Source organism: Ammospiza caudacuta, chromosome 20, assembly GCF_027887145.1.
Source record: "Ammospiza caudacuta isolate bAmmCau1 chromosome 20, bAmmCau1.pri, whole genome shotgun sequence".
In the NCBI taxonomy this organism is placed as follows: domain Eukaryota; kingdom Metazoa; phylum Chordata; class Aves; order Passeriformes; family Passerellidae; genus Ammospiza; species Ammospiza caudacuta.
The window spans coordinates 6,017,848-6,089,570 of record NC_080612.1 but is presented as its reverse complement, the minus strand read 5'-3'; the positions used below and the strand labels follow the sequence as shown (position 1 = coordinate 6,089,570).

Genomic DNA, 71,723 nt, shown 5'->3' with positions numbered 1-71,723 from the left:
GAAGAATGCAAAATACAATTTATCTCACAGAACACCTAAAATGAATTCAGGCAGAAAGGGGGTGGTGGAAGATTTAGGTCCTGACTGTAAGCTTTTGACTGGAGCCATTTGTCATTTTGCTTCACGGATTGGAGCAATGAAGGTTTTATAGTGTGAGCTCTGAGAGTGACAGAGCTGGATGTGATTTCCCACTGTTGTGAAGGGTTCACAAACAGCAAATCCACACCTACCTGGGACTGGTGTGGAGAGGGGTTGGGTTGGACACAGCCCTACTCTCATCCTCTGTCCTGGGTGTGGAATCAGCTGTGGATGAGCACTGGGATCACCTGGGCTGCCCATGGATTCCAACATCCTGCACACAGCACATTCCTGGGAGCTGCTCCATGCCCTGGCTCAGGTCTGCAGGATGCTCACTGGTACCTCAGTGCTGCAGAAACCACAGGGAATCACCTCCTGGAGGTGTGGCCAGTGCAGGAATTGTGTGAGGCCAAGCTGGGTGCCCATTCCAATCTTTTAGGGCATTGTCTGGGACCATAGGGCTGAATAATCCTTTCAAGGGGTTCTGTCACTCTGCCTCCTGCTAAATGGTGACAGCAATTTCAGCTTGCTGGGGCAAAGAACCTGTGGAGTCTGGCTTTAGTGGAGCACAGGGCTGGGCATATCTTCATGGTGCTACCAGAAATCCTCTTTGGATAAGCCTTGGAAGGAGCAGGTGTTGAGGGTGAGTTGGTTCTTTCAACCAAAGCAGAACTTCCCCAAAATGCCTTTTCATGGAAAATGGAGCACAGAGAGCAGTGATGCTCTGATGGTGGGGATGATTTTTGGCTGCTCTAGGAGTGGGGGGAGCTGGGTGTGCAGACTCCTGATTTTCCAGTCAGTTTCCACAAGTCCCTGCTTGTCAACACCCCCTTTCCCAAAGTTATTTCTCTTCCTGTCTGTTGCAGAGGGCTCTTGGATCCAAACACACTGCATTAGTTGTCACCTGCCACAGATACCAGCAGTGCTGTAATAACCGGGGGGGCTTCACTGCTCAGAGCTGTGCTCAGCTGGGCTGGGACTGGGTCAGGCCCAACTCCTGCCATGGCTGCACAGTCACTGGGAGCTCTGGAGGGACTGCAGGGACACCTTCCTGCCTTGGTGACCACAGGGGTGGCACAACATCAGCCAGACATCCTCCTGATGCACTTCCTTCCCCTGACACTGGCCAAGGCTTGGCCCAGCACATCACTGCCAAACCAAGCACCCCAAACCCTCCCACTCCTACTGAGAGCAGGGGATGGAGGCAGAGCCAGGGAACAAGAAGGAAATGCCTGGGAAATGCTCTGTTGCTCTGTCGTGCTGCAGCCTCCAGCCTGCTCTGTCTGGGTGTTTGTCAGGACGTGTGTGACACCCTGGGCTGTGAGGGGACAGGGATGTGCCAGCTGATCCTGCCTGGCTGCTGTTTCCCTTTTCCTCTGCCTCTGCATTATTAGAATTATGCCAGAGCTGCAGAAAGATCTTTGAGACGTGAATTGTAATCGATGCAAGGCAAAATTTGCACTTGGAGTGGTATAAATAGTGCATAAATATCCTTCTTGCTGTCTGCACTGAGGTGAGTCTTGTCTTCAGAGCTTCCACTGTTTTTATTGCCTTTTCCCCCTCCCTTCACAATACTGAATTGACTGACTTTATCTTGGCACTTTCTGTGTCTTGCCAAAAGAACAAACTCAAAATAGCTTTCCAGGGTGCATTTTGGATGTTTTTTTTTTTTTTTTTTCTGTGCCACTGAAAGAAGAGATGGTTGTTCCAAAGAATGCAATTTATTTTACCCACTTTCATCCTGAGTTTATACATGGGCCATTAGCTGCCAGCTGAGTGGTAAATGGTGGAGGTAATGCCTGCATCTTGGATCCACTAGCTCCAAAAGCTTTTCCCTTCTCCCTAGCTGTGGTTATGAGCTAGCAAAACTCACTTAAACCTTTTCCACCAGCAGAATTAACTTCCATTAATGTTATGAGTGCTTCAGGCAAAAGAGCATTAGTCTGTTACACCTCCTCTGAGAGCCTCCTCTGCGGGGTTGAACAGGTTGAATGACAAAGCAGCCATTTAAAAACCTGTCTGAAGATCCTTCACCAAGAAGGGGGAGTTTTGTAGCTAAGTTGTTTGGGAAGTGGAAAGTCTCAGTGCAATTCCCAGACCTTCAGGAGTCTTTTTGGCATCAATCTGGAATCTGCAATTTCTGGTTTTTATGACCCACTTCTTTTTTTTGTAGCACCTTTTTCCTCTGGAAAAGGCTACTGGTGAGTGGCCATGGTGGTGGAAAATAGAGTCCTTAATCTCCCTGAACTCTGATGGTTTGGGTATGAAAAGGGAGGTAACACCTCTCCCTTCTTGTGCCTTCCCTTCCCTTATTTAGAGTGAGAGACCTGACTTCAAACATGAGCATAAGTGCAGCACAAATATGAAATGTAAATGATTTTCAGCATCTTGTAATCTGTTGTCCATGTAATTTCAAGTTAACTGGTGTTGGTGCAGTGACTGCAATCTCATCCTGCACCTTTATAGGTTTCTGTGCAGGTCTCAGTGAATTTCTGCATAGTTACAGGATCCTCAGGAGCAGGCAGAGCCTACTTTACTTGGTAATGGAGTAGGTTGTGAACAGGTCTGTTGTTGAAGCATTTATTGTTTTTCAACTTAAGTTATGGTTTCATATAAATAATATATGTAGCTAGTCAATGCTTGGGAAATGCATTCTTTTCCTTGTGAAATATTTATGGACTTCAGTGCCTACTAAGTACCCAGTCAATTTTGAGAATACAGCTCTAGTGAGAAGGCTTGGTTGCCTTTAAAGTCTTGGCCAGGGTGGGACAGACCTGTTAGCTGGGAGATGCTGGAAATCTGATTTTTTAATCTATTGATTTGTCCCCCTCCATCCCCCTCTCTGTGTAGAGTCTGTCCATGCCCCCTCAGATTTGAAAATGGAATTAATATTGGTGGAGTTTTTGTACTGACAGAAAATACAATGGAATCCTCTACATCAGTAAGGAACATGTTTGGTATGACCTGGTAAAAAACATAATTCACACTGAAATAGCAATCTGCTGGGATTTTCACCTGTCAATCAAATAATAAAAATTATTGGAATATTTTCTATAACAAATTATAACCTCCAAAACGCTGTCACTATTCACATGTGGTGCTATTTTTCCCAGTGCAGAATTCCCATATGTGGCTTCTGCATTTCTCACATCTTCTGAGGGAAAATGAGAATTACCCCAGATATGGATTTACTGGTGGGATTGTTCAGAGTGATTTGGGATCACCTGAGAGTCCCTGGGAGCTCTCCAGCCTGGGGAGAGATGTTCCTATGGAAAAACTGGTGATTTAAGACAAAGAAAAACATGCTCAGCCTTTACCTCAGGTAATAATTCAGCCTCTGATTCACTGTTGGGAATTATCATCTTTTTGTCACAGGGCTCTTTCCTGCTCTTAGACTGATTGACAAAACTTTGGAATACATGAGACTTCAAACAAGTGGACACCTGAATTTTATTTAGTTCTTTTTTTCATGAAATCAGCACATTAGCACTTGAAACAGGCACTTGGGGTGTAGTGGTGGGGTGGGGACTTTGAAGGACAGGAGTAGAGATGGCTGAAAATCTGCCACGATGGAATTCAGTCCTGAAAAACCCACCCTGAACCCAACAACTTGCAAATCTGTTTGAACTGATTCGAGTCATCTGAGCCATTTAAATAAAATTTAATTTTTTTTTTTAATTGTCCAGCTCTGACTCCTGCAGGCTGGAGCAGCCAGCACTGCCACAGACCAATGACAAGCTGCTTTTGCAACACTGACTGCAGTTTCCTGCTCTGGTGGCCTGTGAATGGGTGATTTTTATTTTTGCTTAATAAACAGCCCTCACGTATCTGTCTGAAAGCCACACCATTAAAGCCTTAACTCAGCAATCTAAAATGACGTATTTTCCCCCCTTACCTACATGTCAAATCATAAACATCAGCCTCAGTAATAAATATTTCTATTTTATATGTATATTTTTATGCCTTTATCCCAGTTGCATTTTCAAGGCTAAGGGCTTCAATGTGAGATCCTTGCTGCATGTTTAACAAACAAATAGTGAAAAATACGGTATGCTGATGTGGAGATTATTATACATAAATCATTGGAAAATGCTCTTTTTGAGAGGAGAGAATCACAAAAAGAGTCATTGACCTGAATAAAAGAAGCTCAGCTGTACTCCAGAGAATTTGCCATTTTCGATACATGTTAGTCCTTGCTAACAATTGTAATTTATTAATCCTGTTCTCTCTTCTTTTCCTCCATACTTGCACATTTGAATTTTACTGTAAGCAAGAATTGTATTTATTTTCTAAGAGTGCAAATTGATCTTGTGGTCACTGATAAACACTAAAAGCTACTTGATAGTCAAGATAATCTCTCAAAAGACCCATAACCAAAGTAGGTAGAAAAGACCTCCTCACTAGATCATTCAATTTTAATATTTCTAAGAGAAAAAGCAGTATTTGCATCCTGAAACAGAGCCAAGGATATTCTGCCTGATTTGCAGGTCATAACTCTGCTCATGGTCTGTTTGGAAACAGAAGCTCCCTGCTTGTGCAAATTGATGGAGCTCTGCTGCCCCAAATGAAATACAGCCAGGATGCAGAGCAGGGAGAGGATCTTTTTCATAATATCTGCAAAACCAGGAAGTCTGTTTTGCTATTTAAATGGGAGCTGAGCCCTTGGAAATTATATTTCTCATGCAGAGAAACCAGAAACAGTTTAGAGAGCCCAGGTACCTTATTTTTACTTCCATATCTAATGTACCTGTAATGCAGAGCTGTTGTGCAGGAACTATCAGGAACTGCTTTGACATCCCAAAGCTCCCAACTCATGAATTCATATCTATGTACAGGATATAAAAAAATATATCTAGAGATAGATAGATAGATAGATAGATAGATAGATAGATAGATAGATAGATAGATGATAGAGGCACCTTCACATGCCTACCTACACCAGCAGATTTAATTGTCTTTCTCTTCATGTCACTGTTTTCCACATTTTGGAGTATTTTATACAGCCAGAACTGAATTCTGCAAAGGACAGGACAGGAATTAAACAGAGTCCAGCGTGAGGTAATCTTACCTCAGTAAATATCCAGTTCTGATCTGTAAGCACCAGATGTGTGTGGGAAATAGAAGTTTTCTCTCTCCCAACACTTCTTCTAGGTACCTGTAGAATTGCTTTTGAATTCAGCTGCAGGCTCAGCACCATGTTTTGTTTTATTTAACAAATGTTGACCTTTTTTTGTTTAAATAAGGCTGTTTTCTTCCTTTTTCTTTTTCTTTCTTTGACAACTTACTCAGAATTTGTCTGAGGAGATTTTTTTTTGATGTCTTCCTTGAGTATGTTGTAAATTTACTGACAGAAGGAACTGAGTATTTATCTGCCCATTACTTCTTGGGGTCCCCCCTCATTTGCAGCCACTCTCTCTGAAGGTGGGCTCAGATCTGCCTGCCACTCCACTCAAGTTTTAAATCTTACTCAGGTTCAGAAAGTGCTGTGCAAAGTTTAGTTCTTTAGTCTGGAAATGATTTTTTCCCCTGTTATGTGGTTAGGATGAGGTCTTTGCTTGCTAGAGCACCAATCTCCCCCCACTGCTCCTCTTCAGTGCCTGTAAAAAGTATTGGGGAGAAAAGAGATGAAATAAACCAGCATGCAAAGAGAAATATCCAGGAAATATGTGGTATATTTCTGTCATATATTTTAGTAAAGTCTTAATGTGGACACAAGAGTATCTGTCTTTGTAGATAAATTTCTGTATTCTTAGCATTTATTGAATCAGCAATGTCCCCATCCATTATGTAACAGGAGCAGCTGGTCAGCCTTTCATGTGATGTACAGTTTCCTTTCCTCCTCATAGTAATGACAGAAAAATGCCATTATTCTTCAGCACCTCTCAGCTAATATTCTTTCAAATTGCCATCCTTACTTCTATGTAAATGTAGACCCTAATTTAGAAGAATTAGCTTTGAGTAAAACATTATTTTATGCTGGTAGGGTTGGGAAAGAGCTTCTTTCCAAAAGGGAACTTGAACAAGTTAAAGAAACTTTGGTCAGCATCATCCCTCCTGCGTGTCTGAGCAGTTTTGAAAAGAGAGATCTAACTATTGGAAAATGTGACACTAAAATTTGAAATTGGTGAAATTAAAAATTTGATATTGATGATTTGAGTCCTTTCTTGCTGAGATCTCCCTGATTTCCCCTCACCTGGTGCATCCCACAGAGGTTTGCAGTTCCTCACCAAGAGTGAGGAGCAGCTGAAGGAAGTTCTGTTCTCCAGCAGCAAAGGGATCATCTGCTCCTAGCTCTGCAAGCACCCTGCACAATTCCTGCCAGTTTCTCTCCAGGACTTGGAACAAAAAAAATCAACAAACAGCAATGTACAAAAGGCAGAGCAGCAGTTCAGGGGCCTTTCCCATGAGGGCTCCTGCTTCTCTAAATGATGTTTTACTGTAAAGAACACATTTTATTTTCTATTAAACAAGCAAGCAAACTCAATGACACTTTTTGGGAAAATATTGAAGTTTGGGGTTTGATTCACAGCCTGGTAAGGTAAGAGAAAATGCTTCTCCTTCTATGTGTATTATTTTGATTTTTCTTTTCTAGATTTGGTGTCAGTGGCAGCCTCAAAGTGGGGCAGATGTTAAATGTCTGGTATCATCTTTTCTAAAATGCTGAATAAAGCTGGCTAGAAAGCAAAACATGTTTTAGGGAAAATGGGGATGTTTTAGAGTTTTTGTCTCATCAAAATGAAAATAAGAAGGAAGCAAGAGCAAGTGAGCAAACAGGTTCAGCTCCCAGCATGCCAAAGCCTGAGGATATTTCTACAGGATGCAGGAGACCAGAGCTCATGGTCTAAAACACCTCCTTGAGCGGGATCAATCTGTTGAGCACAATTGTTCTTGTTGGGTTGGTCCTGACTTCATAAAAATCCCATTTCTTGGGACAGAGGAGAGAAGATGACTCCAAGGTTGGGATATTTGCAGTGGCTGTGGGAAGACTGTGTCAAATCCTTGCTCTGCTTTATTTGGAGCCAACTCGACCTTTCCTGTATCACATGGTGTAAATCCACATTGCCAGGGAATGTGCTGACCACTGGCCATACTGGGGTCCTTTCCCAATCAGTTTTTGTCCATCAGTCTCAAGCTGAGCAGGAAGATTCTCCCCAGAAAGCTTTTTGTGGAAATTATGTGTTTCCTGCAAAACATTTTGATTCTGAGAAATCAGGATTTTCTTTCCCCCTGCCCCCCAAAAGAATGGAAAAAACCCAAACCCCTCTTGTTGGAAAAATGCCTGACTAACACCAACACTGAGCTCTGATGAGGTCAATTGCCCACTTGCCTCCTTCCAGCATTTGTGTCTTTTTATTTCAAAACAGCTTGAGAGCTGCTCTTCTGGCAGGAAATTGCAAAAAAGCCAAGGCTGCATTTAAATTCAGCTGCAGCTTGCACCGAGGGCAGTTTTGAAATAATCTTTATATAGAAGATGTTGTCTCAACTACCTATTGAACATATTGAACCTCCCCCATGCCTAATCTCCCTGCTTTGCACAAAACATAAAATTTATCTCATAAACACCAGAACCTGAACCTAAGAAAGAGGCCTGGAAAAAGCAGCTTTAGCAATAGAAGCAGTAAGTCCATCCCAGAGGGACTTTCACTGTCACATGATGGCTAACTGGGAATGTGTATGCTGAGAAGGGAGGGAAAAACTGATAAGGGGGTCAGAGAGGTTGAAAACACAGATTTTATTGGCATTAGAAATGTGAACACTGTAAGCAGCATGTCCAGGGATCAGCTTTCCTAGACAGCAGATTACTGCTGGTATTCCTACCTCTGCTGTTGGTCTCTTGAAGGGTTCTCAGATAAATAACTTTCCCCTTTTGTGCTCCTGCTTCCCTCACTCTAAAGTGCTGTCAGTGATGTTTGTTGCCTTTGTAAAGCACTTTGATTTCCATGGGCAAAAGGGAGGTGTTAGAGTTGCTGTTAGCTCCAAAAGGGAAAAAGCTGTAAAATTGAGGTCTGAAGTCAACCTTATTTTTCTGTGTCTTTTTTCCTCTCAGTAACATTTTATCTTTTGGGAAGGAACTGCTGATTGCAAACTAGAGAACTTACAAGCACCCAATAGCTTTGACTTTTGAGTCAAGAGTGAAACTTTGCTGTGGCTGAGTTGTGTGCAGGTGGATGGAAAATCATTTCCAGGGGACACAGGGTGACAATTCTCTGGGTTTCCCACTGGAAAGCTGGGTCAGGGGCAAGCCAGGGATGCTGAGCTCAGAGTTAGATGTTCAGATCCCTCACCAAAACTGTGCTGCGGCTGGTCACAGGATTTCTCCTGGCTGTCTGTCCTGGGATACATCTCCTCTCTGTGTACTCCAGATCCCCAGCCTTGGGCAGGTACTTGCAGCTTGTGCCCTGGTCAGAGCTCTCAGCCCATCCTCAGAAGCCTCTCTGTGCACAGCCAGGGCAGGCACAAACAAGAAATGTGCTTAGTTCATGAGCAAAACCAGACTGAAACAAAAATAAGGTGCATTAAATAGAAATCATATAATATATAAAAAGTCCTTCACATTTTTGCTGTTTCCTATACACAAGTTACTGCATTTAGGTCACAATAAAAAAAAAAATAAAAATCATGCCTTGGAGCCCTCATTACATTGCCATGGGCCTCACAGCAATCAATACTACAGCCAAAGCAGCTGTATTTGGAGACTTTGTTCTGCCATTTGATTCCTAAACAGATTTTTCATGACCAAATTAGAGAATGAAACAAACAGCTATTCAAGAAGGCTTGTTATTGAATGAGCTTCTATAATCCAGTGCCACAGCTTATGGTCCATATGGAGGCCCAGCTGAGAAATCCAGCACTGCTTCATCAGCAAAGCTACAAATATTTACAGAGAACAGAAGTCAAATGGGAAGGACTGTCTGATCCAAGCTAAGCATGTGTGTAACTGCCCAAAGCATGAAAACAACAGGTTTTTCTCAATTTTTCTTGCTGTATGGGTGGTCCCCAGTGTTATCCATAAATAATCTTTTTTTTTTTTTAAACTTTGTACAAGATAAAGAGGATAATAACCATACCAGCTTCACCAGCCCGTGGAGAGAACAGCTGAAGAGAGCATGTGAAATTGTTGTGATGAATAGCAGAAGAGGGGAAGGCTTCTGGCAGTGAGAGAGATCTAAGCAGCACATCAGGCCAGGAAGCAAACTGAGAGAAAACTTTTTTGGCTAGGATTGAATTAGGAGTGGTGGATGGTGTTAAAGAACTGAAAGCCAACAGGTTCTCTGTGCAAAAGAAAACCAAAGAAAAATGAATGCATCAAAATATGCGACTTAAATCTTGTCTAAATTAAGGAAGAAACACTAAAATGCTGTTCTGAAGAGCTTGAACTCATTTAAACCCTGTCTAAATTAAGGAAGAAACACTTAAGTGCTGTTCCAAAGAAAGTGCTTGAACTGAATCAGAGAAAAGAGATTCTAAAACAGTAACAGAGAACCTTCCTCCTCTTTAGAGACAGTGAAAGAGAAAATAGCATGTGCCTTTCTATTAAAAATATGCCTTTCCAAGGAGAAAAGGCTTGAAACCTGAGTACTTCAAAGATATTAACCCCAGTGTGCTCTAGATAACTCTTACAGGGATGGGCAATGATAGTGGCATCAGAACACTTGACCTGGAAGCCTCTGTTCCAGAGGCAAGACCAAGCTGTTCTGTCAAAGACACTGAGCACATTGCTGATGTAAAGGTGGGATATTTGCAAACCACACCTGCAGCACCCCAGCCTCCCCAGTGCCTCCAGGAGCTGCTGAAGATCCAGGCAGCTCAGCCCAAGGAGGTCCAAGCTGATTGACCCCTTCAGCTGCAGATGCCTCTGGACTCTTGGCAGGACTTGCCAAGCTGTAATCTGCCCCTGGCCACACACCACACTCACCTTGTGAAGGCCTCAGGCTGGTTGGAATCCCTGCTACCAGCAGCAGTCCAAATGTTAAAGATCAGCACATTGGATAAATATTAACAGAATTCCAGGCCAACAGCTCAGCAGTGAAATGCTGCCATGTGCTGAGATTTTTTTCCTGATCTATGGCTGCCAGTGGTGTGAGCTTGTGTCAGCAGCCTCTTCTCCATTTCACTAATGACAGCTGTAAACCTCCTCGATCAACAAGCTGGCTTAAGCCATGACACGACTGCCTTTGCTGTCTCTGTACACTTAGCAATCTCTTCCTCCTGCTCAGAGAGTTCTGGAAGCTCACATACATCATGGTGGGACACTGACTCCACTGCTGCCTTAGAGATGAACTATCACAATTGAGACAGCCACAATACAGACAGTGCCATCATACCATTTTGGAAAGCTTCAAGCATTCACTCAGACAGAGTAACACCACACCTCATCAGAAAGCTTCAAGCATCTGCCCAGACAGAGTAACACCATACCACCTCAAAAGGCTGCAGGCATCTACCCTTCCTGTTCTCAGCCCTTTTTTACACCCCTCATGTTCATGCAATGCACCTGTGTGCCCTCTGTTCCCTTTGTTCAGTGCACCTGGGCACTCCATGGCTCATTGCTTTCAATGCTCTCACCTGCTTCTCACAGCTGGAGCTCAGCCCCACCCCAATCACCCCAAACTTCGTGCCCACAATGAACAGATGTCAGGAAAAAATTGGTAAAAAAGCATTTTCCATCAGAGGCACTAAAAAAGTGCAGGAGAGTTTTCCTCAGGTTGTTCAACAGCAATCAGTGTAATGTTGTTTGGGTCATTCTTCTACTGAGGTGTCCTCAGGCAATAACATGGGAAGTTACTTTCCCATTAGAATATTGATGGAGCTCCTGTAGGTGACAGTGTGGCCAATCCTGGCCTGGAATTTCAATATATTGAATCTTCTCTGAGAGAGGCCTACAACTTCTGGGTAAGTACATTAGCAGAAGAGGTATCTGTATACCATACACAGAAAGTATTATGCATTTCAGAATACACTTGATTTTTAAGTAGTTCTTGAACTCCCAAGTGCTTAAATCACTTCTGAAAGTAAAATAGTGACTCTTGAGTCAGAAGCTTTTGAAAGTATTATCCTCTGTGTTTTCCAGTTATGTTCCTCTTCAAGCACTTAAGTGATTTTTAAAGACACTGATCACCCACAGGTTGTGTTGCTGCTCCTGACAGTTGTGAGCAGTCAGCACCTCTGGAGAACTTGAGAAATTTGGTGCCTCAGTTCATTTGCCTGGATTTTAAAACTGTTGCCTCTGCTTTTATTGACTTTTGAGACAGGTGAAGTTGATAAAGTGAACAATATAAAAAGTGCAGCAGAGCATTAAAAAGCAGGAAAGATGATGAGAAAAGATTGCGGCCAAGATTAAAAGACAGGATTTCATTGGGATGTTTTCCTTATGCCAAGACTTCCTTTTTATTGCCTTTTTTCCCCCTTCATGTGGAGCTGCACTAAAAAAGCTGCATCCTGACTCTCCCACACCCCTGTATTTTATCATAGTCAGTGATGCACATCCCTGTAAAAAGCACCTTAAATATTTTTGTGGTTAAATGTCACCTGGCTTGGGGGAAGCAGAAACCTCACACACAGGGCTCATAGGAATGAATAATTTTATAACTTACAATCTCTGCAGCTCCCCCTTGTCTGGCCTTATTCTCAACCTGAACTCAGCCAGGACTCATCCCTGCAGTCACTTGGACAAGTCCCTGAAGTCCCCTGGGCTGGAGGGTTGGTGCCACACCACACTGCTCTGGTGCCCAGTTCTGCTCTGGGTCGGTGTCTCTGGCTGCAGCTCCTCCTGCTCGGGCTCCTCTGAGGCTCTGTGGGTTTCATATTTGATTTTGGAGGTCTGGACAATCCTCCTGCTTGGCTCTCCCAAGTTACACAGGGTCAGACCTGGTTAGTTGGATGGAGTGACCTCCAAGGAAAACACCTGCAGGAGGTGTGATGGTGACTCCAGAGGTGGCTCAGTTCCCTCACTCAGGGTTGAACTGGTCTATCCAGGGCCAGAAAGTGCAGAACTGGCAGAGATGGCAACTTCCAAAGGTCAGGGCAGGATTGAAAACCAGTGTCTGTTTGTTTTCTTTGCAAGGCCGTGAGGAAAGTTCCTGCCCTAGAAACAAGGCGCCTCTGGTGTGATTAAAGAAGTCAGCAAAACTCTGCTTCTTAAAACTGGGAAATTGCTCTTTGAAAAGATCACACCTATGGGACTCCAGCAGGTCAGAAAACATCTTTAGACTACAAATTCTTAATTTCTCTCCTGCATTCTGACCATGCAGTCACATTCCCTGCCCACAGGATCAGTCTGTGCAGTGCTAAAAATGCTAAAAATGCTTCTACCTGCCTTCCTCACACTGCTTATCTAGGAACTGTTCTGCACTCTGTGGAATGAGGAGAACAACAGCTGAAAGGTTTTTTTCCCAACCAAGATTGAAGCAATTCCTTCCTGTTCATGGCCAATTGTTTCAAGTGTCACTTAGAAGAGGTGTAGGAGCAATCAGGTCCATTGGAGACCTGATACAATCTGTGGCTTGTCTTAGATTGTCACATACCAGGTGAACTTGGAATGAAATCCTGATTCTTGTTTTATCACAATCAGTTTGCTCTTTCATAATTTTTGGTCAAACTTTCTTTTTGCTTAGCACTTTTTCTAAGTGCCCAAATAGCAGTGGATGAAAGTCCTGTAACATAAATCTTTCAACCTCTTTGGACACTTTCCTATGTATTATACCCGGCTCAAAGCTTCAGCTCTTTAAATGAGAAAAGATGCTGTGGTTCCTCCCACTACAAGTGGTCATTGATCTCACTAACATCAGATTTACTCCTGTGAAATACCTTTCTCAAATCAGCATGTTGTTGCAATAACGCGTCCTAAGGTGAAATCTACTTCTAAAGTAAATATTTTTCTTCATGAAGGAGAACTTTTTGCTGATATTCCTCACTTGCACAGTCTATTGATCATTAATTTATTGCATCTTTCTGTGGGACAGGGCTGAATGCAGGCTGGATTATAAGGTATTGAGTCACTGTCCATTACTGATTTATTGAAGCCTGTAATGGGAACAGAATGAAACAGTGCTAAGCCTGTTTGAAACTAAAGCCAAATGAATGTAAAGCATATGCTCAATGTAAGTGCCTCTTTAAATGTTGTCCTAACAGAAGGATGGATTTCACATCCTTAAGGATTTTGCCTTAAATCATAGGGGTCAAAATTCAGGGTTTGTTTCAGTGAATCAGTCAAGGCAGTAGAAATGAGCTATTTCTGATCTCCCACTGGTGGCACTTCCCTTGCAGACAGGCACTTGGTGCTCCACCTCATCTGCTGCTCCTCTTGGTTAGTGCTGCAGTTCTTCATGTGCATTTTTGCCAGTTGCAGTTGGAATTGCCACTTCCTATTTGAGAGGAGAAGGGGGGAGCAAGTACAATTTCTAGATTTTTTGTGGGTTTAGGCATCTTCATGACAGCTTTACTGAGCTTGCTCATATTATGCTCTTCCTGGCATTTCCTCCTTTTGAAGTCATTAAAGCCAATTTCATATTTATAAATAAAGTGTCCTAATGCATCTAATATATGAGGAGGTCTGGCTGCTGCCTGATTTTCTTTTTAATGTTTACACCAGGTGCCTCTTGCTTTCAAGGAACCAAGCAATGAATAAATTTAACAGATATTTCTTTTAATTAGCCCCCAAAGAGCTAGCAATGAAAAACACTATCAGAAATATTCTAGTGCTTTAGAAAATATAAGACTTCTTCACAAAGCCTCTACACAGAATTACAGAACAGCAATAAAATCATCACTTGCATGCAGAAATAGATTGTTTACACAGGGATCTCTTATGAACTGGCATTTATTATGATTAACTTCTAATCACACAAATGTTTCTACACATGCATCTGAGCAGAGCCACTGAAATCAGTGGGACAGCTCTGCTGCCTGACATTAGGTACAGGCATTAAAGTTTGTGGGATTAGAGCTCCATTTGTGTGTATCTCTAAGAGCTTTGTCTTCTCCCAGAAGGGGGAAGGAAAATTTATATTCCAGATTGGTGTAATTACTGTAGGACATACAATATTGGCAAACTAGATTCTCTGAATGTCTGCAACATTTCAAAGAAGTTTAAGATAGAGGCTAAAGGCTGACAGTTTCTTATTCTGACTTACATTCTGCCCCCTCTGCTTTTGATTCTGCATTCAGAGCTGCCACAAGAATGTCAGCACTGCAATAAATATGCATTTATGTAGCACCTTTTTTTTTGAAGTTTTCTAAACACTTTACAGACAGCCCTTTATATTCACAGATCTCAAAGTATTTTAGAAATCTCTGTTAGTATTGTTTTCTTCCTTTTACTGAGGGAGCAATGGGTGTGTTTCCAGGGGAGCAACAGATCCAGGAGCCAGTGCTTCCAAATTAGCTAAATTAGAGTTCTCTTATGAAAATTTTCTCCAAAAGGTCTCAAGTGACTCTGAGGGAAAACATGAAGTTTTTATTTCCATCTTTCAGTGTGCTGGTATAGGCAGGATTACACAGGGCTAATAAACCTCATGTGTGACAAGAGTCAGCCCAGAAAATTCCTGTCAGCCAGACACACAGTAATTGTGTCTGCCCTTTGGTTGGGATATTGGGAAGAAAATCCAAGAATCCTGGCTCCAGAGTTGTTTGTTGCAGGTAGATCGTGGGGTTGAGGGATGTGGTGATTCTGCACTGACAGTCCCACAGGTCAGCGTTACACGTGGCTTTGGGGGAGACTGAATTTACATCCTGCAGTCTGTTTTTTGTGTCTGGTTTATCTGGGTTGCAGCTGAATTGTCCCCAGATGTCCAGATCATACAGCCAGCTGTGTGCCACCCAAAATATCCTTAAAACCAGGAGCCCTGGGCAGGGGAGAGCAAGGACCTGCACATGGATCTGCAGGAACCAGCCTTTGGGGGCTGCTGCTCTGCTCTCAGGTGACACATCCCAGCATCCACAGTCCTTCTTTAAGGAGTCACAATCCCCAGATAAGGACTGTAAAGATCATCCCATTGTATTGATCCCATCCCTGAAACAGCCAGCTGAGGAAAAATCCTCCCTTGTCTCCCCCAGCCACATGGAAATTCCTTCATTAGAGACCACTATAAAGCTACAGAAATACCCTCTTCCAGCAACATATTCCATAATGTCGTTATGGGAAGTGCCTTAAAAGTGGCAATCAATTCTTCTTTGAAGTCATTAACGACAAAAAACGAGTGCAGGAGTCGTGAGAGGGCTGGAAATAGGAGAAGATTTAAAGTGCATCTCTCACATGTGCTCCAGCAGAGAGGAGGAAGGAGATCCAATTGCTTTCTTACCCTTGGAATTTCTCTGTTGGTTTTAATAGTCTGATACCCTAATGACAAACTCCACACACACTCTGGGGTATGTTCTCAGCTAAATCCATGGGGATACATGTCTGTAATACTCATTAACGTCAAGGAGCGTTAGGAGGAACATAAATCTTTGCTCACTAAGATGTGAATCTAGACTCTGATGTTCACCACACAGCATCAGCTGCTGACTGAAGAATAAGAGGAATTCCAGCACCTAGAAAGTCTCCTTGAGAGTTCCTAGACTAAACAATCAATGCAGCCAAAAAAAATCAGGGATGAAATTTCTACTCCACACTTTTGGTTGAAAACACCAGCTGTGATATGGAGTGATGCATATCCAACAGGCAGGCTCCAGCTCACACAGGAAGTCCATAAAATCCCTGTGAATCCCCAGCTGGCTAGACAAGCTCTCTAGTTCCACCAGAAACCCTGGAAAATAGATAAGCAGTGCATTTCTCAGTTAATTGTTAGTGCCATACAGCCCAGGAAAACATCACACTATGCACATACATAAAGAGGAATTTTGATGCCAAGAAATTAGAACTACTCTATAACAGACTTCTGATTTGTGATTTCCTTGGCACCAAGCCTAACACAAAATCACTGTGATTTCCAACTACAAATATTTTTGGAACCACCAGACTTGGTCCCATGTGTATGTTAAATGAAATGAATGTTCAAAATCCACAATAAAACTCCAGAGGGGAGACTCCGATTAGAATATTAACATTAATCTTAGGAAGTCACTAGGAACCATTCAAGCTATAATAATAAATTGCAATAAAGAAGGAATATAAGGGCTTTTTTTGCTGTCTGTTCAGTAAGCAGGTGTTACTGTGAACACTCTAATCTACACAGCACAGAAGTGAAGTGGTTGCCCTTAAATTTTCCAGTTGTGTAAAATAAATAAATGACATTACCATAATATGTACAACAATCCCTCTTATAGGAGCTTAAGTGTAGCTGGGGGACTGGTGCAGATACTGAGATAACGTCATGCAGCTCCCCAGGATAAGACTGGAAAGTTTTCAAAAGCAACCCTTCTCTCAACAGAGGCAGGAGCAGGAGCCTGAATTCAGTCCCTATTTGTGGTGAGAGGCATCCTTGAGTCTCTTGCTGGTGACAGAGCCCCTGGAACTCACCCTGGGAAGTGACAGATGTAAGGACACGATGCTGTCACGCTACTCCAACAAGGGGCTGAGCTGTTCTGACTTGCTACCTGGACTGACTTTGATGTTATTTGGATCCAGGCTGAAGTGCTTAAATTTAAACCTCTGAATTGTACCTTAGCAGCAGTGGTTTGATTGTCAAAATGAATGGTGACTTCCAAAGGCAGCTTCCTTTGACTTGTAACAGCTAATCAGGACTTCTCAGCTCTGTCACCCAGATCATATGGATATATATCTTCAGTGCTAAACCTTTGTGTTTATTTAGAAGCTTTCACCACCATCTCTAACATGGCAATAAAACTGGGGTTCTCAACTTACAATCTTGGCTTGCAAAATTCAGGAATAAGGATGATCAGGAGGTGAATCAAACCAAACCAAACCTTTGACTTTGACTGGAATATTTTTAGGTTTGGTGTTCTGAAATCTAAGTGGTGACAGAAAAAGTTTCTTGTTATCATTAGAAAATTGGACTCAAGGGGGACTAGCACATGATTCATTGTATTTTCAGAAATAGGTGAGAAATGAGGTGTACAGGAATTTCCTAATTCAGTAAAGTGCTGTTTCCCAGTTCAGGCACTGGCTCCCAATGGTGAACATATTTCTTTTGTTCTGGAGAAGTAATTTTTCACACTTGGCTATCTATTTTGTGGTGTTCACTGAACTTCTGATGCAACTCCAGGCAGTCTGGGGGCTCCCAAAGCAAAGCTTGCTCTGCAGGATCTGTAGCTCAGCAGCAACAGCAAGGAGCTGGAAGCTGCTCAATGCTGAGCTGGATCATTGATTGAATATTTTGGGATTCACTCAGGGCTTGTAAGGAAACAAACTCCAACCCTGAAATGCAAAGCATCAAGACTCCTCCAGGAATTTTTTTGATCACACTTATCAAGCAATTCACAAAGAACTGACCAAACTCTGGCTCTGGTGTGTTTGTGTGTCCCTGTGAGGAGTTTTCTGTGTGCAGCCTCACAGAGCAGCAAAATTGTCCTTCCAGGTATGACACTGCTCTATTAATAGTCCATGAGGTACTAGGAGCACATGAAAGACACTTCAGATGACTCTTGAAAAATGAATCAGTATCTGCTCTGAAATTGGACCCCAAGTATGGAATAGGATGTGTCTGTGAGAGATTATTTTGGGGCCATATGGTTTCTTACTCTGCTCCACCCTCCTTTTCAGGAAACTAACAAGTCCCAGCACCCTGTACTCATTGCAGAGGGATATGGGCATCTTCTGGGAGCAGACTTTGTTGGGCTGTTAGGAATTTTGTTCTTTCCTAACAGATAACTGCTCTGTTAATGCCTCCTGGCCTGTCTTTGTGGAAAACACTTGTGCTGGGAGAAGCCCTTATGCACCAATTCTTGTCTTTATCCTACAAATAAGTTGCTGGCTTTTCTCTTCACCACTCTGCTTTTATCTCCTGCCTGTCCTGTCTGCCACATCTCTCCTGCTGGCTGCTGGTGGGACAAGCCTGTGATTTGTTCCAAGCAAACACTGGTGCACAGTTCCCACCATTGTGTGGTCTCCTGCTCTGAACTTACCTGTGGGTGTTTACTTTGGTGCCATGACCTGGTATTTTGTAGCTCTGTATCATTTTTTTTCCTCCTTCCTTGATATTTTGTTCCCCTCAGCCACGATAACTCTCCGTCAGAAGCTGCTGCATTTCTGCTTTGATCATATAGAATGCACTGTATAGCCTCGGGTAACACAGTGCTGCTTCACACAGATGAAATAGCTACAAACCCTCTTAGAAGTGGGGTTTAAAAAGGGATACCAGTGAAATCAGATCCCTCTAGCTGGACAGCAGTCTGATAGCAGAACAAGGGCTGTTGTGGTATTTGGCAGCCAGACAGTCTTTATTGTTATTAGATGAAACAAAGCTTGTGATCTTTAGTCCTTGACCTTCACTGCAGCAGCACACTCTTAATCAGACCTTAATTTAACACCTAACATGGGCACAGAAAGGCCCAGCCATGGGCTGCTGGTTTAATTACAAATAGCTGATATCATCCAAACCAATTTAACCTCATTGCTGTGTGCTGGGCACGGGATGGGAATCACAGCACAAACCAGCACCCAACAGAAACAAACAGCAATGGGCTGCTCAAAGTTTTGTTTGTTCACTTAAAAAAAAAATAATTACTCCTCTGGATACTTTGCAGGTGATGTTAAAACCTTTTCAGGGAGAGCTGGAATCAGCATGATTTACTAAAACTCTTTGCCCTTTATGCTTTCACTCTGGCATTTTAGGTATTTCTAATATTTAAAGATCAAACCTCCTGCTGATGGCATTCTCCCATGCACATTCATGGGATCTGTTGCCGTGCAGTAGCATCTGTGTATCTGGGTAAGAAGGAATATTTATATGTTTCATGATAAGATTTTCACATTTTACTGCTGCTTTGTGCTCAGTTCTTCACAAACTGACACAATATTTATTTTTGACATTTAAATCTGAACAGTCATATTTTTACATGTTTTGACACAAAATTTTTTCTCTTTCTGATTTAGTCTGAAAATCTGAAAACATCCAGTCTTCTTGCAGAAACAGGATTGTTTTGATTAATCAGGTTTCGCTCCAATTTTTTTCACCAAAACCACCATCAGCCAACCAAATAAACAACAAACATTGTAAATAGTCTGCAGCTTTTTAGTAAAATCCCAAAATTTCTATGAAATCTCAGTTAACTACACAAAGATTGTTGCCAGCATCACAGGTTTGCTTGAAAGAGATTGCCTCGAGTCTGCAAGAAGTGGATGCCTACCTCTGGCAGAGCACCTTAACAAAAGCACTAATGAATAAAAATGATGTAAAATATTAATGAGCAGCAAGAGCTTGGTCTCTGGGATGTAGAAAACAGAAGTTCCACTGTCAGTGTTTGTCACTGGCTTGCTGAAACTTAACTTGAATCGTGTTGCTCCATTCTACAGATGAACTCTGGTGGCCCTTAATGAGGTTGGGCAAGAAATTAGCATTCTGTGTGCTCTGTCCTACCTGTCTGCAAGAGGACACATCCCTGCCACAGCACACTGGCCACCTGTGTCCCATTGCTCCTGGAGGTGGATCTGCCCTGGGACAGTGCCAGGAACAGGCAGGCACTGGGATTTGCACATTGTGCCCATGGAAAGGTGAGTGGGGATTGCCCGACACTCTCAGTAGGAACCTTCTTACTTCCACTCTGCACAGACATGAAGGACTTCTCAAGATGTAAGAATCAAGCCCCAAGATTTCAGGATGAAAGGAATTTAAAATCAAAAATGAACCCAAAACCTCCAAGGGAAGTTCTGAATAAAATTTCTTCTGTTGCAGGACCTTGCCCATGGAAATGCTTTTGTGCTTTAAAGGCCAGATCACAGAACATCTTCTCTGGTGCTCTCAGGGGCTGTTTGAATGTGAGTTCCAGCTGGACTGGTGAGTACATGCTGATCCCCACTGTCCCAGCTTTGGAAGGGGACAAGGCCTTTGTGAGTTTAGCTCTCAGTTTGGTTTCTACATGGTGACTGCTGTGCAGTCATGTTCTGGTTCACTTTGCACAAACTTTCCATTGTAGCCCCCTTACACTGACTGAGCTTTGGCTGAGACAAAAGGAGGACTCGTAGTGTCAGAGCCATGGTGGGGCAAGGTTTAATCTCCAGCTGATGCTGTACTTACCCAAAATCAATATGAACAGCAGGCTGTCACTGCAACTGGAAAGAGACTCTCTATGACAGGCTTATGCTTTTTTAAAAACTATTTCAGTTTATCTTGTGCAGCTCTTTTGTATGGGTAATTCTTTCTGTTGCAGGGTCTGCTGAAATGTTCCCAGGCCTGGCTGGAGGATCAGTGTTGCTTTAAAACCTGAATAAACACTTGTACGCCCTGGTAGCTTCAGATCCAGTAGCCAGAACAAATGACATTTTGCATGAATTCTTCCAAGTGAATTGCTCTGTGTCCACTGTAGGCTTTTGAGTTTTTGACTCATGATATGGAGTGCTGTTAAAGCTTTTCTTGAAGAGCTCTGAAATGCCCTTCTTTCACCACCCCGATTGTTTCCCCAGTCAGTGCAGTTAGCTGGGAGCCCAGTATGGTTTCACTACTCCTGTGAGTTATGTTTTGACTTGGGGTTTGGACTTTTTTGTGATTGAATGTTTTTACAGGGCTCCCGGTGACCTCATGCGAGGGCAATCGCTGTGTTGATTTGCAGGAATGTAGATGGGCCTGCAGAAATGTCAGGGTCTCCCATTAAGATGTTTCTTTCACCTCAGCAGGGGGACTGGGTTACTGGAGTGTTGTTACTGCGATGCCCTGCAGTCAGTAACACAGCACGAGAGCACAATTGCCCTGATGTATTCCAGCAGCATGGTGTTAATGTGCCATTGCTTCTCGGGATTTCAGCACCAAGGCATCACTTCTGTGCATTACAATAACACAGGCAAGTGGGCTTCTGCTCTAGGAAAACAGCACCAGTCCCTGCAGCCCTTTGTGCACTGGGATAGTAGGATACAACCAGCAATTTCCCATTGTGCCTGGATGCAGGACCTGCTCTCAAAGTCCTGGAGCAGGACCCGCTCTCAGAGTCCTGGAGTGGGACCTGCTCTCAAAGTCCTGGATACAGAACCTGCTCTCAAAGTTCTGCATGCAGGACCTCCTCTCAAAGTTTTGGATGCAGGACCCGCTCTCAGAGTCCTGGAGCAGAACCTGCCCTCAAAGTGCTTGTATGCAGGACCTGCTCTCAAAGTCCTGGATACAGAACCTGCTCTCAAAGTCCTCAATACAGAACCTGCTCTCAAAGTCCTCAATACAGAACCTGCTCTCCAAGTCCTGCAGAGCCTTTTTCACCTTTCCCCTCTGAGGACTGGATCCCAGCTCAGTGAAGTCAGCAGTACACTCTCATTGCTCTGGGATACCTCTGGAAGAAGCTGGCTCAGTGCCTAAACATTTGCAATAACATTCCCAAAGTGCAGTAAATGTTCTATAAGTGCACTCATATATGTGCAGAGAAATGTGGGTGCACTCACAGAACATGTTTTGACTGCAGTTCTCTTTCTGCTGGCATTTGTCTGTACCATCTGATGAGTACTTGCTCTACAAAGGCACCTAAAAGAGCAATTATATTTTTCAGAAAGTCTTAGAAGTTCTCTTTATGGGCAAGTATTTGTTATGCTGGGGATTGAACTCTTAAAGAAAGCAAAGTTTCAGCTTTCTTGATAAAGGAAAGCAGCACACCTTGTTCATGTTTTTCCTGATATTTTTGTGATTCTTATCATGCTGAGTGTTCTTCTTAGGTGTGGAGTTCCCAAAGATGGATGGTTAGAGAATCTTAGCTTGTGTGAAACTCAAAACAGGAATTTTTGAACTTTCATTACTGTAGAGAAAAGCTTGAGAAAAATGCATGTGGAAAACAAATACCAGATTGGAAAGAAGGAACCCAAAGTCATGAGCCAATGTGATGCAATATTGTGGTATAGAGACTAATTTATTCCCAGGTTCTCAATGAAAACTGCTGCTTATTCAGCAAAATAAAAATGTTTTAATATTGTTGCCTTAAGTATACTTAATCCAACATCAAAATGGTTTTGCTTATTTATTTGTCACAAATATTGCACCCTATATGAAAACATAAGTTTTCATTAGGAGTTAATCTGATACAAAATTAAATACTAGCCTTTTTCAGAGGTACTTGTATATCCATGTGGGTGTGTGAGTGTCAGTTTGTGTCCATGTCTTTTTATTTTGAGTTAATACTGGTATTTTCATGCCTGATTCATGATTTTTGAATGCTTGAGCTTGGCAGCATTGAACATCTACCTTAATTGTGGGTACTAAGCTTCTTTGAAATTCTCACCTAAATTTAAAATTTCAGCAATAAAAAAATAATCCTGGACCAGACAAACCACTTGCCAAATGCTGGGCTATAAATTACAGGCATTTCTTTTTATTACAGAGTTATACAGTAAATAAAATAAACCCCAAACACCTAAACCCACAAATCTAATTACACCAAATGTGCTCCTTGTCCAAAGCTGAGCTCTGAGCTCAGCCTAGCCCCAGATGGGCCTAATGGTTTAGCTGCAAACTGAACTTCTGTAAAAACAGGAGCTGAAATAGCAACACAACAGTAATGCTGTATTAGCCCTCTAGGGAAGTATCTAAATAAGCAGTAAAAGTAATGAAATAGCATTTATAGCCTTTGTGTCATAAATGCATTATTTGTAAATAAAAGCAAAGCAGGTTTGCTGTGGTGAACTGGCAGAGCTTTGCTCCCAGCTCTGCTCCCAGTTCTACTCCCAGCTCTGTTCAGAAAAGGCTGATGGAGTTGGGGTTTTTCAATCTGGTGAAGGCTCCAAGGAGACCTCGTTGTGGCCTTTTGGTACTTAAAGGGGGCCTATGAGAATGTTGGGGTGAAACCCTTTAGCAGGTCCTGTTGTGACCATGTAACACAAGGAGTGCTTTGTCTTCAGCAGTGCTTGAGGGCAGGGAGAAGGGATTTTACTTGCCTGGCACAGGAGGATAGAGCTGTGCACATTTGCATGCACTTTGCATTTTCCCGGTAAATGTCCTAACACTTTGAAAAGTTTAGCCCAGGAAGATACCTAAGAAAAATCAATTTTTATGGAATTTATACTCAGCATGTGAATCCTGTTCCAAGAGGCCATTTAGAGATGGTCATCTCCATGCATTTGTTTGTTTTGCTTCATAACATGAGGCAGGAGTTGTGTCTTGTTTACTGACTACACCTGGCATAGCCACAGGCTAAATTTGCAAAAGAGAGAGATAAAAAAAAAAAGGTGGAGGCATTAATTGTTCATTACAAAGAGCAAAAAATTGTAACTAATCATGGCACAGCTCTGCTGCTAATGCATTTGAAACCTCTCTCCACCCCCCCCAAACCATATGGGGGTTTAAAATGTAAATACAATTTGTAATTGAGAGCAGCATTTTATTACTTGCTTTTAAGAGGCACAGGACGCCTGTAACCCTCAATATGAAATTTCCGCTGGCTGGAAATAAATTCAGCTCCGTGTTTTGCTTTTATTCCCGCCTGGGAAAGGTAAGGGCCGGCCTGCAAGCACTCAGGCTCTCACTCAACACCCAGGGAGAAGTGGCTGGGAGCTGTGGTTTCCAGTCACACACAGACTATTCTGCCTTCCTCACAAGCAGAATAAATCCTCTGAGATGCTGAGAGCTGCTGAGCTACCACAGCCCGGGCTAGAGGCAGTGGAGCTGCAGGCACCCAGCCCTTGTATTGTATTTGCCCCATGGCAGGAAGGAATGATGAATCTGATTCTATGTTCTTAGGAGGCTAATTTATTATTTTATGGTACTATATTATATTAAAGAACACTATACTAAACTATACTAAAGGATAATTACAGAAGGTTAAAAAGATAATAATGAAAATTCATGACTCCTTCCAGAGCCCTGACACAGCTTGGCTGTGATTGACCAATGAGTCAAAACAATTCATATGAAACCAATGGAACAATCACCTGTTGGATAAACAATCTCCAAACACATTCCACATGTGAACACAACACAGGAGAAGTAAATGAGATAAGAATTTGTTTTCCTTTTTCTCTGAGGCTTCTCACCTTCCAAGGGAAAAGCCTGGGCAAAGAGATTTTTCGGAAAATATAATTTTGACATCCTTGCCTGGATTTGTTCCTCTCCAGAACTGTGCTGCCCTGCAGGCAGGTCATTCTGCCCCTGCACTGGGCACTGCTGAGGGCACACCTGGAGTGCTGTGTCCAGTTCTGGCCCAGCTCTGGCCCCTCAGCTTGGGAAGGACGTTGAGAGGAAGCAATGAGGCTGGAGAGGGGCTGGGAACACAAACCCTGTGAGGAACCACTGAGGGAGCTGGGGGTGCTCAGCCTGGAGAAAAGGAGACTCAGGGGTGACCTTATCACTCTACAGCTCCCTGAAAGGTGCCTGTGCTCAGCTGGGGCTGGGCTCTTTCTCCAGGCAGCACTGACACAACCAGAGCACACAGTGTCAAGCTGTGCCAAGGGGAAATACAGGTTGGATATCAGGAAAAATTTTTCACAGATAGAGTGATAAAGTGCTGGAATGGCTGCCCGGGGAGGTGATGCAGTCTCCATCCCTGGGTGTGTTTAACAAAGCCTGGATGTGGCACTGGGTGCCAGGGTTTGGTTGAGGTGTTGGGGCTGGGTTGGACTCGATGATCTTGAAGGTCTCTTCCAACCCAGTGATTCTGTGAATCTGTGAGAAGCAGCTTTCACTGCTGGCTGTAGTTATCTCTCTATCAGCCTTGCAGTAGCACCCCAGAAATGAGGTTGTGGGTCTGTTGTATTCAGTGCTGCACAGCTGTGGAACAAGGAACAAGCTCCTGGCACAGGGAGAGGCAGATGTGAGTGCAAGGCAAGTGACAAGAAAAATACACAGAAAAGGGATGTGGGGCATTTTTCTTCTTCTGTGGGGTGGGAGATGTCACAAGGATCTATGATTTATAGTTAGATCCTTTAGGGAACCAAACACTCAGGCTGTATTTGACTTAAATTAACCATAGCAGGATTCCACTTCAAACTATTAGGATTTTAGCAGGTTTGGGAAGGCAAAGTTCTTAAATGGAGATGAAGGGTTTAGAATGGCACCACCAAAGTTGTTACTCGTGGGTACCTCTGTCAGCCTGAAAATAATCCCCTCTACCTTCCTGTCCTCTTTTCTGTCAGCTCTAGCTCTGGGAAGCAGCACGAAAAGAGATCCTCATAAAGAGCACAATAATCCTGCCCTGCAGCTCCTGCAGGACACTGGCAGGGAAAGGAGAAAAGGAACTTATTCACATTTTGGCTGGAAGGACTGGTGACCTCCACCTGTTCAGAAGTCAGGAATGTCCAGAAAACTAAAGCATAGTGAGGGTACAGGGATTCAAATAAAGATGGGGAAAAATTTCTGGATGTTGAGGTAAATCATTGCACCAGTTCATGTGTTGGTTGCTCCCTTGTAAAAAGGACAGTTCAGGGCAAAGTGGACATTTCCACAACAACTGTAGGGGAAGGTTTAGGAAACTGTCCAAGCATGGGTGTTCCTGGGCAGAAGAATTCACATCTCTGATGGAATTATTAGCGCTTATTTTTCAAGAAGGTGAATCATGTCCCACAGTTCTAGGAAAAATACAGAAAATAATCAAAATAAAATTGAGAGTGAAATATGTCCTGCTGTGAATGGACTAGGCTGCAATAATGCAGGTTTTCAGACCTTGTGAGGTACCTCATGCCTCGCAGGGTTCAACTCTCATATATACTTCTCTGAGAAATCAAGAAAGTATTAATTGAAAGAGTAAAAGGAAGGCAGCCATGCCAGTGCCTGCCACTTCAGTGAATACAAACTCATTCTGCTACTTCAAGACTTCTCAGCTGAATTAATGTGTAGGACATAATAACAGCCATGCTGAGAGTGAAATATTCCCTCTCTCATTAGAAACCACTTCTATTCTTGTTGAGCTGTATCCTCCCACCTTCATCTGCTCTGGGTTCTATCCAACATTATTTACAATAATTGTATCCACCTTCGCTGTTGGATTTCTCAAAGGAATTGTGGCTAAGAGGGATAAAAGACGTCTACACACTCAGTGGCTTTTTCCTCAAACAAATCAGGAAGTCAAGCATGGTTTACAAGGAGAAAGAGCTACTTGAAGAGCTCTGGGGTGTATTTTTTTTAACCACTTAACGTTGCAGGACACCTTGACATCCTATCTTATACATGAGGAACTAAAATTGTACATTCTGTCAAGTAGATAAGTGAGTTGATTAAAAAATCCCTGAGTATCCAAGATCTCCTACTGAAATCTCAGGATACATAACACATTCCTTGACCTAAAGACTGGAGTGAAGTAATGTAGGAGTAATGTACCCAAAGTTTGTCCTTTCTTCCATGATCTGTCAGCTTGCTGGTAAGAAGCAAACTGTCCAGGACAGGTGTGGAGTAATGACTGGATTTGCTAAAGGCAGTTCTTTGCACCTCTATTAGCCTTGAATATTTGTCTGTTTTCTTACACAAAAAGTAAAATTATAAACACCAAAAGCAGGATGACATGCAACTGATGCCTCCTTGCACAGAAACTCTTTGCATGTCACACTGACAAACACCAAAATGCAAATGACCTCTCTCTCATCAGTAACCCACATTTATCCACGTGGGTTCCTCCACAAGTGCACAGCTACAGTGGCTGAATGAATGAAGAGGGGTTGGTCACATATAAACACATAAAACAAGAGATAAAAATAGGGTTTAAACAGACTGTGCATTTACCTGCCTCACTGAAGTGGGCACTCAGCAGGCAAAAGAGTATCTGGATTAATGAGGTTAATGAAAATTGGATTTCCTTGTGCCTGGCATATTTAAGAACCAGCAGACTTGTCTGGGGGACTTTGTTTGCTTCTGTGCTCTCAGTAACTGGTACATACACGTGATCATTGAGTTCTGAAGGCCATCCTTATGTCTGAAAGTGAACACAGAGAATTTCCTGGGTTATTTTGCATTTTCCCTTTCAATCCAGAATGAGTTCACTGCCTGTCATTAATGAGGGAGAATTACTCACTCACCATAAGAAAAGTAAAAACTTGAAAAACGTGTCTATTTGTTAATTCTGTCTCTTGAGGGGCTTGTTAAGATTTTGGCTCCCTGTGGGAAGTTCTGGTGGCCCTGCCTCTGCAGTCATTGCCATTGCCTGTATTCCAGCTGCTGGTGGAAGTCAGGCTGGGAGCCACAGTTATTCATGGTAAGCACCTTCCAGCTAAGATTCCAAATTTATTTTCCTTTCCCAAAGGAGATTTTCCTCAGTGCATTGCTCTGTACCTTTTCAATGAGGAGCTGCACGATGTCCACCCCCAGCTGTGCTGAGCAGCACCATGGAAATGCCTTTCCCGAATTATTTTGAGGGCAGAGTGTGTGCTCAGTGTCCCCCCTGTGCAGGGACCTGGCTCCAGCTCAGCCTGGGCTCTGGTGGAAGAGAGGAGCCAACAGCTCTTCTCTCCTGCACTTTTTTCCTCAGCGAGGAGCAGCTTCCATCCCTGCCGAGGGGACAGCAGATGGTTTGTGGAGCAGTGTCACCACAGCTGCAACCCACTGGTGAAGGATGTACTGGACCTGTAGATGGTTTGTGGAGCAGTGTCACCACAGCTGCAACCCACTGGTGAAGGATGTACCTGGACCTGTTGGCTGCTCCTCCTTTCAGGAGAGATTTTGGCTTCTAGAAGCCTTGGTCTTGACTTCCACTAAGGTACAATGTGTGTCAAGTTTGTTTCTTACAGAAGTTCAACCCTCTGTGTACCCAGATCATTTCAGTTATGCCTGTTCTCATGTTCTGGGTTTTAGGCTTTGGGGTTTAGGGAGTCTCTGTATGGCCAGGATGTTCATGGCTCAGATTGCTTTTAAACCAAAAAGCTCAAGTTAAAGATACTTCCTTCACAGACAAGGGAGGAAGACTAATTCTTCAAGGAGTAATTCAGCCCACCTGAGAGGCAATTATTACAATTTATTGTTATTTTTCAAACCTTGTGTCCTCTAAAACATGACATTTGGGGTGTGGAGTCCTGCTTTTGGGATACTTGTATGGACTAAATGGGAATATGCCAATGTGTCTGAGTGTGGCATTTGCATTTCCTCCTGTTTGAGTGACTGTAGTGTGTATTTTCAAACTACCAGGGGATTTTGTGTTGCATTTCTGAGCACATTGGGGTTGGCTCACATGCATACATAACTAATGTCTGTGTTTTGAAGTGCCAGGAATATAAAATGGGTTAGCAGGAGAACTGAGTCGAGCAGCAGGTCGAGACATGTCACAACAGGGTAATCCATCCCACAGAACAAGGATAGCTTGGGGGGCCCTAAGTTAAAAGAACCTGATTAGTCTCAGCTCGGAGTAAGGATTAGCACAGACTGGCAAAGGCAGGAGCAAAGACTCTCAGGCGCAGCTCAGTGTTGGATCTGTCTACCCACAGCACCAAAGCACTCAGGCAGAAAGTCCCCAGTGTGAGGGTTGAAGGTGCTGAAGCATCATTGGGAATGTGTCTGTCTGTTTTCTGAAGACTTTTACTGGAGGTTCTCAGCTCTTCTCAGAGCTGGTCACTGTCAGGGTCTCACCTGAAGGTCCTTTAGTGGCAGGATGTGCTGTCACCCACTGTGACCACTGCGCCTCCACTGCCAGGCCAATCCTCCCTCCTGCACACTGCACCTGCAGCTCCTGCTCTGCAGTGGAGCCACAGCTCCCAGCACTGTGGACAAGCTGATCTTCAAAGCTCCTTTCCTGCCCAAACCATCCCATGACTCTGAATGCTGCCAAGGGTGCAGATTCTGTCCTCAGTCTCAGGATGGTCAGTCCCAAATAATCCCACTTTTTCTAAGAGATGACAATGGGTTAATGCTGTTGTTTGTGAGGTCAGAATATGGCAATTTTTTTACATGTTGTGCTCCTTTTCATTATTTTAATTCAGGTTTAGGCATGTGGGCTGTTTCATTAGCACAAACAGGGGAGGTTGTTACCATGCCATGTGATGATTCCCCCATAATGATTTTTTAGAAAAGTGCCAAAGGATTGAATTAGGAACTTGTGACATTTACAGAAAGTTGTTAAATGCCTTTGTGGCTCCTGGATTTACAGCTGCTGTGCTGGAGGGATATTGCCATGTTCTACATTCAACATCTGCAGAGCAATGCCAACCTACTACATCCATAATTTCTAAAGTGACTATTTCAGCTGGCATTTTCCACTGCATTTAAATTCTTGAATTGTCCCTCATTTGGCAGTCCTTTTTCTAGTGCTTTTATGGATGGTGTAGCCTAAAATCTGTGCAGTACTCTGAGGTGGTACTGCTGCCTGTGTCCTATTCCACTCTGTGTGTGTTTGCAATTGAGCATCACTGGCTCAAAATCTCTGTGTGATGTGACCCAGCCAACTCTGAGATTCATCTGCAATGAAACCACAAACACCTGCCATGAATTTAGTCACTGGGTCAATATTTAGATACTGTTTTCTGTAAACAAAATTGGATTTTGCTATGCCAATTTTTTTTCAGAGGAGGTAGAATCCTACATTGTAAAATTTCAGGTGAAGAGTTCCAATTGCTCACCCTAAAATTTTAGGAAGCTCTATACCATATTGTAAGCATTTGAAAAAATTATGCATGTGTGTTGGTACAGACAGAAATTACAAATGCAGGAGATGAATGTAGAAAATAAGATCTCATCCTAACAGAAAATGGCATAGTAGATCCCATCAAAAGCTAAATAAAAGACAGAAATATTCAGGTAAAATTTCTGACAGAGAGAACCATTTGTCAAGCTTTGTTCCTTCATTCTTTGAAAGTTTTAAGTGAATGTAATTCCTTTCTGTGGGGATACCTGGCCAGAATGTTGGCAGATGCCTAAACCTCACCTGGTTTCCCAGAGCTCTTGAGCTTTCCTTTAACCTCCCTCCACTGCTGACTTCTGCTTTGCTAAACCTGAACTTCTCAGCAGGGTTTCTGGCCAGGAAGAACAGGCTTTGTCAGCACTAATTACATTCTCATCAAATCCTATCTTGCAGCAATAATGTAGTGATCTGTCCCACTGCTTCCAAGGCCCCCAAATAATCCATGCAGAGGTGGAATGGCCAGCAACACAAAGTGGGAGTGCAGGATGTGCTGGAGTGTGGAATGTGAAGCTGAGTCCCCTCAGAGTCACTGGGGGCTGAATTCTGTCACTGAGGAAGCCATGGCTTCAGTTGGTTTGGCCAACCACCATCAACATAAGATAATATTAATAATAACCACAACAGCAATGCTTGAAAATAGGTTCTAGCTCGACCAGAAGACATGGGCTTGAAATTGATATATAAAACTCTATGGCCTGTGTTAGAGAGGAGAAGAGGTTAGAGATGGCTTTTTTGATGGATTTGTCTGTAAAACTCTAGTGAAAAGTATAGTGTGTTTCATTATAATCCATCAGCTCAATTATTTTGGTTGCTGTTGGGTCTCCTGTTTTGGTTCTGCTGGATGGATTCACCACCAGAACAATTAATTTCTACCTGTTGTTGCCCAAGGTTTTCACTAATGAGGCTCATGCCTGCTTTTTCCACTGAGGACCTGGGCAGGATAAAGTAGCCAGGGAATAAAAATAAAGAATTAATGCAAAAGGCTGGGGTTTTGCTGCCTTGTGCTGTAGGCTTGTGTAGGACAGACTTCCCATTGAGTCTATAGATGCAATTTTGTGCTCCTGCTCCCTGTCTGTGGAACAAGGAAGGAATAACAGTGTGTTTCAAACTTGTGGGTGCATTGGGAAGATAGACTCAGCCTTGGTTTTGAAATACACATCTACTGTGGTAATTAGAACAATACAACAGCAAATAAAAACAGGAAGGAGAAAACTACCTAAGCCACAAAAGGATTTGTTTGATGTGCAGCAAATGAGGTATGGGACCACAAACTACATGAAGAAGTTAAGAGAAATATTGAACAGCTGCTTTGCTCCACAGTCCTACAAAATGAAATGACATCCTGCAGGAAAACCAGTGCAGGCTCCTTTACTGCCCAGGAGGGCAGAGCTAAGGTTACAGGGACTGTAACAGGGTTGTCATTTCCTTACTCCCAGGAGCTGCATTTTCCAACTTGATGGCTTTCCTAAAGTAATTGCTCTTTATGTGATGATTTTGTAGTGCCTGACTCTTGCTAGTGTAAATCAGGAGGAACCCCCAGCAAATCCAACCAAGTGACCTCAGTGCAAAAATTTTGGGAGGCACAGCAGAATCAGGTGTGCTCAGTCTGGAACCTTCTCTAAATTCTGCAACAAATGCCCCATGCTGGAATGGCAAGTAGGTATCAGATGAAAACACAAAACAATGACAACAGTGCATTTCTCAGTAGCCACATCATATTATGTCATTGATGTCAGGTTGAGTTATATTAGTCTGCTTTTCATTATGTTGTGTTATGCCTTTTGACATAAGGCAACACACTGTAAGTAACATAAAGTGACCTCCAAGTATAAAAGAGTACACAGTTTTTGTCAGATTAGATAGTGGCTATGAATTCTCAGAGAGGGGGTGGTAGCTCAGAGAAGGGGGTTTGCATTTACTGTCCTGAACAACAAATGCACAGAACTTAATTAACAGTTACAGCAGCCCTGGCTGTTTCCAAAACAGTGTTTGTGTCTCTGCTCAATGGAGAGAGGAGATTCACAGTGGGATTTGCACTTTTTAATTTATCTAAAATTCTGCAGAGGTGTCTGTAATATCTTCTTCTCTGTACCTGTACTGCAGGAGCTCTGTACACACTGAACATAAGGCTCACTGGCCTGAGATTTGCTTTGTTGCCAAGCTCCAAAATTCAGTATTGAGACCAGACTTCCTGAGCAGCACGGGGTAACCTGTCCTCTGTATGAAGAATTTCATCAGCTACTGAGAGAACAATTGTACAGAGAAAAGGGCATCATCGTGGCTCTTAAAAGAACAGGAACTTCTGATAAATTTAAGCTGATTAAGGAAAAGTGGGTGGTTCAAGTTGCTAATTTTCTGTGGAGGGCTTGAAATCCACCCTAGCTTGGTGGTTCTGCTGGAATTAGCTGATGTTCTCCCTTTAGTGCTTGGTTTATACTCCTGACCCAGAGTCTGCTCAGCTCCAGGGCTTGCACAGAACCTGGAGTCCTGTGGTGTGAAGGATGGAATGCAGCTCTCCTAAAGGTCAGGGCATTGTCCCCACCTATTGGCAGGATGTCCCCAAGCCTGATTAACTGCCATGGGTGTTCTTTTGAAGGTATCCCCTCAAAGGCAGGCCAGGAGACTCTCTGTGGGCAGGAGCACAGTCATGTCGTGGTATAAAGTTGGTCTCAAAACTGCAATAACCTGTAACAGCCCAATACTTCCAGAAGTACTTGCCACACATTTCCTGCATTAGTAGATTTTTTTCTGGCTATAAAAAAAGGCCACATCCCATTTGGCACTGCTTCTGGCATCCCATCTCCCCACAAGGATTGTCCCCAAGACCTGTCATCTGCCTTTTTAGATCCTGAATGTTGTACAGATCAGAAACGTTCTCATGATCAGTCTCAAAGCTGGAAATTGCAAAGGCACCTGAAAACGTTTGATGTGGGCTTCCTGAGCAGTAATAGATGTGGAACCTCACTTTAAAAGGTCTTTTAAGATTAAAATTTAACATTACTAACAGGAATAAAGTGTAACATTTTGTGTGAAAACGCTGCACAGGTGAGCACTTAGAACAGCACAGGAAACCAGAATCCAATGTGTCATGCGCAGTTTTCTTTATAATTTCTCCATCTATAAATGCAGCATAAATTATTATCTACCTAATTTCCAGGTATACAACATTCCTTTAAGGTGTGTATGGGATGCTGCCCTTGTTCATTAGGCCATTAAATATCAGAGAATGAGCAATTGCTTCTCCTGAGCAGTGCAATAAAGCAGCTCCTTTTCCACCCTGCCAAGAGACCTGTGCAATCAGACCCCTGTGACACCGACACCCACAGGGCTCTGCAGGGCTGCACAGCTCTGCCTTGAAGTATCATTTCATGGCATCAGAGAGTCCAGAATTAAACATGAAACGTTCTGCTAATCCTTGTTAAGTTGACAAAGAAAGCTGTTACCCTGTACTTGATCAGCTCCTAAAGAAAATGTTCCCCTTGGTAGGACATCAGACTGTGCTCGTGGCCAGACACAGAGACTCAGCCCTGGAAATTCTCACTGAGATTTGCAGCCAGACTGCATCTCAGGAGACTTCCTATTATTATTTTCTTTACTAATAAATCATTATGTTGTCTCCTTCACAGCACAGAGAGTTCAAATAAACCTGTCCCTGTGACAATCTGATTTTCTGAAGGAGTGTCCTGTTCTGTTGAGTCATGTGAGAGGAAAATACAAAGAAGTAGAAAGACAGATCAAAAAGGGGTAGCAGAAAGGGCCCTGGAGGCAGACTTAAGTTTGGTATTTAATATTTCAGGTAAAATATTCACTTAGCATCAATTATCTTGTTGGGCTCTTTTTTTATTTTTTTTTTCCAAATGAAATTGCTTTCTGAATCAGCCAGCTCTCTAATTACCAGATTGAATGATTGAAATTTTTAGGGCAATTAAATTCAAGCCTTTCTTTTTCAGTCCTTATGTTATTCCCCCCTTCTCTCCCTCCCCTCTCCAGTCTGGAGCCTTTCTATAATTTGGAGGCAGTTGCAGAAGCAAGCAGACCTTTAAAGCCAAGATGTATGTCTCCCTTAATTCCTCTGTGGATTTGTTTCACAGACTAAGCAGAGAGGGTTCTGGTCTCCCAGGACATGTGCATTACAAACACACTGCATGGTGTGGGTTTTATCCCAATGTGTCATGTCATTTGAAAACAGCTTGGAAGGATTCATTTAATATAGAAATTCTGTGAAAAGATAAAGATCAATGCAGAAAATACAGGCACTATCGGAAAATGCCTGCAGATCAAGCTACAAGACTAAGGAGCAAATTGATAATAACAATGGTGATTGATGGTATACTAGATAAGAGAAAACAAAACTCCCAATAAAACAATACAAAAGTCTGTTAACAGAGCTGCTAGGAGAAAACCATGAAATGGCTGGGTGAAAGGATAAGGATTCTTCCAAGCAAGGACACAAAATTCACAGGATGGAATCCCAGGCCAGGTGACAAAGCTGCTGCTCATTTGTCTCTTTTGTTGGAATTAGGGCATTAATCTTGCAGAATGAGTAACCACATTCTCACATGAAGGTTTGTGAGCTGTTCTGTGGATTTCAGTGGGACTATTCCTCCCTAAAAGTTAAGTGGATTCTTAACAGCTTTGATGAATCAGGACCTAACCCGGTGAACATGACACATCTTTATCACAATGAACTTTGGAAATCGTGTAGAATTTCCCTCAGAAACCTCACTCTGAGTTTTTCAGGTTTCCAGACCCAGCCTAGGACACAAACCTGGGGCTGCTCTCCAGCAGGCACTTGCAGGCAGAGGGACTGAGGGATTTCTTTTCATGCTCTGTTACACTGGGGATTGGTATAATGTCACTAAACCAGAACAATGAACACCAGGCTACCTTCCAACATGCATCCACAGCCATTTCACTAAAGCCAGATGAGCTGTATTATGCCTGTTTATTACTTAATTATCCCTGTAGGTGTTTGAGGTGCCCCACAACAGCTAAAGCAGTCCTTGCCCTGAAGAGCATGCAGTCAGATCTAAGATTAGAGATGACAGCACTGCAAGGGGCTGGACCTGGAGAAAGAACAAGGTTCTTGTTCAACCAGAAACTTGAATGCACATCTGTCTCAAAGTTCAGTTAATTGATTGAGCACTGCTGTGACTCAAGGTTGGGATGACTGATGGAGAGAAGAATTTCAGATGCAGGTTCCTGAAAAACCTGCTGTTTCTGCTGAATTGAATGTTCTGATGTTCCTGTATGGATACTCTGAGAGACACAGAGATCAGACCTTTAGGAACCATGATTTCATGTCAGTGGAATTTTGCAATTTCATAGTGGTTAATGTTTTGGCTCATTGCAGCAATTCCAATGGGATGGAATGTGTATTAATGTCCACGAGCATTCCCTGGGAGACACAGCCCCTGTGGCTCCTACGCTGCCTCCTGTTCCCTTCCTGCTCCCACTGCCACATTCATGACCACACACCTCTTCTTTCATGCTTTGAAGTCCATGACCCTCCACCACTTTGCAGTATTTTGGGATATGGCCGCCTCTTGTATTTGTGGGGTTCCCAGACAGAGGAAGGAATGATGAATCTGACTGCATGTTCTTTGAAGGCAAATTTATTATTTTATGATACTGTATTATATTAAAGAATACTGTACTAAACTATACTAAAGAATACAGAAAGGATAGTTACAGAAGGCTAAAAGATACTAATGAAAAACTTGTGACTCTTTCCAGAGCCTCAACACAGCTTGGCACTGATTGGCCAATAAGTGAAAACACTCACACCAAAAACCAGTGAAACAATCACCTGTTGGTAAACAATCTCCAAACACATTCCAAAGCAGCAAAAACACAGGAGAAGCAAATGAGATAATATTGTTTTCCTTTTTCTCTGAGGCTTCTCATCTTCCCAGGAGAAGAAATCCTGGGCAAAGAGATTTTTCCAGAAAATATGATGATAACAGCCCTGGACTTCAGGCATTTTTATAAATTCAGGGACAAGAGACCTGACCTGAGTCACTTTATTGCCATCTGCAGAGAGGTGCTTTTCCACCCTCCAGTTATAGATGCAGTTCTGCAGAGCCTCAGATGCTTTGCTGGAGCTCTGAATGCCTGCACCAGGCTCTGGGGCTACTGAAGTGGCCAGGATTTATTGCTGGTTTCCCCAGCATTTTCTCAAGGATTGCGTTTCCCTTCCTGCTTTTTCAAAATGCCATGTCCACTTAAAATCTCCCAGTGCATGCCCTGTGTTCATTATTCAGCAGTACATGGGAAAACCCCTTCAGCTCAAGCTTGCTGTGAGTGCTGTACAATTGTATCCCAACTGCCTCCTCTACTTATCTGCTGCATTATTTCTGTGAAAGCAAAAGCTGTGCGTGGAACAGATGCTTGGAATGGTATTGGGATCCAATTACTGCACTTTTCCAACCTTACATCTATTGTCTAAACTTGGAGCAGGCATATTTTTATTCCTTGGTGACACTATATAAAGAGACAATTGGCATTGTGTTTGTTGGCTGACTGGTTGGCAGAGCAGGGGTGGAAGGAGCAGCAGCACCATGGTAGGTTTTATCCTTCCCCATGTCTCTTTATCTCTGTATTTCTTTCTGACTCTTATGATTCCAACAGAGCAGGAATGATCACACAGCATCCCATGAAATCTCATTGTAGTATCACATCCAGAATGCTGATATACCCCACAGAGTGAGCTGGGAACTCCCAAGGACTGCTCTGCATGTATTTCACAAAGGAGGAAGGCACAGAATACAGATGGAATTGCAGAAAGGAAGAGCTGGTGCAGCTCTGTCCCACATTCACACTCCTGGCATGGCTGGTGTGAGATAGAATTAAGATCTGCTGTGGTGTGATGGGGACTGAGGGAAAGGGATTTCTCTGGAACTGGGTCTGTGCTGCTCTTGTGACCATGAGGAGAAGTAGGAAGCTCTGCAGAAATTTCTGTGTTGTGTTTTTGCCCTGCTCACTGTTGGCTTTTGGCTCTGGGACTCCACCAGCCACCTCACTTGATGTGATTCCAAAGAGCAAAGAACTCCTGCCTAAGGAACTGTGGGCAGATCTTTGTCTCCTGCAAATTCAGAGGAATGACTACAACAGTATTAGGAAAAAAAAAAAAAAAAAAAAAGAGCAGGTGATTTTGTCTCTGTTTATTTTGCTCCTTTTTGCAGGTCCTTTTCAGGCTGCCTAAAAGCAACGCTGGCCGGTGGCTCCCTGGGGCTATGGAATATTTCATTGTGGAGAACACCAGAGAGGGAGATGTATATGAAAAGCTTTCTCAAAGCTTAGTTCAAACTTGATCCTATTTAAGCAGGTGATGAATGTGATCCACGTGCTGTTCTGAGCAGGGCAAAACCACATTCAATGGCATTTCTAAAATCCATGCACAAAACAGGTTCCAGTTTCAGCCAGTGCCAGCCCAGTGTCAGTGGTTTCACATTAATCATGTTCCTCACCAGTGCTTCAGAAGGGACCTTGTGCTGATTATGCCTCTTCAGGTGTGGATTTACAGGTTTCCCTTTAATCAGCCTCAGAAAAGTCCAAAACAGCCCTTTTTTGGGTGGGGGACAAGTGCTGGGTCTTAGCTTTTCTTTTTTCCCTTTTTTATTTTTTTTTCCCAAGATTTTACTTATCAGTTTTTTCCCTGCCTGCTTAGTTCAATGACACACCAACACTCATTGATGTTTGAAGATATTCCAGGACATTCTGTGATGAAATGCTTAAGTTAGGAGACGTGAAAATATAGTGAGAGACTTGTCTGTCTCCTCGCTCCCAGCTCAACTGACGATGCTCTGTGGTGGTTCTTTTCATTGTGCCTTTTGTTTTGGGAAAATCTCTTCTGAGGTACCTTACTATACAGGGACACATGAAACAGATTTAAAATGGAAAGAAAAAAATAGCCTTAATGAAAGAAAGCTGAAGAATATCTTTACATAAGGAAGTGATCATTTTTTATTAATCAGAGGGAAATGTATATGTAATTATGCTAGATGAACTCTGTGGGGAGGTTTTTTTCTCTCTTTATGATGTCTTAAGGGATTTATAAATATTACAGAGGTTTTATAGCATCATAATATTTCAGATGTGCAGTAAAGCTACTTTCAAAGGATTAGTGCAGACAAAGCAGCATAGTAAAAAATAATTACAAGTCAGCCAGTGCTACTAGGCTCTGACATCCAGGGCTGATGACAGTGAGAGAGGCAGGGTTCAGGGAGATAATTTTTCTAACAAGAGCAGACCACACAAGTGCTGTGGAATGGAGTTCTGAGAACTGTCTATGGCTCTCTGTTAATTCCAGGGAATTTCAGACGAGCTGGGTCTGTGGTGTCTCCCTGAATGCTCTGTGCTGGTGGGCATCAGGAAGGGCAGTGGCACAAGGAAGGAGAGGGAAGCCTTTTTCTTATTCCCCAAACATCCCCGTGTTTGCTCAGTTTGAGTGACACCTTGTAGCACATTTCTGTTTGCTGAGGGGAGCACTGTGCCCAAAAATAGCCTGCACCCTGCTCAGATGTGCTCTGCAGGCTGGAATGTGCCACCTGCACTGAGACAGCACCGACCGCAGCACGGCCACGGTGACTGACCTGGCAGCTGGAACGGGGCTGCTGGTGGCACTGCTGCTGTGGCTGGGTGTGACAGAGTGTGTGTGACAGTGTGTGTGACACTGTGTGTGTGACAGCCCTGTGAGTGTCCGTGTGTGTGTGACCATGTATGTGTGTGTGTCAGTGTGTGTGACAGCCCTGTGAGTGTCCGTGTGTGTGTGACCATGTATGTGTGTGTGTCAGTGTGTGTGACAGCCCTGTGAGTGTCCGTGTGTGTGTGTGTGACTCTGTGTGTGTGTCACTGTGTGTGACAGTGTGTGTGTGTGCGTGTGTGTGCATGAACGTGTGTGTTACAGCCTTGGGAGTGTCCATGTGTGTATGTCAGTGTGTGTGAATGACAGCCCTGGGAGTGTGTATGTGTGTCCATGTGTCTGTGACTGTGTGTCCCTATGTTTGTCCATATATGTGTGTGTGTCCCCATATGTGTTTGTGTGTCCATGTGTCCATGTGTGTGACAGCCCCATGTGTGCACACAGGGACTGCTCATCTCTTCACATGAAGGAGAAGAAGATTTGCTGGGTTGGGAAAAGCAGCTGTTGAACTTTGGCCCATCTGCTGGATTTTGGCCTATCTGTTGAATTTTGGCCCATCTACTAAATTTTGGCATATCTGTTGGGTCTTGCCCCATCTGTTGGGTTTTGGCCCATCTGTTGAATTTGGGGTGTTCAAGGTGGAGGAGCCTGTGGTTGAGAGGCTGGGGAGGCTCTGCTGCTCCGGCATGAGTTTGGCAGATGAAGCCTTCCCTCTGTGTGTCTGCAGGAGAAGGAGCCTGTGACAGGGAAGGGTTTCTGTGAGGAGGAGGAGAACCTGGAGTGTCCAGAGTGTGAAGCAGGGAGGCTGCAGGCCAGCAGATTTCTGTATCTAGCAGGGATCAAAGGTGTGTCTGTGTGGGTGTGTGCAGGCTGGGACTGCACACAAAATGGAGTGGGGATGAGAAGGGAGGGGTCTGTTTGTGACTGCAGAGCAGGTAATAAAAAGATCTTCTCTTTCTCACTTCTGATAACGTGGTTTATTTGAATGATCTGAGGCTGCTGCCTGTTTGAAATGCAAATTGTGCCCTTAGAGCAGTTTGTGTTGCTTACTTCTCTAGACTGTTCCCTCCAAGGCATGCACTTGGGTTGGCCTTGTGCTGCTCACCTGCCATGGAAAAGACCTAAACCCCTCTAAAAAATGGTGGCTTGTCCGTAGCTGGGTTGTTTGGTGCAGATCTAATGTAAATTATCTCAGCAGAGCAAACCTGTGAGACAAAAATCAACAAATATCCTGTCCCATGCTGCAGCAATCCCTTGTCCAGGCCTGAGATGCAACTTCTGATTCAGAAGCTGTATCTGATGATAACAGAAATTTGAAGACAGGAAATGTCAGCACCGAGATCCCAGAGTGGATGAAAAACAAGGAGAGAGTGTGATGGATGAAAAAGTAATAGTAACTGAGAGTTGACATCATACAGTGGATCACAGCAGGGGACAAAGTCTGAGCAAAATGATGGATGATTCTGCCTTTTCTGTAGTTGTACATGTAGTTGCAGAGGAAGGAAGTACAAAATGTGAAACAGTAAAAACCTGGTGGTATCTTATGTCTACTTTGTCCTGGACTGAATAAACACTTAAGGGCACAGGACAGCAAAATCAAGCTCTTAACAGTGTCCACTGCTGATTCTCCCTGCAGGGCTCTCTCCCTGCTCATCCACTGAGTTGTCTTTCATAGAAAAATTAGAAGAAGACACAATAAGTGGCTGAGTAAGGAAGTGTTTCTGCTTGTGTTTTTGACTTTGCTGTCAGGAACACCACATTATGTCATTATTAATTATTAAGAGCATTTTCTGAGGGGCTTGGAGTATGGTGGGCTAAACAAGGGAGTGACCTCCCCAAACCTCTCCAAACCAAAACCAAACCAAACCCAAAACCAAACCAAACCAAACCATACCAAACCCAAACCAGACCAAACCAAACCCAAACCAAACCAAACCAAACCAAACCCAACCAAACCAAACCCAAACCAAACCAAACCAAACCCAAATCAAACCAAACCAAACTACACCAAACCAAACCAAACTACACCAAACCAAACCAAACCCAAACCAGACCAAACCAAACAACACCAAACCAAACGACACCAAACCAAACCCAAACCAAACCCAAACCAAACCCAAAAAACCCCAAAACAAACCAAACAACACCAAACCAAAGCAAAGCTGTAGCTTGTGGCAGAGTGCTGCCCATCTCTCCTGACTGCCAGTGGAGATGTTCCTGTGCTGCAGGAATGCCAGGTGAAAGTTTGTCACTTCCCACTTACTGAAGGGTACAAATGTGCCCCTGAGCAGCCACTGAGGGACCTTGCTCACCCTGCTGCATCTTGCCTGCTTTTCCATATTTTTCTTGGTTGTCTGCAAAATGCACTGAGTGGTTGAGATGATAAAGCTCTGCAATAATCCAGTGTCATGGATCTGCTCTGGCATCACCTCTTTATGAATTTATCAGGGCAAACAATGCCTCATGTTCTGAAGTAAGAACAAGGTATTTTCATCTCCTTCCTCCTTTGTATGTAGAGGCAGAAACTGATTCCCCACCCCCTTTTCTTCTAGGTCACCCTGAAATCAAATTTCCTTCTGATTCCCTTGAACATCACTCCCCTCCCACCTTTGCAGCATATAAAAAATGGATCCCTTTTCTTACATCCAGAGAGGCAAAGGCCACACACACTCATTGTCTCTGCCTGCCTGTGTCCCTGCACACCCTGGTTCTTTGGGGCTCCCTGACACTGCCAGAAAGGAGAAATATAAAGAACCTCAGTGAGGGAAACTCAGCTCAAAGAAAATGTCTGGTACAGCAGAGTTTTCTTGGGACCAGATTTTGGTATGGTTCCATTTCTTCATTTAAAGCCTCTAAAACAAACCAAAACCAACCAAACAAAACAACAACAACAACAAAAAAGACCCTTTAAAATCTAGGCTAATTGAAAGAGTGCTAACACTGGAAAGACAAATGAGTGATATGCGACAAGCCTGTGGTTTCTCCTCTAAAGTGAAGTGTTGTTTTCTTCACAATGGGATGATTAATACTCTCAGGCAGGAATATTAATAGGCTTGTTCAGTTGTTGCAACATTCTTCCCACTGCTGTGCTATTGAGGCCTTGGAATCCGAGCCCAGGGGACCCTCAGCTCTTCAGTTTCTCATCTGGCACGTTTTGTATGTCACTCTCACAGCACATGTTGCAACGAGAGCTGCTCTATCTCTGCAAAGTGCAGCCTGGCGCACTTTGGTTTCAAGAGTTGGGAAATCAAGGCAGGCAGAAGGGATGTGTCAGTCACCCACTTTCTCCTCTGTGGGTCACCTACTAAATCCTTGACATCTTAGAAGCCATATGTTTGCTCAGCTCTGTGATGTTCCTTTTAATATGTCATTCTTTCAGAGAGAGACTCTGGAGTCAGAACCATGAATGTGATCATTAAAAAATTCTGGAGTGTTTGGAATTGTCAGACAGCAGCAGAGAACTGTCCTGTTCTGAGTTATTCTTTTCTGTTCTCTTAGAGCTGTCTTTTAATTCAAGTTACCCACCAGAAAAACAATGAACTCTGTTCTGTTCCTGCTCCACCTTCTTCTCTCTCAGCCTTCCCCCTCATAGCACCTCCCTGCCCACACCTTGTGCAAAATTGGGGTGCAGCTCTCTCTGTGATTATGAATTTTCTGGCTTTTAAGGGCAAGTAAGCTGCATTCCCAGTACTGGGAACTGGTAATCCAAGATGCTCTATGTTGGACACTACAAGACTTAGCTTGAACCTGGTGATGGAAATCAAACCCACGTGGCAGCTGTTCATGGGCCCCTGTGAAATGTATTGGTGGTCTCAGCCCCCTCTTATTTATGAGCAGGTCATAAATGGGATCCATATCCAGACCTTCAGCAGAAAAACTAAAAATTGATTGGGCATCCTGGGCACTGATCTTCTCTGTCATCCCTGGAGACAGCAAACCAGAGAGTAACAGTGAACAAATATATTAGGATCAATTTTTCTAGTACTTCTTCTAGGTTGGAAGTAAGTTATTTTTAAGGTCCCACCCAACCCAAAACATTCTAAGATTCTGTGATGCTACAGTAATTATTCCCTGTATAATCAGTTTTCCATCTTCTTTGCCTTGAAAAGAACTTCATTAATGTACAGAAGCTTTTTGGGCGGATTTTAATTTGCTGGTCTTTTCTAATAGCTATTGAGCTGCAGCTTTTGCATTTATCTGGTCCTTCCTTAGAGCTATGGCTCTTGCTTGAAGCCTTACAGCCCAGAGAACCCAATAAACTGAGGAATAATGGAGGAATTGCCAGTATTTGGCATTTAGAAGAGCTGGACCCCACTGCCCATGGTTTCCTAGCACGGGGAATATTTATCAGTGTGGGCATGGATGCTGTGTTTGGCCCCAGCAGAACAGCCCATGAGGAGGGCAAAGCCTGTTCTGTGTCCAGCAGGAGCAGCTCCAGGAGCCCTCAGAACCAGCCCCACTGCCCTGCCCAGGCCCCCAGCCCTGCTGTCCCCCCACAGCTGGCAGGACTCGCATCTGCTTCCCCTTTACCTCAGGGAACAATCCCATGGAAATACATAGGATTGTTCTGAATATTTCCATTCGATCTGCAAGTGTTGAAAGCCTCCTCCAGGCACCTCACGTTATGTGGAAGATTGCCCATTACTGCTCAAAATAGCACTTATTTCATGTGGAGGAGGAGGAGGAGGGAATCTGTTTATTCCAAAATCAATATTTCTACATTCATTAAACATTCCACTTATTAACTTCTTTTTTCCATGCCTGTGGTGGCATTCTATCCTTGTTTTTATCCTCACTATAGTATATTTTTCACCTAATTTCCATTCCTATTTCCAAATTTTAGTTCTTTGAATTAGCTGATAGGAGCTTGACATGTCTGGAGTGTGGGTATGTGGGAGAGTGTCTAACATTGCCCTAATTTCCCCCCTTCCATATCCTGGGATCTAAACCAGGGTGGCTGAGTGCAGAAATCTGCCTGGCAAATTAAATTGATCAGACAATGTATGCTTCAAACAGAGTCAAGTGGGAATATTTTCTTGAGCTGCTCTGCTCCTTAGGATATTTGAAATCAGTATTGAATTTGAACTTTCACAGGCTTTTTTATTTTGATGAAAGGAGACAGTAGAAGTTGCCTTCTGTTTCATGCAGAATAGCCCAAACTAAGTAAGACTAATTTTCTGTGACACGAGAACCAGGTGGGACTATGATAATGAAGTTTAAAAGTAAAAATGATAAAGAAAAAAGTAATCTGTCTGGAAGGGAACTCAAAAGGCATTGCAGCTCATTATCCTGCCCCAAGTAAGGATAACACTGTGGTTAAAACACTTCTGTAATCCTTTGGAATCACAGATTTTATTCTTTACTGCAGAACAAGAACTATATTGTCTTAGGCAAGCTGGTTGGGCCCTTATTCAAAGATATTTAATGAAGCCTAGTTCTGACTGAGTTTTAGTGAGCATTAGATTCTTAGATATCATTGTAGCTCTTTCTCCAATCTTGCTCTGTCTCAGCCTCCAGACTTGAGAATGGTGATAAAAGCAGTCCTGCCCTTTCATTTTAGATGATTATCTTGAATATTAAAATAACATGGTCTGGTAAGGTACTGCACTGCAGTGCCATAGGTTGGTGCAGGAGTAGAGGCTCCAGGAGTAGAAGGTATTCCTGCTTGGGAAGGATTAATCTGTTCTGTCAGTGCTGGTCCAGACCAAGCAGATTTCCAAACATTTCTGTGTGAGTAGGAAATGATATAACTTCCCTTTCCAGCTCCTGAGCTGAGTCTTCATGCAGGGCCTTGTTTGGAGTCTGGCTGCCAGTCCCAGCATGGGAACTGGGAAGAGGGAGCCCTTGGAGGCACTTACCTGAATTCTGGAATTTCTTGAGAGAGCAGGCAGGGAATTCTAGCTCATACCTTCAAGTGACACCACTGCACACCAAGGGCTGTCACCCCTGAGCTCTGCAGAGCCAGCATGGAAGGGGAGAGGTCCCTGTGTGACATGGCCTGGGGTCCTTTGAGGTGGAGGTGACCCTGCCCCAGGAACAGGCAGCTCCTGGGGGAGCCAGCAGTGCACCAGGCAGGAGGCTGGGCCCCACTTTGGGTCCCTCACCTTTTTAAAGGCAGCACAGTGACAAACTGTCCTGGTTTGTCTGAGCTGTCAGGTCCCAGGGCACAGCAGGGAGTGCAAAAAGCCTCAATCTGTTAATAAGGCAGCAATTTTTATCCCTTGTATAAATACATATATATATATATTACATCATATCTATATCTAAATCTATCTGTCTATAAGATTGAATTTTAAAACCTTGCAATAACAAAGCACAATCCTCTTGTATTACTTGACTGTGTAGTTTTTACCTTCTGTTGAAGATATAATTTGTTTTCATGGGTGCTTAACAGACAAAGGAATATATATTTGATCTTCTTATTTATATTCCAGGCTCCCAAAAAGGCAAAGAAGAAGATAGAAGGTGGTTCCAATGTTTTCTCTATGTTTGAACAAACCCAGATCCAGGAGTTCAAAGAGGTTGGTCACTACTCTGCTGTTCTCTATAGTCTCCTGTTATTGCTAATGAATAACATAGGTTTTGTTTGTAATCCTTATTCAATTCTCCATCTGCTTTAATAGAACACACAGTTGTTTTCTGAATCATCCCTGTGGTTTTGGCTGGTAGATCATTTTCCTTGTGTGTTTGTTTGTTCTTTCTTTCATTCTTTCTTTCTTTACTTCCCTCACTCACTCCCCTGTTTCTCTCTAGACTTATTTGAAAAGCACCCAAGCCCCCACCCCAAAATAAAGGAAAAGCATCAGCTCATCCACTTCAGCCCTGATTCAGGAAAATACTTGAGCACATGTTTAAAGTTAAGTGGTATTTTAAATAAGAATAGTCTTATGTGCTCAAGTATTGTCCTGAATAGAGATGCCAGGCTGAACCAGGGCTTTTATTCCTGCTCTGTTCCACAACAGCAACAGAAAATATTCATCTGTGCCCTTCTAAAGCTGCCCACAAAGGAGAAATGAAAATGCCAAGAAGCCCTCAGCTTTCTCCACAAATGCCAATAAAACAAGACAACATGTGGAGATGAAGTAAGCAGCTTTCAGCTCCCAAGGGATTTGGTGGTCCAGGCACTGTAGGTTCTTTGACCAGTTACCTCTGAGGAGGTAAAACTGATGGGTGGCCTAAAAGATGGAGAATATAAAAGACACATAATCTGTTTGATGAGTTTCTGCTCTTTTTCTGTGGGGACAAATTCGACAGTCCATGAGACCATCACATTCTGCACTGGTTTGTCATTTTAAATTACTGATTTTTTCCCCATTTTTTCTAACTCATGTCTCCAAAGCAATCTCCAGTGTGATAAATGTCTGCTCTTTCATGTTGTGCCTTCTTGTGGCTTTCAAGTTTACTTTTCTTGAGGATTCCCACCAGGAAAGCTCAGTGATGGACAAGACCAAACCCAAGGCAAGGCCTGGGGATATGACCCAGCTAAATTAACTGGAACCACTAATCATTTCCCCGCAGTCAATGGGAATATTTGACTCTCTTCTCCCACTTCTTCTCCATATCATAGGAACCTTCAATTTTAATTTCTTTGGGAATTACTGTTTGAAGATGGACCAACACAAAGAACTGGACAGAATGCCATTATTTGATCTTCTTTAAATAAGACAATACCAGGAGCATTTCTAGGGGGATGGTGGCAGAATAATGGCAAAAGCATGAGGCAGTGGAGTGGTCGAGTGAAACCCAAAACCATGTTGTGTCTAAGGACTCCAAATCTGGGACACATATTTCTGAAAACCTGGTTTGGATTAGAATATTTTTATCTAGAGATTTCAACCAGCTCATCAGCAAATGTTTCAGCATTGCTGTTATGTTATTTAAAATTCATCCATTACAGTGCCTGATGCTCTTCCTGTCTCCTGTGAGCTGCCTGGGTTTGGCTTTGCTCTTCATATCTTCTTTCTCTTTTGCTTCCGAATTATGGGGAATCACCATTTAAAGCAAGGGCAAAACATCTCCAAAGAGTTGGGCTTAATTTTTTGTAAGGGGATTGATTGGAAGGTAAATATAAGATTATGAACATAATACTGAATGGAGCCTCATGGGCAAACTGGGCTGTGAGCAGTGAGGCTTTGCAAGAAACTGGAGGAGAAAATACCTGAAGATTTGTGGAGATAACTTATTCATGGGAAGAAATGCACCCTGTAGGGCAGCAGACTTTAAAACTCTGCAAGTCACTGCAATCTCAGGGGAGCACTGTCTGAAGAAAGAATAATTCCTGGCCATTGCAAAGATACTGTCCCATATTGATGTACCTGTCAGACAGATAACCAGCTTCAGAGTCATGCCAGGATCAACTCATATTCCCCATGGCATGGCCAGGGGAATTTCAGGTCATTAAAATCTTTCCAAATTAATGAAAACATTATAAGTGTGATGGCAGCCAAGAGATGGACACACAAATGGGTAAACAGATAGATGAGCAGTTAGCTGGCTTGGTAAACAATGGTTAGAGCACACCAAGTCTGTGTTGGCTGAAAATAAAAAAAACAACTGTTTTTATCTATCAAAAGTTAAATTTTGCCTGACAAGGGTATTTAAGGTCAGCACATCAGTGTCAGTCAGAGCACACAGCACAGTCTCAAAGATGCAGTGTATTGGAAAGGGGAAAAACAATTTTATGGAACTTACATTTCTCAGTACTTTTGAAAATTCAGCTATCTCTGTGTGATGGATCATTCTAAGGCTCAGGAGGAATCGACTTCAGGTTGATAGCAGAGAGATATCCACAGAAATGAAATGTTTTACAGAAACATTTCAGCCTTGTTCAAAGAATGGAGTATGGGGAAGGTATAAACACAGAGCAAACTCTGGCTAAATCTGCCCTGACTGAAGCCTCCCTAATTCAAACTTTTATGGGTTAAGGGCTGAATGGCTGGAGCTGCCAGCATTGGCTTCAGCCCAATGCACGCTGCACTGAGCATTAATTTAGTAAGAAGAAGTTTGGGTGGGTTTAATTAAGCCCCTTGCCAAGATACAGTAATGTGTTGAAAGTGAGGAAAGTGCAATGATGTGGAGGAATCAAAGGAAGTTAAATATTCCTTTTTACAGCATGAATATCATCCTCCCATGGACTGATGTGTGTGACTGGAGCACTGTTCTGTGCAATGGAAATGGCAATTCCTGTTCCTTTTCCTTCCCACAGGCTTTTACCATCATGGATCAGAACAGGGATGGCTTTATTGACAAAGCAGATTTGAGAGACACATTTGCTGCACTAGGTAAACTAACAATTCAATACTTAAGAGATATGCTGTCTCAATTTCAAGCACAGAAGAAAGGTTGGTATTAGAATGACAGTGGGGGAAGAAATGAGATACACGGGGGCAAAAGGAAACCTGTTGTGTTTGACCTTCCTCCCTGTGGTGGTTGGGATCTCACTGCACAGCTCCAGCTGGAAAGTGTCCTGAGCAGGGAGTGGAATGAAGATCTGATCCCTCCCCTGCAACTATTTCAGAAGAAGCCCACCCAAGCAGGGGTCCATGCCAGGCATTTCTGATTTGCCTCTGAACCCAGGCTTTTTCATCTGGGAGCCATGGAATATGCACTGATTAGCACTGCAGTCATGGACTAGCTGCCCCTCTGCCCACACAAACCCAGGAGGGCTCCATGTGAAGTTCTGGGAGTTTGTGTGGGGTGAAATGTGCATGTCATGAGATTAGGTATTGTCCATTCCATGGCTATCACAACCTTGATGATATCAAACACATAAGAGCAAATCTTCCCAAGGAAAGAAAAAATTCAAGCGCTCATGATCCCAAACCTGGAGTTGTATCCTTCTTGCAGCATTTGAGGCTTGAACAGTGATGTAGGCATTTGGGCTTTTGCCATCTGGAGCTTATTAAAAAGAGCTTGATAAGAATCTTTAGTGCTCCCCGGGGTGGAATCATGCGCCAGCAGAGTCAGTGCAAGGAGCAGAAGCTCCTGAACTCTTTATTGTGACAATGAGGTTTGCAAACTTTGGCCTGTAGCTACTGTTACCCTGAAATATTTATTTCTTAAGGCCAAGTTCTGCTATCTTTCCTGTTCAGTGAAGCCTTTCAATGCCTATAAAGTACATTCACAGCAAATTACCACTCAATTTGAGGAGGGTTGCCAGGGTCTAAACTCTCATCAATAGGGCTGCACAAGGATGGGGAAGGGATCTCATCCATCTGCCCTCTACTCAGAGAGGTGTCTCAATATCCACGAGGGCAAAGACTGAGACCTTGGATTCACTTCAGTCACTTTGATCTCTGCTATATTAATATCAGTGGGGCCCATATTTCACCTGAGGTAAAAAAAAAGCCCCAACTCAAAAAGCAGTTTATTTGGAAGTTCCCCTTCTCTCGTCCACTGCTGGCCATGTCTGTGTTATTTATCCTTCTTGCTCCTTCAATCACCCTTTGATCTCAGAGCCAGCTCTGCCAATTTCTTTTTCACTGGGGTATTTGGGAGTTGTGTTCTACCATGTTATTAGCAAAGTTGCACAGAGCCCTGAGCTCCCCAGTGGGAGGAGATGAATGGGAATCGTTTTTTGAAACACAATTTGTGATTTATTATGAAAAATGATCTCTGCTGCAGGTCGTCTGAATGTCAAGAATGAAGAGCTTGAAGACATGGTGAAGGAGGCGCCAGGTCCTATTAACTTCACTGTCTTCCTTACTATGTTTGGGGAAAAGCTGAAAGGTAAGTACCTCTGGGGGATTGGAGAGGTATCTGTCAAAGATCCTCAGCACTGAAATATCTCAGCACCTTGCAAATTACAATAATGTCTCCACAGAACAGTGCTTAGAGGCAAGGAGGGATCTCCAGTTTTGCAGACAGAGGGGAAGAATGAAAGGCTGAGGGACGGTGCAGAGGACAACTCAAAGGTGTGATTTAGCTTACACAAACTAACATGAAAGGGCTGAGTTGGGGTCCAGAACGTGATGAAACCTCAGCAGCCTGGAGCACAGTGCAGGGGAGTTATTCACCATCAGAAGGCTCCTGGGCTGAACTCCTGCTCATGCTCTAGTTATGGCACTCCCTGTGTTAGCTGGTTTTAGGTTGTTTTTTAAAAACCCACCCTTTTTGCACTCCTTAGGACATTAAGCAAACATGGGCTTTCCTCATTTTCTGTATTAATTGTAACTCCATGGCCCAACCTCAGTGTCACTTGAGGGGATTTTGCCATTAGGTGAAGATTTTACTGAATAACCCTTAATGAGGTGGATAAACTGAAATAATTAAATTTCAGTGGATTTACAATGATAAGGGAGAGGGATTTTACCCATTTCCCCAGAATATGTAAGGAACACTGTGGGAAGTTCAGGAAATGTGGGTAGTAAATTCACTGTGTGAGCTGGTAATTTAGTCATGTTTCCTCTCCAGTTAATGGGTGGAAACTGCAAGAGGGGGGGTGTGAGGCCAAGACAGAACTCCAGTCATCTTCCTACAGGCATGAGAGAAAGGTGAAAGCCTTCAAAGCAGGGCTGGTCTTAGCCAAGCACATTCCAGAAGTTTGTAAAAATAACTAATGAATAGAAAAATGGAAAAATCTGATCGTATCTTCTTAAAAACATTTATTGTTTGGTTGATGGACTCTGGCTTTGTATTGCCAAACACAATTCCAGTGAAGGGTTTTCTATGCTTGGAATAGAAAACAGAGAGGTCTGAAAGAAAGAATTCATGTAGCTGGTTCTGGAAGAAAGACACTCTTGCTAAAGAGGGCAGGAAGTCTGGGAAGCACGAGGGGTGATGGAGAAGGCTGGCTGAGGAGAGGATTTTACTGCCCAGACATCAACCTGTGTGTGGCACCTCCACCAGGACATTCCAGGTGTCTTCTGGCAGAGTAGGGAGTTCCCTCCTCCATATTCTTCCTCCTGGGATATGTGAATGCTTGCTGTGGGGTGCCCTGCTGCCCATTCCATTTGTGAGCATGGAAATGAGCTCTTCCTCCTCTCCCCTCTTCCTCCTCTCCCCTCTTGCCCCTTGCTGGAGCTGGCAAAGCCTCTGGCCCTGCCAATCCTGAGGCCTAAAAGCAGAGCCAGCACAGGAAGGTGAATGGCAAAGCAGAGCCCTCTTGTCTGCAGGTTTCCTGTTGGCTACTAGCAAAGGAGGAGGGTTTTTTTAATTTCCATTTGGTGAAGGGAAAATCACAGCTGTGCTTGTCATGCCCTTCTGGTTGGGTTTGTCATGCAAAGGAAGCAGAGCCAAAAGACTGCACATTCCCAATCAAAACTAATTGGGATGAAGAGCCTTTGTAGTGCAATTAGAAAGGGAGAAAGGGCTAGAGGAAGTGGATATGGCAATTTTGCAACACTCTTTATTAGCTAAGTACCACTCAGAGAATTTGGTGAAAGGTGCTTTCTAAGTAAAATTTGTTGTGCTATAATTGATTTCTGTCATAAAGGGGAAGCTGGGATTTTCAGGATGAGCTTTAGCTTTGTATGTTGAGATTATGATGCCAGATGAACAGCTAACAAAACTCGGTTTATGTTAATGCCAACCACATGGAGCTGCTTCTACAGGGAGTCAGAATAATACAATTTGTACAGAAAACAGAGATGCCGCACATCAAAGAAACCACTTTATTTACCAGCTAATCAATAAAGAATGCCTGCTGCATTGCTTCTCTTCAAAGCCAAAGTCCAAGGATATGACAGAGTAGAAAATGTAAAACACAGTAAGGAAAAAAAAATCCCCCCCACAGCGGTGACTACTTAAAATGCAGCCCTCTCCTCAGAGCTGGGGGATGTTTCTCTTCATGGGACAATCCAAACACTCATTAAACACCAATGCTCTTTGTATTGATCACAGATTCATTGCAGTTTGAATGCACTGCCTACAGCTTGGCAAACATAATGTACATGGCCATTGTGTGGCAAGGAGGAGGCCACATAGCCCGAGGTGTGTTCACTATTCTATCCTGCAGGATCCCGCTAATCCTTGTGAAATCTTTCAAACAAAGCAAACTGTGAAGGCATCAGGAGAGTCTGTAGAGCAGGGAACCTTGGCTGGGTTCTGTTCTGGTTCTACCTCTGCCAAACTTTGAAACAAACTTTGAATCTGCAACCCCTTTGTGTTGTATCCTTTTTTAATCACTCTTTCAGCATACCAAATAGCTTCATTTTGTCCATGGAACCAGTTCATCTGCTTGTAAATTTGGTTTCCTACAGTTACAAAGATTTGTATTGTGTATACTACAGGAATATTTTGAAATATTGGGGAACAGTCAGGAACAGAGTACACAGTGTATCCTTTGGTGTGGGTTGAAAATGAGTCTACTCAGAATCTGCAGCATTACAGAATAGTCAGAAGCCCCAGCCAAGATTAAGGCACTGTGAAAATGAGTCCCTGACACAAATGTTTTCCAGTCTAAAGAGATGGGATAGATAATGGAAGGAAGAAAAGGGAGACCATTACAATCATTTTACTGCTGGGAACAGAAGGACAGGGATATTAAAGTCATACTAAAAATCTGTGCCCAGCTAAGCGCAGAAGCAAAATCTTGTAGCCACAGTCTAATTCTTTACACCATCCTGTTTCTGTAAGTAACACTTAATGAAGAGACACTTAAGGAGAAGGGCACAATGGGACTTAAGTGCAGATCACCATCTCACATTGATCATCCTGTTTCCATTGCATTCCATTGGCATTTGGATTTTATGATGAGCTCCATTTCCCTTAGTGAGGGAAATAACCTCTTCTCTATATGGCCAAGAACAAGTAACATCAAAAAGTGTTTTTACAAGGAACGTACAGTGCAAGATTAAAGGAAGCCAGTGAGGGAAACAGTTTGTTATATTTTCATTTCTGAAAGCCACTAATCCTCTGGGTACTGATATTGGAGACCAGTTCCTGGAAGTTTTCTCTCCTGCAGACATAGAATAGATATGAGTTATTATTTTTAAGCTTCTGAGCATTGAACTATTCACCTCTATTGTTTATCTGACATGACAAATGCTGCCGACTCAGGGAACCTTTGTCTTCAAACCCACAACTGCAGAATTCTCCATTTTGCGCTGTTTTCAAGCGAATGTAATTACTTAGCAAGTATTCTGCAGCCAGAGAAATACATCCAGGCTTCTAAATTATATTTCATTAATTTCAGGCACGGACCCAGAAGAAACCATTCTGAATGCTTTTAAGATTTTTGACCCAGAAGGAAAAGGCCGCATAAAGGCAGACTAGTAAGTTTATTTCCAATCCTTTAGAAGAATAACAACAATAATAATAATTGCAGAGTTTTAAAGAACTGCTTAAAAGCTGCATTTTTCACAGTATTTTAAGAGGCAGAGAAACATTTAGCTTTGTAAGCCAGAGTTAAAAGTCTGGACTGTTGTATGAATGTATTTGTATACCAAAAAGAGATGTTATTGTCTTCAGACATTGCAAGAGCCAACGGAAATATAATCACATGTAGGCCATTAGATAGCCTCTTTTTGAAGGTCTGGATATAAATCGACACATGACTCTTTGTAAATTAACTCCATATGTAAAATTAAAATGAATGTCTGGTGCCTAACTCTCAGTGCTTGACTAAAATGGGAAAGCTACTCCTCTCTTTAAAAAAGTGATCAATTTAATTAACTCTGAGACATGGTTTTAGTGCTGGACGTTTTCCTTTTTATGTGTTTATCATTTGAGCCTTCTGCTTCTAGAAATAATTTGCTGTAAAATTCCACTAGATACAGTGAGAGCCAAACCAAATAATACTATTAATAATCTGGCAATTATTGTCAATATGGCTATTTTTAAATAAGGAGGCAGAACTTCATTTGTATTCATATCCTGTTGCACCAACAAAGCAATGTAAAAGGACTTTAAGAGGTATTTGCACAAATGCAAACCCTCCTTGCACTGCCAGAATGGTGCAAGCAGGACTTTCAGGTGAGTGAGATAAATGATATCACATCAGGGCAGAGGATAAGATATTGGACCTATTGCTCCAGAGAAGTGGTTTATGTACCTAGATTTTATGTATATGCTTAAATTTGTTCATATGCTGAAATTTCCTGGTGAATTTGGGGTCTGTACTTCTACTGCAGCAGCCATTTCAGGTGGTTTTTATAAAGCATGATATGTATAGGAAATCTATCAGGGAACTACGAGTTACAAAATTGCATTTACATCAATTATTGCTGTTTATGATGTGATAGCCTCTGACCAGAACCCTGTGGAGATTTCCATGACACTATCTGCAATAATTGATGAAAGGTAGTTGGAAATGTAAGATTCTTGTTCAATATCTCTTTCCTTTACCAAGGTGGTTTTCTATGGCAGTACCCCAGTGGGTCTGAGAACTTCTGCAATATGCAAAATAAGAGAGACAGTCCTTTGAGTGAGAACTTCCAAATTAATTAAACACAAGTGGATATAGAAACCAATCAGAAGGAACAGAAGGTTAAGACCTGTCCTGATGGTTTTGAGGTTAACATCACCCAAAGAGCTTGGGAAGAAGAGTCAGAGGATCATATCAGAAGTGACTCAAACAACAGAATTAATGCAGCCTTTTACCAAATAGGGCAGATCACACAGTAGTGAAATCACAGCCATGAAATATGACCTTCTGATACTCCAGAACCCATGAAATGTTATATTTCCCACCACTATCTGTAACAATATCCTGCATACAAAATCTGCAGCTTGCCACCCTGTGTTCAGCTCTACATTCCTTGGATGCTGGAAGCCAGTTGGAGTTTGGGGCAAATTAGGAATGCAGTATCACACTCCAGAAGGAAGATGAGAGAGAAATATTTAATTTTTCCTTGATGGAAAAGGTCAATCTTGTCCCCACCCCCACTGCACTGCTAACATTAGACAATTGTTTTAGTTCATCACCACAACAGAGCATAATGTTTACTTATTAGACCCGAGGGTAATGTTGATCATTACAGAACAAACCATTAAATCAATTCTGTGGATGTCTTTGAGGTTTAACTTCTATTCATATGCTTCCAAAATGTAGACATTTGAAGTTTTGAAATAATTTTTCTGTTGGCTCACGCAGCCATTTCAATGCGACAGTTAATGCTAATAAATAATATTTCTCCGTATTAAAAAATCCTGGAATGTTTCTCTCAAAAACCAGTCATGCTGACCTTTTAATCAGAACTTCATTTTTATGTTCATGGAGTTAGCATCCTTCTGGGGATTTTTATGTTTCTTCCCTCTGCATGTTTTCACCTCTAGTCTGGAAATGACTCACTTAGTCCATGTGATGGTAGCTGGGATGGAGCCTTCTAACCTTTCCAGAAGCTCCAGTAGTTTATAACTTACTTCCAAATTCAATGACAGACTTTGTTTGTCTGCATCATTATACCACACATAAAACCCTTCCCACAGCATGATGTCAAAAAGAGAAAAAGCTCCCAGTCCCATTCTCAGCTGGTGTAAACTGGGGCAGTGTTTGGAAAGGTTGGATGATTCAGTCCCAAATGCCACTCGTGGGGCAGAGTGACTCAGGCCAACACCAACTGTGCCTGATGCTGAGGCCAATGAAACTTTTCAGATTTGGGCCAAATGAAAATGGACCCAGGGGATGGAAGAGGTCCCAGGCATGCTGGGCTTTGGAGGTGTTTGGCTGAGCTGGAGATGATTCTCCCCATAGCTGTGGAGCTCTGCTCCTTCCCACTCACCTGGTTTTCTCCAAGACAGCTCTGTAGAAAAGGCAAACCCAGAGGAAAACCAAAAATGTCCCAGAGATTTTACAGATAATTTTTAAAAAGGCTTTAAAGATATCAGAATGCAACAAGGTATTTGTAAATATAGAATGAATTTATGTGAGCCAGGACAAGAGACAATATTTATACTCCTAAGTCAAGGCAAATGAAATGGATTTTTTTTTTTTCTTTTGGGGAATGGAGGGTTTGGTTTGGTTTTTGGGCTATTTTTTGAGAAGAATATAAGATTCCTAAAGAAAACAAGATACAAAACCAAAAAAGTGCATAATTTTTGGCTTTGGAAATGGTGAGTGTTTGTTTCCCTATAAAATAAATAATGGAAAATGTGCATGGATCCTTTAGTCAGTCCTTCTTCCTTGTGAGTGTGCCAGAGCCTACTGGGCTGTGCATCAGAAGATTATAATTAGATATTTGATCTTTTCTTTTCCCCTAAATACTTTAAGCATGTGAATAGAAGACACACAGTGCCCAGATCTCTTTTTAATTCAGGCTTGTTTGCAATGAAGTTTATTTGTGACTTCTGACAAAACTGCTGTAAGTGCTTCCTTCTATTCACCAAGCTTCTTCCTGGATCACACTTCCATTTGCATTTGCTAATTCTGTTTGTCCAGGGCATATATATCCAATAATCCATCTATATCCAATATATCCAATAATTTATGCTGAGGGGAATGATCTCTCTACTCTTGCACCCACTGATCATTTGAGAATTTGCCTTCAAAAATGCAGTCACATACCAAATGGCCAGAGGAACAGAACAGAAACAGAAACTTGAGACAAAGGGATGAAGAAATTTAGCTAACTACAGAGAATGGTGAAGTAATGCAAGAAAAATATACCAATTAGCTTAAGCTCTGTGTGTTCCCAAAGCTTGCACAGATATTTTCACACTTGTCCTTCATTGTTTTCAATTTTCCCTTTCTGGGCTTCCAAATGTGCATTTATACCAACAAGAGCTGCAGAAGTGTCTGTGCCCCTGCTGCAGACTGGGATGTGTAGCCTTTTCCTGGAAAAAAATAATTTTTCAGAGCTGTGAGTGCCATTGTAGCTTTGCCACCCAAACTGCACTTCTGTCTGGGGGACTTTTCTTATGTGCTGAAAGGGAGGATTTATTGTTTTGCCTGAACATCTGCACCCATGGTAGGTGAATTTTGCTCCCCTGCAAGTGTTCCTGTTCAGGCATGATTTCTGTTATAAATATTCTATATATTCTAACATTTATGTTAGAAATAGTTTTAAATATTCCCTTTAAAAAGCAGAAAGGACTTCTTCTAGAAAAGCTGCCACTCTCACTGCCCCCACAACAAATTCTTGAAAAAAGCAGCTTTTTTTTTCAAATACACAAACTAAACCAGATTTCTATATTTGCCTCAGCTTTTGTTTTTGTACAACAGACTGCTCACCTGTTATCACAGCTTTACAGTTTGTTTTACTGCTCCAGAGCTGTGTCTGATAATGTATAAATACATTTGGTAGCGACAAAAGGAGACAACTCTGCCTCTTCAGCGTGAATGAAAACTGTGAGATTAATATAGGAATTCTTCTACAGGAAGAGGAAATTATTGGTGTTATTGAAGGGATGTTTATGTGAATCTAAGTGAGTTTATACTGGTGAATGTCCCAGCACGTGGTGCATGTGCTGCCCTCAGTACATGAGAAACTGGGGGAGGTATAAAGATATTTTATGTACAAGGGTTAGACTAGAAAAAAAAAATAATTCTTCCTGGCTTTTCTATTCACCTCTAAACTTAGGTAAAAAAAAAAAAAAAAAAAAAAAAAAAATTACGTGCTCGACTGCCTTCCCACAATGGGTTTAAAACAGAGGGTAAATCAGCTGAGAGTCTGCCCCCAAAAGATTCTCTTTGATGTAATTGCACGGGATGCAGATTGTGTGTGGGATAAGCTCCGTGTTCCAGCGCTGTGACTCCAGATCAAGACAGGGCACCGTGAAATACAGCAGGGCTCATGCAGTTCCACAGCTCCTCTGGGAATGGCTGCATGCAAATAAAGCATTCTCCAGTGATGACTGGCAATAGAGGCTCGAGTTCTCTTTCAAGTCCTCTTTCTCATTTCATGCTCTGTTCCTTTCATCCTCAGATTTTACAGAAAATATTCCCTCTTTTGGTTTTGTTAAGTGATCCAAACTTTAAGCAGCAAGTGAGGAAACCTACCATTTTAGGCTAAGATAAGCATACAAAACTGCTGTATTTCAATTACAGTAATAACCTTAAACAATTTTAAACCTCTATAAAGTGTCACAAAAGAGAAATAAGTTGGCAGAGCGAGGCATTGACACTGATGGGTGCCCACAGAAAATCTCTTACAATATCATGTAAGGATTAGCAGCTCTAATTTATGCGGTCACACAGATTTTCTTTCAGGCAACTTCAGGAGGGATCTTGCCATCTGAATTGTCATGTGCCATTATCACCCTTTAATCAGGTTATTTCATTTTATTTGAACAGCATCAAAGAAATGCTCATGACACAGGCAGACCGGTTCAGTCAAGAAGAGGTAAGGAACTTCATTCAAACCAGGAATCCAGCTCCTGTTCAGCACTAAGTCCTTGCCCCTCTTTAAATGCATGAATTTAGCTGAAATCCAGCCTGAGAGGAGGTTGATGCCAGCTCTGGCAATTAGAAACAATTCAAAGCATCTCTTCTGAAGAGCTCCATGGTTAAATCAAAGTCAAATAGATTCTTTGGACTCCCATCCAAGTACAAGTGTGGCCTATCTCGTGCTGCTCCTCCCCATGGAGGGCAGCTGGGCAATTGATTTACTGGAGTCCAAGTGGATTTGGGTGGGGACTGTGTTTTGGTTTCCATTTCTGTGAGTTACTTGGTTTGAAATCTGAAATAAGGTACTGACTTGGTGGTTTGTGAGAGACAGCATGGATTCTGCTGTTTGGGAGGAATTTAGGGGCACTTTATTTTCAGAAGAGGAGATTGAGTGGAGTTGGTCTGTGGACAGAACAGACTGGACAGTCTGTTCCAGTCAGAACAGAGACTGGACATTTATCAACCAGAGCTTACCTGGGGTTCAGGGAGAGCTCTTTTCAACAGAGAACTTCTGGGATTCTAGCAGAACTTTATTAACCAGTTATGTTCCAACTCTGGTTTCAACTTTACTGAGCCCAAGGAAAACTTCTCCTTGGTGGTTAAAGGACCAGGGCAGCAGGGAGCTGAGCTGGGTGTAAAATGAAAAGCTGTTCATGTTGCTGTCCCACAGTCTGTGACACTTCTCTCTGTTTGCTTGGCAGATCAACCAGATGTTTGCTGCTTTCCCTCCAGATGTCTCTGGGAACCTTGATTATAAGAACCTCTGCTATGTTATCACCCATGGTGAGGAGAAAGACTGAGAGCAAAGAGAGGAGCTTCTCCTGAGGTGATGCACCCAGTTATTTCATGATGCTTTCATGTGCAAACATCCAGGATGTGAAAGCCACATGGTCATTGGAAGAGAACCAATAAAATAATTGAAAATAGATTAAAGTTATTTAATGCTCCTGTTTTTATAAAATATCAAAATACCAATTTTGTGAGGGTTTTTTCTCCCATCTTTTTTTTTTGCTGTCAGTGGTTTGAAATGGAATTTTCTTGATGAACTGGTGCTTTTGTGATTTATTGACAAACCTAATGTTCACCAGATGGTCCATTGGGCACTGCAGTCTTACTTAACCTCTTGTCTTTTATATATAAGCTCCATGTATTAATTGAGAATTCCTCTAGCTTATTGCACTAGGAAGAGTGTCTGGCAAATAGAATTATGTTCCATTCCACAGCCCCTAGCAATGGAAGTGTAAATAAAACAATCTGAAGTTCTTGTGAATATGCAATATGCCCTCCCCATCTCAGTGATGTGGCCAGTTCCTGAAACCACTGGACTCATTTGCTTTGGTGCAAAAGAGCAGAAATAGTGGAATATTGGCTGTTTTCCTCATGGTAAAGTTCATCTAGGTGCACTGAGAATGCAGGAACAATGAATTTCCTCCTTCAGAGACATCTTTATTATGTGAGGAGGTGACCATGACATAACAATAACACCTGGTGTGTCACCTTTGGTGACATCCTTAGGTTTCAGTGAGACACACACACACCAAGGATGTGTTTGGCCAAAGATCATCAAGTCTAGGGACAAAGGGAACAATTTGGGAACTGCAGCCCATGAAAGCAGATTACCTCTCACTTTTCTAATCCAAAAGCAGCCTGGGTTTTAAATGCCCTACAGTTTCTTGTATTTGGACTTCTAGGAACAGGACATATTGACATATTCTGCCTATGTGGAATATTGCATGAACACTTCCTGCGTGGGAGGCAGGAGGATGCTGCAGCCAAAGGAAAACAAGCTTCTGCTGTTTTAACAGCTCATGAAAATGCTTTCCTTGTGCATCAGTGCTGCTGGAGCCACAGTCCCACAGACACTGAGAGGAAGAAACAAACCACTTATTTTCTGTTTCCCTCTTCTTAGGCTTTGTAGGAAGAGAACTTGAGGGCAATGTGCTGAATTCTGCCCTCATCAAGAGGGGCAGAAATTCCATGAGAAAGCTCTAACATCTGCATGGTTCAGGGATGTGACATTCACCCCTACCTGCAGTTTCTGCTGTTCCAGCAAAATCCTGCACTCTGTGCATTTCAGTAATAGAGAACAACTGGATTGAGAAGGCTCTCAGCACACAGAAAATTAATAAAATAAATTTCCCCTTGCCCCTGCGTGCAGAAGCTGTGTGAACATTCCTGCACCAGCACTGTTTTTCCAGTATAACAAATTCATTCCAAATTTTATCCAGTAGGAATTATCTCTTTTAAATATATCAGTGGGCACAGCTGGGGCAAAACTCACTCCTTTCCTGCAGGAATCTTGCTGAAGATGTGGACAAGGCTTTAACACTTCTTGCCACCTGTTCCTGTAAGAACTGAAGCATCACCCAGAGCTGTCCCTCCCAACACCATGAGCAGCCCCACTGGGCTTTGGTGACTCAGAAATCTTCTTGCAATGCAAGAGCCCACACAACCTGTCCTTCCACCTCCTGAGCTTTCCTGGACAAGCCCAGCTTTTACCACTGTTTTTTCTCCCCACAATGTTTTTCCTCACAGTCTGTGACCACTGTCCATGGGATGGGGCTGTAGATTGGCAGTGGGAGGTCATGGAGGTTGAGGATTTTCTGTTGGCACAATCAAAAAGGTGATTTATGAACAAACTTCAGGCTCTTCTGCAGACCCAAGCAAGTGACAGCTCCTCTCAGCAAAGGACTGAGCTGCTCATGGGGATGGATGTTTCATTTTCAGACCTAATTTGGAAATTTTCTGAGAGGTGGGTCTGTAAAATGCTCTTTTGTGGCACAAACACATGTTCAAAGTGTAATGCTACCTTGCATAAGCCCCACAAAATCACATTTCCCACCAAGTGAGTATTGAGCTGCAGTCACTCAGGCATCAGATGTCAGACAGTGCTTATGGTTTTTACACTGTGAAAATTTCAGAATGAGGCTGAAGAGGAGATGAAACAGCACTCAGGCTTACCTTTGGCCTTCAATCCAGAGAGATTTACTTTTCCTCACGCAAGCTGGTAGGTAAAAACTCGGAGGATAATGCTCTTGAAAGATGAGGTTACACTTTTCCATCAAAGCACAGTTTTTGATGAGTCCTTTTTCATCTGTAACTGTTGCATGACTTCTTGCAGTGCAGTTTCTGTGACTTCTCAGGCTGATGGGAGCCTGGTCTGAGCAGTTCCACATTCTCCCCTCCCTCCCTCCCTCCAGGCAGCACTAGGGCTCACACAGCAGGTGCTGCCTGAGAAGAAACCTCTGCTCCCTAAATTTCCTTTCTGGAATCTGGGAGCTGACATCCCTCCCTCTTTAGTTCTGCCTTGTTTGGATCTTGCTGAGGTCACTTTACCCTGCCCTGCTGGAGGCTCCCTCACACCTGCAGATGGGGCAGGAGCAGGGAGCAGTGGGCAGGATGGAAAGCAGGACCTCCTGACCATGGATTAGGTTGAGCCAGGCTTTACCACGAGGAGAGGCTTAGTTTGGATTGCAATTTTGAAGCAAATCACTTGATTGCTCTAACTTACCTTGAGCAACCTGAGTAGCTTTTTTGGAGGAAGTTAAACCAGAGGCCCTGCTTGGAATTCAGTCCAAATTCCCTTTGGTTCCTGGTGGGACCAAACCCGAGCGCAGCTGTGATGCCCTGAAGCACCAAACAGTGAAGCACCACCAGGGTGCTCCCAACCACCAGAGCTCTGCAGACCCTCTGAAGTGGTTTGTGGCTGTGCAGAGCCCCGGGTTCCATCTGACCCTGGGTGCCCTCAGGCTTTCTGCAGTTCTGCTCCTTCCTTGTTGCTGCACTTTTATCTTGGTTCAAAACCCATTTCTTACCTTTTTTTTTCTGTCTGTTACCCCAGAATGATGGCATTTCAAGGGCAGTGCAGCTGAGGAGCCTGCTGCAGATTGCTTGAGGAGATCTTTGGATTGGGCCACGCCACCAATCTGGCTGTACCTTGGACCCTTGGACCATCATGACAACAATTTGGGGTCATGCTTCCCCTTCTATAAAGGGGAAGGACAAATGTTCAGATAAACATCATGAAAATATTCAAGATTCAAAACAAGCCTGTATCAACCCCAGTTTAATTTCAATCTCCACTTTCACAGGGGGACATAGGGCTGTGCTCATGGGGTTTGGATGCAGATTCAAATAACCAAAGGGAACAAAGAGCAACGATTAATTCCACAAAACAGATTTTCACCAAGCATCATTAAAACGATCAGATGGGAAATGAACTTGCATGAACCCTGGCAGTTGCTCTTCAGTGTCAGCCCTTTCACAAACAATTACTATTTAGATGGGAAAAAACAAAGAAGCAGGGTAGAATTGATAATGTATTTTATTAACTCTTGCAAGTTTAATCCCCTAAACCTTTCTGAAACCTTGTGAAAGGGGAGAGCAGCCTTTGAAATAGACTGCAGAGAAAGGTTCTCATGAGTTCCCCCAGTTTGTTGTTCTGCTTAGAGGCAGGATTGTTGTTACAAACGTTTGTCTGACCTGCCTAAACTTTGTAGGTAGCCTCAAGTCCAAAGCTAGCCTTAGATTTATGCATTTTTTCCCCCTAACCTAAATCTTTCTGTCTGCAAATTAAGCCAATTTCATCCTTTGCATCCTCTCTGTAATGACGTTAGCACAGTGGAAGCCTGTTTAGTTTTCTTTTTTTCAATAATCTTTTTCCAACTTTTCCTCCCAGTAATCTTTTCTCCACTCCTAATTTGTCTTGCTCTCTTTAGGATTACCTTAAATTTGTGCATATTTTGTTTTTAAACATCCTATGCCAACTTGGACACAAAATTCCAGCACCAGCAAGATTGGAATAATTATTTCAGAGGTTGGTTGTCTGTAAAAAGCCAAACAAACCAATCCCCCCCTCTGTGATTCAGCAGCAATGAAGGTTATGAATGTTTCTAGGCAATGTGGGCAGAAGTTTATTCCAGACCTCTCTTCCTTAATAACTGCTTGTTTCTGATCCCCCTGTAGCTTCTTCTGTCTATCCCAGAAAGTTCCTCAGATCTGATTCCCTGTGCCTCTGTTACCTTGGTAATGTGCCAGCAGGGGTTATCTGAGGACATACATTGAATTTTCACGAATGTTAACGAGGTGTAGATTGGTCTGGAGCCTCCTTTTTCTATTTGAAAGCAATGCCAAAAGCATTTAAGGTTTTCATCAATGAGCTGGGTGATGGGACTGAGTGCAACAAATCCATGTTCTTCCCAGCAGCGTCCATGCACAGGATGACAGGCAATGGACATGCTGGAATAAGGAAAGCCCCTTTAAACTCTTGGATTGTGAACATGGTCAGATATCAGAACAGCTTGGCCAGATTTGTTGTGGAGCTCCCAAATATTGCTGGAGGTATCCCAAACGCAGCTGTATTTGGCCCTGGGAATGCTGATGCTGCTCTGAGCAGGTTTGGTCTGGTCAATCCCCTGTGCTGCCTTCCCACTGCAAACCCCTGAGATGCTGATGTTTCTGGTGTCAGCCCTGTTAGCACAGCCCAGGGGACACTGCCCCTGCTCTGGGGTGACACCTGATCCATCTGTGCTGCACTTGGAACCCCAGATCCCTCCTAAGCAGCTACACTCTGACCAGTTACTGACCATTGCTCCTTGAATTTTACTTTCTTCTAACATGTTACAACCTGCACTGATCTTTAGTTCCTTCTCGTTGGCTTTCTATCCCTTTAATTTAAAGCTGTTCTGAATTCTATCCCAATCCTCCAAACTCCACAAAAACTGCTTTAGCTTATAGCCCATCATCCAAAATTTTTGTATGTTCTCTATTTCACCCTCCAAAATGTTAATATTGAACAGTATCTGACCCTGGGACAGTCTCATCCTCCTCCTTTTCCCTCTCCCTTGTCATCTTGGAATGATTTTATCAATGCTAATTCACACTGGACATGTTTTAACTGTACTCAGGGGCACTGGTCTTTAACCTGCCTGCAGCTACAAAGTTCTGCACCGTTGGGCCTCACCTCATTTTCTCCTCAGTCTGTTTGAATCCAGGTGGTTACCAGCAGGATGTTCATGAGCCAAATCTCCCTGAGCCTGTGACAATGCTCAGCCACACCTCTGAGCCAGCCTGTGACAATGCTCGTGCCCAAGTGTGGAGGGACAGAATGTAAGAGAATAGTGCTGAAGAAAATCTCACACCTGAGGAGTTGCAGCTGTACTAATCACCAAAGATTAGGAACAGGCCTGCCCTTAACAAGCCACAGCTGTGTCCAATAAGAAGAAGAGTGCTACAAAAGAGTGGGTTAGCTGGGTGAGGAGAGAGGTGGAGTTTGTTGGCTGGGCTGTGGAGATGAAGGAGTCAGTGCTGTGAGGAGCTGTCCATGAGAAATCCCCAAGAAGGTATGGAACTTTTACAATAAGATGACACTACCTAATGAGAAGGGATTTTCTTCTGTGAAGGGGGAAAAAACAATTTCAGTCCAGCTGGGTTATGTGCAAGAGTAAATTGACTTGGATTCCTGGAGGGGAGCCCATGGCTTGCACCAGGAAATCTCCAAATCCCATGGGTTGTGAAGCCAGGACAGGAGTTCCCAGCTGATGAAGGAACATTCTGGGATGCTGATGCTGTGCAGAGTTCTCTGCGCAGCTGCAGCATCTGAGGGCCCTTCCCTGTTGTGGACCCCTTTCCCAAACTCAAGGCTTTGGGAGCCACAGGAAGGAGCCAGAATCTGGATCCTTGAAGGAAATGTGGGCACAATATTTGAAACAACACTTTCCTGACACACAGGTCTGGGCAGTTTTATCAGGTTATGGAACGTGGGGCATTCTCACAAGTATTGAGTTCACTTTGGCTGCTTGGATGTGGGGGATATTTAAGGAGGCTCCTCTTGGCAGGACTTCTAAGGCTGAAGGGAGAGAGGTCCTTGAACAGTGATTTTGTGGCATTTAAGCTCCTCTCTCCTCTGATTCAGCCCCTGCAAGCATCTGTCCATCCCCAGTGGTTGTAAAGTAAAGCCCAGGAATGCTAACTCAGGTATTTAGGGTCAAGCATGGCAATACCTCCTTGAGTCCTTATCTGGTGAACTGCTGCCATTTGTTACTGTACCTTTCAGTTTAAATAATTGCTTAATGTGCCTGTTGACCTGAGGAACATAAATTTTTTTGCAAAATATATGAGCAAGCTTGTGTTTGGTCAGCTGCTTCAGCAGGAATACAGAGCTCAGATGCCAGGCAGGAATTTTTTTTATAATGATTAAAAGACAGCAGCTGCCCTTTCCTGGGGTAAGAGGACTTATTAAAGTGAGGGGAGATCCAAACAGCCTTGTCCCTTTAAGGTTTGGAAGCTGCAGGTACCACCACAGCTGTGATGAGTAGAAAGTTCATGACCAGAGTGTAGGGTGGGATGGGGAGAGGCTTCCTCTAACAGGCCAGAAAGAGATAAATCTCCATGAATTTCCTGGTAAGCCAGGGCCTTTAAGATATCAATGTAAAAAGGATGCAGATTAAATAGCAGCCAGAAAGGGTTGGCTTGTTGGTTTTGTTTTATTGTAGAACAGGCATTAGCCAGTTTCAGCAAGGATCGTGCCCCTCCCCAACCAGGCTGAGTGCAAAGGCTGTGACAGAACTTAATGCTTGGAAAAATAATCCTGGTGTGAACCAAGTGCTGCAGCAGTACAAGTATCCCTATTTTGTCTGGAATTGCAAAAAGCCTTATGGAAATACCAGTGATTTCTTTTAAATTGGTGTTACAGTTCACCCAGCTTTGTACAAACAGATAATGCTGAAATACAGTGCATTACTGCCCTGGAAAAGGTGGGAAAACCCAGCTTTGTTCCAAGGTGAAACACTTACGTGGCAGTGTGGGGAGACCCCAAGGCTGTCACAGCCTGGCTGCTGGCAGTGACCCCCCCCTCAGCATCCTCTCTGCTGTGGCACCAAATGCCACCAGGTTTTACCTTCCCACGCTGAGCTACAGCCACCAGCTGGGGGCTCTGGCCATAACCCCTCTCCCTCAGGTCAATGTGAGCTTTTTCCACTGCATTTTTACATTAAACTGCAGCCTCATGAGTCCATGTGAAATATTTTCAGGTTTGCCAAATTCAAATCCTGATTTGTTGAATGCTGTAATGCCTTTGAGCTGCTGCTGAAGACAACTGGCAAGTTTTTAATGCAACGTGTTTGAAACCTCTTTATTAGCTCCAGTGTTTCTGTACCTTGGGAGATAAAACAGGGGGAGGCACCAGGAGCTGTCCCACAGCTGGAGCTCCTCCAGCCCCACAGGTTAATTAACAGGGGGTGTTAATGCCAAGGGGCTGCCCTGCCCCAAGGGAGCTGCCAGAGAGGATGAGGAGGGCTCATCCCAGGGCAGCTCCATGTCCTGCCCAGGTGGGGCTGAGCCCTTGGCATGCCAAGGTAAGCTGCTGGCTTTTTCCAAGGAGGATTTTAATTAGGGGGTTGGAGGCCTTGTAACAGCCCAGGGATTGTGCCTGGGGAATGGGTTCTTTGGGGAGGAGGGACGGGGAAGGTTGTGGGGGTTTTGTTGTTTTGTCTTCCCTTGGCTGTGAGTGACTTTCAGTGCCCTGTTTAGTCAGCTGTGGCTGATTATATAAAGTAACCCCCTGGCTTTTCATATAACACAGAAAGCTTATCACCTTTTCCAGCCACTACAACACTCATTAAAGGCCCTGGAAAAACAACCACCTGCTTTTACGTCTAGAGATCTCCTTATTTTGTGCCTGCTGGGATGGGTGAAGGCCTGGGGTGCTGGGCAGTGTGCCCTCATGGCAGGGCCTCTCCAGGCTGCCTGGCTGTGTACCCGGCTGAAGAAAGAAAAGAAAAAAATCCTTTTTATTCTAGATGGATCCCTCTAGTCATGTTTAAATCTCCAGGTAAAACAGTGCAAAAAATGGAGCAGAGCTCCTCAAAGCCCTGCTGTCATTGGTTTTCCATGTTAGGATTGGGAGGAAAAGAAGAGGCCTGGGCCAGTTTACCTGCTGTGGGTGTTGGTGGCATTTTGTGGGAGGGCTGATGTGAGGAACAGGATTTTTGGTGCTTTTTGTTGCATTCAGTGTAGTGAGGGATAGACCAGAGGCCACTTCAGACCTCTGAACTACTTCCTTGAAGAGGTCACCCCTCCTCTCATGACCACTGTGTTGGTGGCTAAATTCACCAAAAAACTGGGGAATGTTGAATGTGTCCAGTCATTCAATACTCCTATGGCATCACTCAGTGCTCTGTGCAAGGACCAAGGCATATTTCTTGAACTTTGGGCTAAAAATAAAGCCCCAGCACTGTGTGGGAGCATGGGGGGCTCTGAGGAAGTGCCCCTCAGCCTTCCCTGTGACTCCCACCAGCCCTGCTGGCTCCCTGTGGGCAGGAATGGGTTTGGGAGCAGCTGATGGAGGAGAGGCTGAGGCACAGCTTCAGCTGCTCTCACCAAGACAGGAGCAGATGTTCCCAATAAAACATTTTCTCCTCAGATGTGGGTGCCTGGCTGATAGCAAACAGCAGGAGGGCCCTGTGCTATGAGACCACAATGAAGGCTGGGGTGGATTCTCTTGTGTCTCATAAACACTTGAGTTTGGTGGAGCCCTCGAGTGCATCTTTGTCCTTCACCCAGCTGCCTGCACTGTGAAACCCACAGGAACTCCATATCTTTGAAAGCTCTCCCACTCTGTCAGGCTTGGCTGGAGTTTGCATGTGGTTATTAGAGCAGAGGACAGGCAAGTGCATGTTTTATTGTTCTCCATCCCCCCCCCAGTGTGCTTTTTCATGTGTGTGCATATATCCTGCCACTCCCAAATCAATTTGCTGTTGAATCCTTGCTTTAGTGTAATTTAACTGGCAGGGTTGTGAACTTGGAGGTTTTCATTTCTTTTTCTTCTGGGTTGTTTCTCTCTACTGTTTTACGAATATTCCATTGCTCAATAATGGGAGGTGGAAAATGAAATCCCAGGATCATCTTTTAAAGGATGTTAATGACCATGAATGTAACCAATATAGTTAATAGCAGTCCAGGCAGACATGGAAGACCATTCCCTTCTTTTGAGTAAGGGCCAACAGAGCTTTCTGATTATCCCTACTGGAGAGGGATCTGGATATTAAAGGATAAGTCATGCTAAGTATTTCCTTCTTAGACTCCTTATTCATTTATGCCTACTGGGTTTTGTCATCTTTAAAGGTGTTATTTAGCCTGGTTTGAATTACTTTAAACCAACAAGTTTTAAAAGACAGCTCTTCAACCCATGGAGATGTTTGCTAAATCTCTTTATTAAGGGGATGGTGTTTTTCATCTTTAAGCAACATTTGGAAACAAAAGTAAGAATTATTCTTAATTTGAAGTGTGAAGGGGAGGGATGGAGACTTCAGATTCCAGAAAGCTCTGCTTGGTGGAAGGGGTAGCATGTGTTTGGTTTTCTTTAACCTTTCTGAGTTAAACATTGGGAGGCTCAACAATGATGTACCATGTCATGGATCCCAGCATGGAATTCTTGTGGGGGGGGGAAATTTTTTTTCTGTTCCATAAAGCAAAATCCAGTAAACCCCCCCCATATTTTACCCCTGGAGCAATGAGAAGATAAGGAAGCATTGGGCAGAGGGAGAACAAAGCCCTTTGGCTACAGAGGCTGTTGCCTCCAGGTTCCTTTCAGCTCCACCTCTTTCCTTTGTCCCTCAGTCTCCTCCTCCAGCCTCGCTGCCTCTTAACCTCATTAATACTTTGCTTTGATGGTCTTAAATTCTTGACAATTTATTCCAGATGTTTGCTACTTTGAGTGAAATAGATTTCCCAAATTTCCTGTTTACTCTTAATGTCTTTTGTCTTTTTCTGCTTTGAAAGTGTGACATTTTTTTTTAACCTCTTAGCAATCCAGACATGTTAGTTCACTGTTCCACCCCCTCTTCCTCCTGGCATCTCCTAAAGTTTGTGGTGCTTTCCACAGAATGCATGCTCCTTTATATATTTTTTTTTTTTGTCTTCTTGTGGGGCAATCTTGATCTTTTTCACCTTCCTTAATTCTGCACAGATGAAAGTCTGACTCAAAAGTTTTAGGTGTGTTTGGTGTTGCCTTTTTTTCCCTTATGCGTCCACACCCAGAGGAGAGCAAGAAAATTATTGAGAGAGAGAAAATAAAAAAATTCCTACTTTTTGACAGGCTCCAGACCAAATATCCTTCAAACATGGGCCTTGCTTGTTCCTTCAGGTGCTTTCCATGACTTACCTGGAGAGCTTTGAGTAGACAGAGCGGGCTGGCACTGCTCAAGGTGTAGAAGTTGTGGCTGCTGTTAACAGGGTTGGCACAATTCCCTGCACCAGGAGTGCAGTTGGAGCAGCACAAGTGACCTGGGAATGGCTGTGCTGTTGGAAGTTCCCCCTATAGCAATAAAAACGTGTCCATTTTAAAGTGGGTGTATGGCTTTAATTATTCCGTTGTTTTCTTTAAAAATAAAACCAAAAACGAAACAAATCTTTAATTGAAGCAGGTTTTCAAGTACAAAAGCTGTGCCTAGACCAGGCCTTAGGCCTCAGTCTTGCAGACACTTTCACAGGTGCTTAACTTTACCATTATGAGTAATCCTATTGATTTTCAACAGCACTGCTCAGGCAATAAAGAGTGGATTTGTGTGATCTGGGGCTTACCATGGGGCATATCAGAAGTCACTTTTCTGAAATTAATGGTTACAGGGGTGTAAGAGGAGTGTCCAGCCCAGGATTTAGTTAAAATTAATAAGAATTTTGCTTGTAGGCTTCCTTTGAAGTATTTAGCTGTCCTGTCTGCTCCTTTGAGTGCTGTATCTTAAAGGCCCGACATTTTTTTACTTTTGTTATGATAACCTTCAGAATAAATATCCAGGTAGGACTTGGTGTACTGTGACTTTCTATCTCTTGGCCACTTATAACTTTCCATGGAGGCTCTTCCAAGTGTCAGTGCCTTTACAATGTCATTTTTGTGGTGTCTGTCTGACACTGGCTGAGCTCATTTCCAGCCTCTGGATCTCTCTCTTTTCCATCCAGTTGCCTGTTTTCATGAAACTTGTGGCAATGTGACAGCTCGGAAACTCCTTGCTCTTGCTCTCAAATTGGGCTGAAAGCAACCAACTCATTCCAAAGTTATTAGAGATGCATGCTCATGCACACCGTGATCATATATATGCAGTATTTTTGAAGGAAGTCAGGCAGAAAAAATAAAAAGTGATTTGATTAGGGATAGATGCATTATAATGTTTCATGAGCTTGAAAAAAAATTACTTTTCTGTATGGCTGGTCTTACAAATATGCTTTACCCCAACTTATCTCTTACCCTCTTAACAAAAACAGGCTTAAGGCTGCTGTTTATGCAAATATCAGGGAAGGGTTTGCCTTTTGAGGGTGCTGGCACTGCCCAGGCTCCCCAGGGAATGGGCACAGCCCCGAGGCTGCCAGAGCTCCAGGAGAGTTTGGAAAATGCTCCAGGGATGCCCGGGGTGGGATTGTTGGGTGCACTGGGTGACCCCTGTAGGTTCCTTCCAGCTCAGGACATTCAGTGTTTCTATGACATAGAGATGGACAAACCTTTTTGGGGAGCCACAGAAGGAAAATTCCCCTTTTTTGTGTTTCAACAATATAAGTGTAGGCTTGGCACCAGGGCTGAGAGGGCTGTGCCGGTTGCCAACACGGTGGGTGAGTAATTTCTGCTCAGGTGTTTGCTGGAGAGGGAAATCTTTGAGTTCTTAGTGAAATACTTGGGGGAAATGGCCCTGTTGTGTTGAAGCCCCAGGATTCTGAGATCCCAACCAGCTTTGTCCCAGCTGCCAAAGGGAACAGGGATCTGACTCCATCCAGCCTGTCTTCCCGTTTAAAAGGACAATTTCAATTTAAGGAGTTTCAAAATAGGAGAAGAAAAACAACAAAACCCCCTCCCAGGTACTGAGGTCAGGAAAGAACATCCAGTTTCAGCTGGAGCAGGCAGGGAAGGAATGTTCAGTGTCAGAGGGGTTGTTCTGAATGGCTGCAGAACCCTGTGCTGCACTGAATCCTGCAGCCCCAGCTCCCCAGCTGCTGTTGATGCTGCAGTTGTGCAGGGAATGCCTCAGCTTTGCCTGGCAAGAACCTCAACTTCAAATTTTGCGGAAGTTGTGGTGAATTTCCATTGAGCTCAGCAGGAGCAGGTTGGATCCTGCCCATTAGCACTGGGGAACCTGGAGTGGGGTTGCAGGACACCAGATTAAGCATCCCAAATTCTGTCACTGACTCAGTAAACTCCTGAACATGTTGCTTTTGTCCTTGCACATCTGATTTTCTTTAGAAAAATTGTGGCACTTTGTTAGGATTCCTGGCACTGTCCAAGTGGGTGCTTTGCAGGAGCCTCCAAGACCCCCAGGAATTGCCAGGTAGATGGTGATAACTTGAATATCCATTATTTTCCTGGCCTGTGTGGAATTTCCCTATCCAAATCCAATCTGTATTTAAGTTCACGGGACAAATGTCAAAAATTCAAGCTCTGGAAATGCTGCTTCCTTCCTGCTGTTCAGCTGCTGGTGTCATTGTTCTGCCTCTGTTTTGGGGACATCTGTGGGGCTTTGGAAAGGCATGAAAGTTACAGTTGGTTTTTCTCCCTCCTGCAGGTTGTAAGACCACACTCCTGGGTGCTAGCAGCAATCCTGTACCTTCCCCAGGGAGAAGGGTGGGATTTCTTGGTCTTGGACAGCCCCAGGGGCTGCTGCTGTTCCTTTGCTCCTTTGGAGTGCTGTTCTTGGGGCTCTGCCACTGCCAGGACCTGAGGCACAGCTCAGCCCCTGCTGGCTCTGATGCCTTTTTTGCAGCTCTCTGGTCACACAGTTGTTCACTGCAAACCTGGGGCATAGAAGATTGGGCACTACTTGTCTTAATTTCTTTTCTTCTCTTCATTGACTGTTCACTATTTTGGAGATGCGTATAAAGGGAGACACACTGTGCAGAAATAATGTTGCAGACATCTTTTCATGAAAATCCTTTCCTTAGGATTTTTTCTCCTGAGAAGCTGAGAGGTCTCAGGAACAAAATCTAAACAATGATTATCTGCTGCTGTGGAATGCAACAGGTGCATCTGTGATTGATCTCATGTTGGTGTTTCTAACTAATGGCCAATCACAGTCAGCTGGCTCAGTCTGAGGCAGCTGCCTTTGTTATCATTCTTTCCTTTCTATTCTTAGCTTAGCTAGCCTT

At 43.3% G+C, this 71,723-nt stretch overlaps 1 protein-coding gene and 1 long non-coding RNA gene across 2 annotated transcripts; one reads left to right on the top strand and one right to left on the bottom strand.

Moving 5' to 3' along the window:
* Positions 1-6,404: 6,404 nt before the first annotated feature.
* LOC131566623 (uncharacterized) lies at positions 6,405-10,485 on the bottom strand. The gene is made up of 3 exons (XR_009275563.1): positions 9,995-10,485; positions 8,364-8,573; positions 6,405-7,261 (listed from the first exon to the last, which is right to left on the bottom strand). It is a non-coding gene; the product is annotated as an uncharacterized LOC131566623 (long non-coding RNA).
* A 25,735-nt stretch (positions 10,486-36,220) lies between these two features.
* MYL10 (myosin light chain 10) lies at positions 36,221-58,507 on the top strand. The gene is made up of 7 exons (XM_058817847.1): positions 36,221-36,254; positions 44,770-44,856; positions 47,541-47,616; positions 48,959-49,063; positions 52,470-52,548; positions 57,507-57,555; positions 58,301-58,507. The coding sequence occupies exons 1-7, from the start codon at positions 36,252-36,254 to the stop codon at positions 58,397-58,399; spliced, it is 498 nt and encodes a 165-aa protein (XP_058673830.1). The 5' UTR covers positions 36,221-36,251; the 3' UTR covers positions 58,400-58,507.
* The last annotated feature ends 13,216 nt before the right edge of the window (positions 58,508-71,723 follow it).

Bases quoted from the DNA above. Each gene is read 5' to 3' on its own strand.
- MYL10 (XM_058817847.1), top strand. The intron at 44,857-47,540 runs GTTGGTCACTAC...TCCTTCCCACAG, and splicing joins AGATCCAGGAGTTCAAAGAG to GCTTTTACCATCATGGATCA. The intron at 49,064-52,469 runs GTAAGTACCTCT...CATTAATTTCAG, and splicing joins GTTTGGGGAAAAGCTGAAAG to GCACGGACCCAGAAGAAACC.